We start from the raw sequence: 72,089 nt of genomic DNA, 5'->3' as shown, positions 1-72,089 counted from the left end.
ACTTTGAAGATTTTAGTCTAGATACTTTGTTTTCTTAGTCTTTTATGTTTTTTCTTTTATTCTACATTAAAAACAAACAAACAAAAATATATATCGTTTAAAAAAAAAACATACAATGCTTTGAGTTATTGATATCCTGTAGGTTTTCATGCACTTTAGTTTTATTTTCCACGTAGTTAGGTAGTTAGTTGCACGCACGGTCAGGATATTCCTTTCAGTGCTGGAGTTTGGGATATTTAAGTTAGTAAGAAGGACAGTTCTATATGTAAGAATGGTTATCAAGTGGAGAAATATAATGTGGGAGCGTTATGACAGTCTAGTTGATCGAGGTTGTGACATGAGTATTTGATAATTCTTTTGTACAGGGAGAAGTTTTATTATTTATCTAACCCTTTAACATTGTACTGGCTAGTGTAAGTTTCATGTGCAGATTTTACTATGATTTTGCGTTACACACTGTTGTATGTTTCTGATTTATTCTTGGAGTTGCAATATCCACGAACATACAAGGTTGTTTCATACCTAAACTTTTTATTTCATATTCATTTTGAAAGATACATGAATAAAAATTGATGGAATGGAATTAGAGATGTCGAAGAGAAAAAAAGGAAAAAACACTTAAGTAAATTACAGAGGAATTATAAATAAATATTTTAAACAAATATGAATGATATATATACACAATTCTGTCTATATGAAGTCCACTCACAAGGGATGGGACTTAGCATTAGGGAGTGATTAAAAAAGGGGTGACATGTGTGCATAACATAGTGAATTTCATTGTATGGGTGTCCGATTAGGAATCCTATAGAGTTTTGCCTTATCTTTTGGTCGCTCTTCTAGCGATATGTGGGATAGCTGAATAACAAGGTTCTCTCCACGAAATTTTGACTAGGAGTAGCGTGGAAGAAAGATGCTGAGCTGGTGAGTATTCATTGCTTATCATTTGCCTAGGCAGAGTGACTAGTATTATGCGCTAGATTAGATTCCTCGAGCAAAGTTGTTGAGCTGAAATGTTTGACCGTTCAATTAAGTGATGTCTTCTTAGCCTCTTAGTTGATCCTTTAAAAAAAAAAAACAAAAACAACAAAACAATCCTTAAAATCCAAGTATTAAAAGTTCGGAAGAGTCTATATATTTATTCTTTTTAAAGAAAGAAAGAAAGAATAAAAACAAACAAGAAAAAAAAGGAAAAAAAAAAACACCCTGAGACTACAGGGTTTGGAAAAAAAAAAAACAACCAAAAGAAGATAACCATCGCCTCTGAGGTCCTGGTAGGCTGTAGGGATTTCCTTGACGGGTGCCCTGTGTTCGATGCCTTGTATCTCTTTGGGGTGGGACCTTTTGGGAAAGAGAATCAATGTATATACTCTTTTGACATTAAAAAAAAAACCATTAAAACATAAACTTAAAAGAAAAGCCTTGGACAATTAGAAGTTATGAACCATTGGCTGGTTGTTCTAGTAGAACATGGAGGGTTAGCAGCTAAACCTTAGGAGTCCTATTTAGTGTTGTAGTATTAGTTTACCTTGTTTGGGTTCTTTGTTAAGTAACGACCTTATCAGTGATGCTATTTCAGAAGCACTATTTTTAGTAGGATAGTAGTGTGGCAATTTATTGCCTAGAGGGATTATTGTTGTTTAGCGGCTCTAGACAGTTTCCTAGTTGGTATATTCTATGCAATGGATGAAGCTCTGTTATGCATTTCAGTGGGGAGAGTGAGTAAGGGAGAATGTTAGTTTGCACAAGTTTTTACATCTTTTCATTGAAACATTTATATTGTTTGCATTTTAATATGATATAAATAAGTATTTCTTCTACTTTTCCAGTGTCTACTAGTTGTCCGTGTGCGGTTTTGCAGATCTTGTAGCTGTGCTCGCGAGGACGCTTCGCAATTAAGTGGAGGAGAGTATATTTTTCTTTCAAAGTTGCGTAGCAATGCTAGTGGTAGCAGTGTTCGTGATGCTGGATGTTCGTGATGTAGCTGTGCTCGCGAGGACGCTTCGCATTTCAGTGGGGGAGAATGACAACACCTAAAAACATGCCATTTATTGCAACAATTTTTTGGCAAAACTGTATACAATTGACACCTTAGTACTAAATTTTTACATGAATTCAATGCAGATGCGGTGTTCGTTGTTGCTGTCTTTGGAGGCCGTGTCCTTGCAGTCTAGCTAGGAGATGAATCTATGGGAAAGTTCTTATACGGGAGGAAGGTGGAGTTTTAGACAAAATTTGATAGGTTTACTTAGTGAATCTTAGCTATGACTACTTAAAATTGTACCGTAGGGATTATTATCACTTAGAGGAGATAAGACCTTGTTATAAATTAGGGGTCTTCGGGGGAATTTTAGACTTGACAAGGTCTTGCCAAGTTGATAGGATATTTTTAGTATTAATCTCAATATGGAGGATTTTATTAGCTATGCTACCTCCTACCTCCTAAGGATTAAATTACTTATGAAAAAATACATAGCATTATGATTGTGATTATTGTCTGCAGTAATACTGTAGTGATGATCGAGGGGTGATCATTAAATCATTGATGAAAGATTTCTTTGGGGAGGTGTTGAATGTTAGATTCAAGAGGATGACTCTTGGCAAGGATGATGTGATCCAAAGGGACTTACTCGCAAAAGGAAGATCGGATGTACCACCTAGGATGTACTCTTGGTGTAAAGGTTATAAGGATACACTATGTCATAGGTGAATTTATCCTTGTGACATCTTAAAGGGTGCCAAAGGAAATTTTGCAATATCAATCCAAGATATGCAGTGGTTAGGGGTAGGGCAGATTTCTACTTGGAAATGACTTGATGATTATGCTCTATCTACGATTGATTACTAAGTATTGTGGTCCCCATCAACTAATATTCTTATACAACACATGTGGTAGTCTCTTCATATTTCAACGATCCTTATTATTATTTCAAAAAAATATATATATATATACATTACTACCATGGATTACACCTTGTCACAAGTATATCCAAAAGAAATTAAACATCATGATGTACAGGGTGGTAGGGGGGATGAAGAATTCAAGCAACAAACTAGTCACTTACATAGATGGATTTGGTAACTATCACTTAGAGGTACAAGGCCCATTGGGGCGAGAGCTACTTCAAGAACGAACGAAGGTGAAAGCCTTGTCTGAGGAACTAGAAAACCCTTTGAATGTTCATTGTTGGCGTCAGCTTGAAGGAACTGATCCAACAGCTTATGAGATGATTTTGAAGATTCAAGCTCTGCAGAAACGCTTAATTTTAAAAACAGAGCAACTCATAAGAAGAAATGAAGAACTATCACTTCTGTATGAAAAAAAATTAAGATTCAGCAGTCGACACTTAGCAAAGGGCAAGTTCAATATAGGTGTCGGCTCAATGAGTTGCGTCTATTAAAAATAAAATTGACTGAGCTGAAGAGAGAACACTCTATTCTTCAAGGATCTGTGCAAAATATACACGTTTTGAAGAGAGAAGTGCATAATTTGGGGTGAGAGCATGAAAGAAGAAGTGTCTTAAATCTTTACATGCTTGATAGTGGGGACTACTCTAAGGTTAGAGGATATTAGGATTGAGAGGAAGGAAGAAAAGAAAAAAAAAAACAAAATGAATACGATGGAAGAGGGAAACCGTTACAATTCATGTCGTGGTAAAAGGAGGGGGCATGGGATTCTTGAAGGATGCACGCCGATTGATGAAAAGGAGGGGAAGAAGGCTATCAGCGAAGGGAGAGAGAGAGTACTGGTTTTGCAATGGCCGTTATGGCCACCCCAACTATACCGAGTATAGATACATGAAGGAGGTTCCTTGTCACGGATTGAAGAGCATGAACCCCCTCATAGAGTACTCCATACTGCGGCCTGTTGGGGCTGCTATGCCAATCTACAAGAAGCACAAGCATGGGTAATGGCGGAGGAGTACGACACTGGGAGAAGAGACAGAGAGAGAGACGGCGAGGCACCGAATATTGATCGATAGTATAAGAAGGCGGATATCCATGCACAGACAGAGAGAGAGGAGGCGAGGAAGAAAGGGTCGTTAAACGAGGGGAGGGGGAAAGGGTCCATCTCTATCTGCCATGGCACTCCCCAAAGAAAAATTTTGATCTTGCCAATGCAACGGAGGCGAGCCCTGCTCGTGCTGTTCGTTGCCCTCGTTCTTGCAGCTTTTCTTCTCGCCGACAGTCGCAGAGACCTGTACGTGGTTGCCAGCTTTGATGGTCACGACAAGAACAACAAGAAAGGTCATGATTGGAGTCGTGGTGACCGTGGTAATGATAATGGGGTTGGTGACTCTGACGATTGTGGAGACGACGGTGACTCTGATGATATCGCCAAGGTAAAGTCGACGCCTTAATGCCATCAAAGGGGTAATCGGAGCCACAAATTGTAGTTCCAAGCCAAGATGACCTGGTCAGGTGTTGTGAGCACGCGTTACAATAAAACGTAATACGGAGGCTGAATAGAAGACATGTAGTTAGTAGTATGGAACAGCGCCTCTCGTCATAGACATTCGGCTGCGGCTGGTTTTGTTGTGTATAGCTCCATGCAACTTTTCAACGTTGCTAGCAATATAAAACATAATACCAGACGTTACCAAGAATAAATTTATAAAAAAAAAAAATCTAAAAGGCAGGAAGTGGGAACTCAACCAAATATCAGGAGGTTGGAAGAATGTGAGAAGCAAGACCACCGCCAGATTGTCTTCCTCTGTAACTTTGAGAGGGAAATCTTCTGGGTCCGAAATTAGGACCAAACTCTCTAGGCTTGGTCCAATATCCTGTGTTGTCATTTTGGATTCTAACAAGTTGAATCTTGTGTCTTCTTCCTTCCTTCTCCTATCATGCATCTCCTTCAGAGAGCAAATGTCCTCTGTATGGTTCTTCCACAAACAGTAGGAACAGAAGGCTCCAGGGATGGTTGGTTTTCGTGTACATTCAGTGGCTAAATGGCCTGCTTGATGACACTTACCACACTAAGTATTTGACCGCATCACATCTCTTCCTACTCCTGCAACGTTGGATATGCTCGCGGTATTCACTTTCAACGTCTCTAGTTGCTCTGTAATCACATCCATCAACTCCTTTTTGATGTTTGCAACCGAGTTAGATAAGTAGTCCTTCAAGCTTTCTTCTCCTGACGTACTGGCAGGAGGGTTTTGAGGAGTTTCTGTAATCACTGCATAAACGGGTTGGGCTGATACAGAGGGATCTTTGTTCTGGGTCTGATTCAGAGCTCCTGTTTGAACTGTTGGCTGTTGGCTCCAATTGGTAGGGTTCCACTGTTGCTGTTGATTTGGCATTGAGGAAATTGGTTGGGACCATTGTTGTTGTGGTTGAACCACCATTTGAGGCATGGATTGTGGCCACTGTGGATTTGGTGCACTGTACTGTGATACTGGGGACATCTGTTGGTAGGGGTAGGGAACAGTCCCTGGGACTGCATTTGGTGAATACATCATTTCTGGCATCAGAGGAGGTAGGACTCCTCTTCCTGTATTCATCGCTAATCTAGCTTCCACTTCATCGTACAGTCTTGCACCTTCTATTGCAGCTTGCAGTGTGGCTGGTCTTTGCAGCTCCACAAACTTACGGACTTCTGGTTGTAATCCTCTGAGAAACACCCCCTTTTGAATGCCATAATCTAGATTATGATTAGTCCATCTCTTCAGGATGGATTCCATTCGTGAGACATAAGCTTCTACTCTTTCTCCAGAAGACTAACTTAGGTTCATAAATTCCTCTCTCATCCGCTCTTCAAAACCTTCACGCCTGAATTTAGTGAGGAAGGCTAACTTCAGGTCATCCCATGTGCCAAAAGTTCCTGTTGCCTGTCTCTCATACCACTGAAACGCTGCACCCTTGAAAGTGGTGGGGAATATCACTAACCAATGCTTAGGGGTTCTAGCATTGTTAGCCACACACGCTACCATAAACTCTGCTATATGAAGATCGGGGTCTTCATTGTACTCTCCCTTAAAAACTGGCAATGGGACTACATTCGCTGGTCTGTCATCAATATTTCTAGGGCGGATCTGGCTTGGAAGTGGACCTCCAGCAGGAGGAGGAAGGGCTTGATGTGCCATTTGGACTTCTGTAAAGAGTTCCGCAAGGGCGTCAAAGGCGGCTTCTGCTGCTAGCTCGTTCTCAGCCTTGATTTTTGCTTTCTCTCTTCTCACGTACCTCTGGACTCGTTCTAACGCTTGCCTCTTTATTGCGTCATTCATCAGGGGGTTGGCTCCACTAGGTTGTTAGTGCTCCACAGAGGGTTAACAGAAGGCTTCAGTCTCTGGAGGATTCTCTTGCCAACATTTTTTCTACTTCTTTCTTTTCAACGTCCCTGAATTCTTCTTTCATGCCATTGCACAGAGGAAGGTATTCGGTTCTGAAGGTGTCAAAATGCATACGTCTGAGCATTGTGGTGGTGCCATCATCATAGTAATGCCAGCTTCTGATGGTTTCAATAGTGTATGTTGTGAAAAACACTCTGTCTACCAACTTCCAGTGGGTTGCTAATTGAACAAACAGAAGATTATCAGTACACCAAGCATCCCATGTATCTTGCTGTTGAGCGTCCACGAACAAATTCCAACTCTTTTCCTTCTTGTCCCTGTGAACCTCTACAGACCAAGACTCCTGAAGCCTCTTCACAATCTCCCACTTGATGTTGTCTGGAAACTTCTCAATGAATGCCAAATCTTCCATGGATGGTTATTCTCTCTGTTTCTGCTCTTCAGTTTGTTCCCAAACAGTTTGCCACCAAGATGCAAGTTTCTGCTGCTTCAATAGGAAGAGGAAACTGTCCACCACATAGAGCATGCATCATGATGGTGATGTGTTTCCACCATTGTGGGATGAACTTCTTATGGAAAGTGGCTTTGATTATGAGAAATTCCAACTCTTCAGTGGAACAAGGAACTTTACAAACATCCATTGAGTTCTTCTCTTCTTGGCAATGCCATTTCTTTCGTTTTCAGCCTCTTCTGGTGCTTGTTGATGGCAAGTTTCCCCGGCTGCGCACAAAAAACATGGAGCCCCAAGAGGAACACCAAAGAAAAAGGAATTATCTTGCAAGAAAATATATCTTGTAACATCAACAAGCTTGTTTATCATGTTTCATATGATCACAATGAAGAAAAGAACACCAGGCACAACAAATCTTCATGCAGCATCATGTAGATCTCCCACGGTTTTTAATAGAATCAACCATATTCTTCAATATCTTCATAAAATCCATCAATAGAACAAAGAAAGCAAAGGAATACACCATCTTTGAATGGAAATACATCACATAGTATTCATCTTCAATATCTTCATAGTCTTCTCTCTCAATCTTTCATATACAATCACTCTATTTCAGTAGAATTGGCTATCTCTGACTCTCTCTCTCTCTCTCCATCAATAATACATTATGTCCTCACTACAATCTCTCAAACTTCACTCTCAATAATCCTTCTTAGGTCGTGGATACCCCTCCCAAGAGGTATGTTTGATATGAAGAGTCACCAGAGCCACTACAGTGTCCTTTCATAGCTCACTACTGTCACTTCACTCTAGTCTTCACTTGAGTCTTTGGCAGCTACTTCTTCCACTTCTTTCAGCTCTTTTGTACTTGTATTCACCTCTTTCCAAGGTTAGAAAACTTTCCCAAAGTCACACATACATTCCACAGAACACATATAGAAGCATACAGAACAGTACCAGAACAGCTACAGTACAAAACAGAACAGAGACAGAAGCTCTACAGAAGACCTACAAAAGGTTACAGAAGGTCATCAAAACCACATAACTCATTCTCAAACCATTCTAAACTCTCACAAACCATTCAATAAGCTTTCACAAGATCTCAATCTTCATCAATTAATACTCCATCCCTCCTTACAGAAGACAATCAGAACAAAACAGACCAAAACAGACCAAAACAGAAGGTATACAGAACCATTCAGAACCTATCAGAACATCACAGAACCACCAACAAACATCATGATCTTCCAAAACACAATCATTATCATCCAAAACACTCTCAAACCACTTCCAAATCAATCAATCATCTCATAAAATCAACCATTCAGCTCTCAAAAACAACAAAAATCAGCCAAAAAACAAGTCATTTCAACACTCAACAGAGGGGCATCTCAGCCAGTGTTTGGGCAATAAAGAGGACACATGCAGTCATATTTTGGATAGCAAAGAGGTGTTGTAAGGCCGGGGCAGTTTGAGACCAGCTATAGTGGTGGCAACATACCATTCAACACTCCAAAAATCCCCACATACCCCACTTTTAATGCCTCAAGACCACAAGGCAATTTAAGGACAGCAAACAGTCCAAGAATGGATAATAGGCAAGGGGAGAACAGAAATAAAAATGCTTCAGCCTTTGGTAGTCCAAAGTCCATTCCCATGGATTTGTATAAAGAAAGAAAGGAAAAAGGGCTTTGTTTCAAGTGTGGCGAGAAGTATATAGTTGATCATGCCTCAAAATGTGCTTTTAGAAATGCTAAGGCAAGGGTTCACAGCATGTTGGTATTTGAGGACTCAGAGGAGGACCCTGAGGATACACATGCTTTTATGATGACTGCTAAAACAGATGATGCTGATGAAGAGTTTGGTCAAGAAGAGTTCTTTGATCCTGTTGACTCTTTTCCTTTTGACCCCGGTGGCCATTTATCACAAGGTATGACTAGAATGATTGAATCACATGCTGAAATACATGGTGCCATGCTTATACCATATCAATGGATGCTTGGAAAGGATCCAAAAGCCCTAATACATTGTGTATTAAGGGAAAATTTCATGGAAAGGATGTGTTTATACTTGTGGACAGTGGTAGCACTCATAGTTTCATTAACAGAGCAGTCATGGACAGGCTGAAGTGTTTTCCCACTGATTTACAGTGTAACATGTCCACCTGTTCCCGTCAGGACATGTCTTAGCAGTCCATCAGAAAGGAGGTCTAGAAAGCTCCGCCCGGCACTCCCATGGAATGTTACAGGGTTTGCGATCTAGGACTTTCCGTGTCTGCCATGTAGCGGAAGTATTCTAGCCATTCCCACTTAGGACCTGAATCAGGGTTTCCCCTAATGGTCATTTCCTAAACGGCGACTAGTGTCAAACCCCGAGCGAACTACTTTACGTAGAAACTCTAGGGCCGAAGCGGATTCATGCTGCACTTGGTTCAAGGAGAATGGAAAATGAGAGGGATGCAAGGCTCGACCTCTCTGCCATAAGGCATAGTCCCATTCCGTTCCCCTAAGACAGCGTAAACCGAGATTATTATAACCTGGACTCTAGGCTAGCGCCCTTGCTATTAATTTTCTTTAAGAATATCTCCTTGCTGTCCTTTATGATTGAGAAAAGTTCCCAGCCAACGGGGACCACCCATCTATAGGATGGACCCATGGCCACATCCACCGCACTTTCCTCAAGTTGTTTTAGTTGTCTAATTACCTACCACATTTAGTTGGACATGCATCAAGCAGCTTCCTTAATTAGCTAGTTAGACACTGGTTCCTTCACGAAATCTTAGCACTTGGCATAGAAAAACAGTGTCAAACAAGTTCATTTTCAACAGGTTATCATGTTTATCTTTGGAATACATTCATAAAGTCCAGCCCGCAGGCTTATCCATAATCCTCCGAAGGCTATCCATAATCAGCTCGAAGGCTATCTAGCAATCCATAGGGATTACTAATCCAAGATTCCGCCCGTAGACTAGTATGCGGGCCTCGAGATCAAATCTCCAGTCACGTTGGCCTCTTGTGCACGGCCCGGAAGGTGAGGGGTTTACGGCCAAAGCCCCCCTAGCATCCAAGCGTCCTCTTGCTCCAAGTAGTGCTCAACGGAGAGACCTCACACGGTGGGTTCAGTCCACCTTCCCGACGCAGCTAACAACCCCCTTGGTTAGGGTCAGGCAGATAGTCGGGGGTAACTGAGACTGCCTCTCCCTTCAGGCCTTCAACCTGAAGCATTAGATATCTTTTCATCCTTTAGTTCCTTGAGCAAACAAAGCAAACCGTGCTCTCTAAACTGTTACAAGCACAATCATATCTAGTGGTCGTTATTTTTTGCCAACTGCTAAGGAGTGAATCCTTCTCTCCGAATGCATCCAGCATTCGATCCGAGATCAATTGCGACTTGGCAAGATCCCCAAGGGTTTGTTTGTTAACCCTTATGTCCTTGGGTTAGGACCGTACCCTATTAACCCAACTTAACCAATACCTTAGGTTCTATTAACAGTAAATCATGGTGACTATGTTGCTCCAAATTATTGATTGGTCCTTTGCTTCCAAGCAAATATCTAATTCCCTTATATTGGCAACTTTTTCCAAGAAAGGTGATATAACATGATGACTACTCATCCTCTTGCAAGTTAAACTTCCGCAAGAATCTGCCATTCTCATTCCGAGGAATTGGCCATTCTCTTATGATCAATCCACAAGATCATGCGACGTTGCAACTTGTTGCACAAGTGTCGTATCTATTCCATGGGATAATTTCACCCATTGAACGGCGTCTTCTAATCACGAAATCATGATTAGATAAGAAATAGGGTTTAGGGTGACTTCATGTCCAACCCATTCCCAATTGCACTAGGCCGACAACGTTCGATCGTAGGGGTTCCAACCCATTCCCAATTGCACTAGGTTGACAACGTTTGGTCCTAGGGGTTCCAACTCAATTCGAATTTCATCTTTTGAACCAATGATCCTTAGGGTAGAAACCCTAGATCGTTTCTTACAAGTACGTCCAATTGTCCCTACATTCCGTGAATGTGGGAAGGACCCTTGGGTATGAGGGTTTCGACTTGGCAACAAGTGAGAAACTAGGTCAAGTCCTTAACATGCTAAACCCTAGTTAGCATTTGGAGTATATTGTATCAATTTAACCATCCTATGCGAATCCTTTGCGGTTTAGGTGTTTTGGGTAATTCCAGTTTACTTGTCTTACGACAAGGACGAACTATTCCTAAAGATATTGTCTTGATCAAAGAGGGGAAAAACTAGTTGCATTACGTCATAATTCACGTAAGCACACGATTCATTTCCTCTAGATTCGCAATCCCTAACTTTTCTTGTTAAAACCAAGCATCAAATTAGGTAGCCAGTGTAATTCATTCACATCAAACTAGGTAGATTTGACAAGCATAAGTGCCTCCTAATTCCATGAATTAACCATGCATCATTGCAATACTTTGGCATAAATCAAAAATAGGAAGAAAACCTGGACTTGTGGGTTCGGTGAAATGTCCACATGAATATTAGGAGATGATCCTCCTATGGTTGCGCCTTGTGACTTTTTAGGGGCCATCGTGAATTCGACTTCTGGTTAGCCTTCATAGATTTCGAACTTCTTGCCTTGGCTTGCAGTCTTATGATCTTGGCCCGTCGCCCTCGTACGCGCAAATCCCTTTGAGGTACGGCACCTTGATAGAAGTACCGATTGGCGGAATTTGGCTTTGGAAGGCCTTAGGGTTCGGAGCTTGGGCCTTCTTCCTTTCGGAAAAGAGGGATTTTGTGAAGGGATCTTGTGAAGGCCTTGCGGAAAAGGCGGCTTGAGATATATTCTTTTCCTTGAAATTCCAACTAGGAATGGCTTTATGGGGCCTTGCGGAAATGGGGATTTATGAACTTCTCCTTCTTATAAAAATTTCGAGGGTAAAGATCTTGTGGACAGGGGGTTTAAGGAAATCCTCCTCTTCTCTACAAGACCTGGGGGGAAAAAATAGGGATGGCTTATGGGGGAAATCGAGTGGGAAGGGCTTAGAGAAACCCCTTTTCTTCACTACAAGGAACCGAGCCTAGGTGCTTGAGGGATATTTGGTAGGAAGGCCTTATAGGCTTCCTCTTCGAAGCCCGGGGGTGAAAATGGCATTTTTGAGGATTCAATAGGAAGGGGGCTTAGATCTCAGGGTAAAATGGACTTTATGGGGGAAATCCAATGGAAAGGGAGCTTAGAGAAGCCCCCTCAGAAGCTTCTAAGAAGCTTCAGGGAGCTGTGCATGGCTACGTGGGAAAAGGGGGGAATGATGATTGTCGTGGCAAAAAGGGAAAATGGTGGTAATGACATCAAGGGGAAAGATTCCCTTGTCAGAAGATGGCAGCGTTGGCAGCTTTGGCGGAGCTGGTGGCATCCACAGGTGGCGGTTCCCTCCAACACGATGGCAGCTCCTTCCTCCTCCACGCACGAAATCTACTACTTCTCCCTTCCTTTGCTTCCTTCCACATTCCCCTTCATGGTGCAGCACGGCGACTCGTTGCTCCACTCCTCCTTCCTCCACACACGTCTCCAATGGCAGCGTCGAGCCCTCCATAGTCTGGCGCAGTTTGACAGCCTCTTCCTCCACTCACGCCTCTCCTACCCCCCCTAAGGGGGGTTTTTATAGTTTGGGGGAGAGGGAATCTCCCCCCCACGTGGTCCCCTTGCATGGCATCCTTCCCCCACCTCCTCATGTTGCCCTTAATAGCCCATCCCCTTCCCTCAACCACGCATCCGGCTAGGGAAGGTAAATAAAAAAATTTGCAATAATTTTATCTCAACATTGTCCTCTTGACCTCCTCCCAAGAGGGAGTTCACCTGTGGCTATGTGGCTTTTGAACCTCAGTCCCGATTTGCCAATGGGGAGAACATGATTCCTCGTGTACGGTTTATACATTGCACTGCTGGTAACTCCAATGCCGGAATTAACCTTTGCATGAGTTTCACGCGGGCTGTGGAAAGTCGGACTAGCAATATTTTTCAAACGGGAATATTACATACAGTAGCCGTTGAAGGTGCAAGTTGCCAATGGGGATGAATAAATTAACACACAAGTATGCCCTACTGTTCACATTCAGCTTACTGAAAATTTTGGACAGCAATTGGATTTAATTGCATTGGAAATGGGGCCTATAGATGTTGTCTTGGATTGTGATTGGCTGAAAACTTTGGGCACTATAACCATGGAATTTTCCTTACTATATATGTAGTTTGTCAGTGCGGGACAACTCATTCACTTGCAGGGAATTCAAAATGATAGTGAATTTCAGCTCATTACCAGCAAACAACTCAAGAAAGAGTTCAAGAAACAGTCCCAAATCTTTGTATTGCAGTTAAATAAAGAAAATTCAGATTGGTCCACTAAAACAGTAAAGAATTCAACATTGAAAACTCTTTTAGAAGAGTACAAGGACCTCTTCCAAGTACCTACAACACTAGCCCCTAATAGGATGGTTGATTATCCCATAGATCTGGTGCCTCAATCAAAGCCTGCGAACAAGACACCTTACAAATTGTCTAGGTGTGAAAGAGAAGAAGTTGCCAAACAAGTCAAAGAATTATTGGACATGGGATTCGTTGAGCACAGTTCTTCACCATATGCTTCCCCTATGTTATTGGTAAAGAAGAAGGATGGATCTTTCAGGATGTACATAGACTACAAGGATCTTAACAAGATCACCATGAAGAACATGTACCCTATTCCACGCATAGACGACTTGCTGGATGAACTCAAGGGGGCTAAGTACTTTACAAAGATAGATTTGAGATCAGGCTATCACCAGATCTGCATGAGGGCATGGGATGAGGTCAAAACAACATTTCGGACTGATCGTGGGCTTTATCATTTCTTGGTCATGCCTTTCGGCTTAATTAATGCATCGGCCACCTTTCAGAGCTTAATGAAAAAAATACTACAGCCCTTTCTTTTTAGATTTGTGTTGGTCTTCTTTGATGACATCCTCATCTATAGTAGATCACTGGAGTATCACCTTTGGCACATGAGGCAGGTGTTTGATGTATTGAGGCAGCATAGACTCTTTGCCAAGGAGACAAAATGTTCTTTCATGCAGACGAAGGTGGAATACTTGGGACACATTGTTAGTGAAGATGGAATTAGGGCTGATCCTAAGAAAGTGCAGTGTATAAAAGACTGGCCCACACCTGCATATACCACTTCACTTAGAGGATTTCTTGGTCTCTCATCATTCTATCGCAGATTCATTAGGCATTATGCCACTATTGTAGCTCCCTTGACGGATAGGCTTAAGAAAGAGGCCTTTTTCTGGGATGTAGTAGAGCTGATAAGAGCTTTAATCAGCTCAAAGAATTGCTTACCTTGGTGCCCATCTTGGTTTGCCCAGATTTTTTGAAAGAATTTACTATTCAGTGTGATGCTAGTGGCAGAGGCATAGGGGCTGTATTGTTACAGGAGCATGGGTTTATAGCATTTGAGAGTCACAAACTTATTGAAAATGAGATGACCATGAATGTATATGACCAAGAAATGCTAGCCATCCTTCATTCCATTAAGAAATGGCACCACTACTTGTATGGCAGTAGATTTAGGGTCAAGAGCGACCATAGGGTCCTCAAATACTTCCTCTCTTAATCTAATCTTACCCCTAAACAACACAGATGGGTAGCTACATTGCAGAACTATGACTTTGACATTACACATACACTGGGAAAAGACAATGTAGTTGTTGATTCATTGTCTAGAATGTGGGCTTGTAAAGTTTCAGCCATCATGGAACTTCATACTGATTGGATAGAAGAACTTCAGGAGGCCTATTTGTTAGATGCTGATTTTAGCCATATTTTTACAGCAAGGGCATGTAGAAGAAAACTCTCCATATCAGCTTAAGAACGGTCTCTTATGGTTTCAGGGCAAGATTTCCATCCCATACTCTTCTCCATTCAAGCAAAAGATCATGCAAGAGATGCATTCTTCACCTACAGCTGGTCACTTGGGCATATTTAAAACTTATGACAAAATCGCTAAAAGCTTTCATTGGAAGGGCCTATGGAAGGATGTAAAAGATTTTGTCTTGAGCTACCTACCATGTCAACAAAACAAGGACAACACCTTAAAACCAGCAGGTTTATTATAGCCATTGTCTATGCCCAAAGGCAAATGGACACACATTACTATGGACTTCACAACTGGCCTACCGATGACCAAGAAGGGGTGGAATGGCATCTATGTAGTTGTGGATAGACTCACCAAGGCAGCCCATTTCATTCCTACAAAGACTCATTATAATGCTTCTCAAGTAGCTAGCCAATTCATGGAACATGTTTTCAAATTACGTGGCTTACCACAGGTCATTGTGCATGACCGGGTTGCTAAATTCATGAGCAAATTTTGGCTAGCAATCTTCAGCTCTATGGGCATTCAGTTAGCCCCTTCCATTGCTTACCATCCACAGACTGATGGCTAGATAGAGAGGGTTAACAAGTGGCTAGAAACTTATTTGAGGCATTTCTGTTATGATGTGCAGAATGCTTGGGACTCATGGTTACATCTGGCTGAGTTTGCCTATAACTGTTGAACAGTGCGCGAGGGAGACGAGGAACGGAGGAAGAGAGAGGAGAAGAGAGACACGAGAAACTGGAAGTGGAACCCCAGAAGTGTGTCAACTGAGCACACATGATAGGAATATATAGAGGGGACGTGGGGCATGCTATATATAGACAAACTATATATAGCTAGCATCCCCGCTCAAATAAAGGTCCCTTACTATGGATAAAAAAACCCTTGGGGGCTCAAGGGAAAAACCCATAGCTCTATATAGGCCTATCGTTATATTAATATTCAAAATATAAAATTACAAAGTTGAACTTATAAGAGCCTATTCATAGGCATCAAATGAGCTACATCACTCTTGAATTACAATAGATGAAGGAATCGAAGGAGATAAAGGGCTATGAAATTACTTTATCTTGAGTGTGGATATAATCAGCTATGCAACATAATCTGTGACATCAAAAAATTAATAGGAAATGTTATATCAACATTAAAACACAATCACAATGTCATAAATCAACTCAACAGCTAGAATATACAACAAAAATTTCATCAGCTCATCAGCTAGAATATATGAAGTAGCAGCTGGCATACCACCAGAAAATGGAAAGAAGAATGGATGAGATGAGCATTATCAGACGAGATGAGCATTATCAAGATGGAAACATTAGCTGCAACATCAGCTCCTTAGCTAGAATAGATAAAATATCAAGTAGAATAAACATAAGCTTGAACAGACGAATCAGCTGAAAATAGACAAACATCAGCAGGAAAGAACAAAACACAACTGGGACCAGCAAAACATAGTTGGAATAGATGAACAACAACTGGAAACAATGAAACATCAGCTCGTATATCATAAGCTAGAATAGATAAACATTATAATAGAAAACGAAAAGAATGAAGCATTAGCTGGAACAACTCAAGAGCTAAAATAAAGAAGAATAAAGAATGAAACATAGTTTGGAATAACTCAACAACCAGCTACAATTAAGAACGAAACATCAGCTTGAACAACTCAACAACTGGAATAATAAGGAACGAAACATGAGCTGGAATAACTCAACAGCTAGAATAAGGAATGAAACATCAGCTGGAACAACTCAACAGCTGGAATAATAATGAAACATCAGCTTGAACATTTCAACAGCTGGAATAAGAATGAAATGAAATATCATCCCATCAGCTCAAAACATTTCTTATTGAGGAGGGAATCTTGTTGGCTTTCCCCGACAAGATCTCCTTCCAATTGCTCCTTTGCCACATCGAGAACAAATTCTTGTCCCTAGTACCATGCCATTTCTACTTAGCATAAAATTCACATAAAAGTATATATTTCTTGGCCTTCCAACATTGGTTGGATTAGTATATAGCTCTCACTAGAAGCTTTATTGATCACATGCACAATATCTATCATTCTAGTTCATTAATCACATCTAATATTGCAATATCTATCACAGTTAGGTTTAGCCTGTAAGACAATTGACTAGTATGCCTCTCTGTTGGCTTCTCTCTTGGTAGATCAGCATCTTCCCAATTTCTACTCTATCCAATTCATCAACCAAAGATCATCAGTTGGAAACATAATATCAAGACAAAACATTTGCTAGAAAACAGATCATCAACTAGAATATCATTAGCCCATTAGTTGAAACATAAAATAAGACAAAACATAAACAAAATATGATCAGTTGGAATATAAATGAAATGAGATATCAAAATGAAACATCTGCTGGAACATCATTAGCTAGAATAATATATGAATATGAAACAATTGTTGGAGCATCATTAGCGAGAATATAAACTAAACAAATTAGAATATCATCAAATAAAATATCAAGACAAAAATGTTAGCTAGATCATTATTTCCTTAGCTGAAATAAATGAAATATTAATATGATAAAATAAGCTTACTAGGACAAAATAGGCTTACTAGAAGATCCTAAAAGAGTGAAATGAACTCATTAGCTATAGTACAAAACAAAATAAAACATAGCTAGAAGAGATAAGCTACTAGTAGCCTAAACTGTGCAAGTGAAAATGCAACTAGAAAAAAAAATATCACCTAGAAGCTTATTAGTTAGAATAGATGAACATTGGCTGGAACCAAACAGTAGCTTGATTATCATTAGTTGAATATAGAACGAAACATAAGCTAGATTACTAGTAGCTGGTTAGCTGGAATATAGAGGGAAATTATTCAAGCCACTTATAGCCTAAATGGTGAAATCATATTAAAAATATAGAAATGATAGAAAATTAATGATAGGCTTGCCTTACAAGACGAAATAATGATGATAAAATTACTAGCTTACCTTGCAATATGAAATTATAGAAACAATAATATATGGAGACAAACAATGAGACAAGGTTATATATCCAACACATAGAGACAAGAATATATCAAGACAAACAATGAGAAGCTCAAAAATTTGTGAAACATAGATATATGTTTGATCAAAACTTGCACAAAATTTCATAATCATAGCTAAGGTAAACTGTCGTGCACATTTACAAATTTCAAACACCAAATCTCATCAAGAAAGCATAATATTTGAAATTGTGAAAACAAAATCATAAACCATTACCACATACATATTCAAGAACCACATATTTAAACGGACAAGACTTTCTAAAGCTTTGAAGCTTTGATAAACATAAATCAAGAGTTAAAGCATCCACAAAATGCAATTCTTCTACGATCATGATAAGACTCAAAATAATAATAGATTGTAGCCTTTTGAAAATCCAATTTTAATAAAGCTTTTTTGTTGAAAATTGTCAAGATAGTCACACAATCAACGCTACTTGGGGCAACCAACGTAAAGTATGACATGATACAAAGTATTTCAAGGACAAAAGAAAGGAAAACTAATCCTATGTTTTTCGTGTGACAACCTTTGCTATTAAAACAAAGGGGTGCTATTTCAGTCGCGTGAAGACAAGCGTAAAGCATACCTAGATGCGAATCCACTAGTGCTAACAGAATATGGTGACTATGATGAAAGCAAAGGATGCGGTTGCAGTAAGGAGTTTTTAATAGATACCGTATTTTTCATTGTGTTTCCTGTGTCGTATGATAGACAGTCCAAAATTATCAAGCCCTATCTAAAATAATGGACGGAAAACATTAGCAACGATGAGATAGAGAAAAGAACGTTTATTATTTTCTATCTTTAGTGCTTTTCAAGCGTGAAAGAGCAACAATACTATTCCTGATATTGGAAAGTTTAGTCGTTGTTACCTGGTTCCTCGCAGGCCTCCCCTGGTACACCCTCAACCTCTTTGAGAAGGACGTCCTCACGGCTGTCAAAGTTCGCCTCCCGCCACGAGTGCATCTGGATGTGCGAGGTCTGCGAGCTACTGCACCTGCTGGTAAAATTCCTATAACAATTTGGACAGGGAAGACACCTTCAGTCTCTCACTTTCGCACATTTGGCTGCATTGCTTATATTCATGTGCCCAAGGACACTCGACATAAGTTGGATCCTCTAGGTTTGAAGGTTATTTTTCTTGGTTATTCAGATCATTCCAAAGGTTACAAATTTTATGATCCTTCTTCTCAAAAGGTTATCATTAGTCGTGATGCTATATTTGATGAGAAGACTATGGGTGGCACATGGTCGTCAGATGTTTCAGATGATACACAATCTTTGCTTAGTGCATTTCCTTACTTGCTTTGTGATTCTACTAATTTTGATGATCATAAACCTCCTTCACCTCCAAAGAAGATTGATGAAAATTTGGAGATCTATGTTGATCTTCCTATTGAGATAGAGCATGGATTCTATTCTATTGAATATGACGTCTTTGATGATGCTATGTCTGTCCAAGAGGATCCAATATCGTATATGGAAGCTATCAATTCGTCTCAAAGGGATAAATGGCAAGAAGCTATGCAAGCTGAGTACGATTCTTTAATCTCCAAAGGTACATGGATTCTTACTGAACTCCCTCCAAATCGTGTTCCTATCAAATGTAAATGGGTTTATAAAACCAAGACCAAAGCTTATGGCTCGTTTGATAAGTTCAAAGCACGACTTGTTGCAAAAGGTTACTCACAGATTGCAGGAGTAGATTATCAAGAAACATTTTCTCCCGTTGTGCACTCCACAACTGTTCGTATGATTTTGGCTTTTGCAACACTATTTGATCTAGAAATTCACCAAATGGATGTTAAAACGGCTTTTCTCAATGGAGATCTTGAAGAAGAAATCTATATGGAGCAACCTGAAGGTTTTATGATTGCAGGAAAGGAGCATCTTGTATGTCAGCTTCATCGTGCATTATATGGATTGAAGCAAGCCTCTCATGCTTGGTATATTAAGATTGATCAATTCCTCACATCTAAAGGTTTTGTTGCATGTTTTGCTGACCCAAATCTTTACATCAAAAGGGAGGACAAATATTTTATTATTCTTGCTCTATATGTTGATGATACTATTCTTGTGTCAAATAATATTGCTTTCTTGGATGCTATGATGAAGCTTTTATCGACTGCATTTGAAATGGTGGATCTTGGTGAGATACATTCTTGTTTGGGTATTCAAGTTCAACGACACCGACAACAAGGCATTCTTCTTCTTCGCCAGACAAAGTTTATTAATGATATTGTTAAGAAGTTTGGGTTAACAAATGCGCACTCTGCTAACACTCCCATTCTTTCAAGCTCTACCAAGGGTACATCTACAACACGCAATGAAGAATCAGCCATTCATCAACCTTTTGCTAATCTTGTTGGTTGTCTTCAATTTATTGGTTTAAACACAAGACCATAAATTTTATTTGCAGCTAACTTTTTGGGACAGTATCTTTCTTCCCCTTCCACTATTCATTGGAGTGCTGCAAAACGTATTCTTAAGTACCTCAAGGGTACTAAGGAATTTGGTCTTATTTATCGTCGTCGAGAGGATTCTTCTTTATCTTCTTCAACTTCTCTTGACCTTATTGGATATACAGACGCTGATTGGGCAAATTCACACTTATCCATGCAATCTACAAGTGGGAATTGTTTCTTTGTAAATGGATGTTTGGTTTCTTGGTCCAGCAAGAAACAACGATGTGTTGCGGTTTCTACAACTGAAGCTGAATATGTTGCTGCATCATTAGTAGCTCGCGAGCTAGTTTGGCTTCGACAACTACTTGCAAATTTGGGACATCCTTCATCATCTAGTACACCTCTTCGATGCGATAACCAAAGTGCTATTAGTCTTACCAAAGACTATATACAACATAGTAAATCAAAGCATATTGCTATTCATTATCATTATGTTCGACATGAAGTCAAGAAAGGTTCCATTATGGTGGAGCATTGTCCCAGTGATCAAATGGTTGCAGACATCTTCACAAAAGCTCTTAGTGAAGCTCGCTTTAGCTCATTAAGACATGAACTTGGTATTGCTCCAAGTTCTTGTCTCACTGATTGAGGCATGTATCATTGTATTCAAGAAAACTTTATAGTAAATCATTTTTGTATCGTAGGTATGTGTAGGGGCTCGGGTTTTTCCCTTGTTCTCCCCAAGGGTTTTTTTCACTCGCAGCCATAGACCTTTGTTTGAGTGGGGATGCTACAACTATATATATCATCTCTCACTTGACTTGGGTCTCACCTATATATACTAACTCTATATCAATATGAATCATTCTTTGGGAGTACGAGAGAGATACACAAGACATGCTCCCAAAGAATGAGTGGAGACCGGATTGCTCCAAGATCAAGAGGAGGCTGAGTGGAGACGTTTAGCATTGAAGATTTGCTGCTAATCGGTCCACTGGCAACCCAAATAAATTAATTACAAAACACGCAACACACAAATAAGTGGTATGCCTCATTTTTACAAATGAAATTTGCTTCTTGTTGATGTTTGATGGTTGAAATGGAATTCATATGGAAAAAAAATTTGTTGGATATTTTTTTCATTATGATTAAAGGTTGTGTATAAAAAAATTGTAGATCCATAATAATAAATAGTCGCAACAATTAAATTATGGCCCAAAAAGTGTCTTTTTAGTGTAAAAATGAAGGTTTTATTGGTTTCGGGTGGGGAAAAGAGATGCGCATGGGATAAAATTCTAAGACAAAACATCTTTCAGGTACTATCATAATCATTCACTAATCATAAATCACAAAACAATCTATTTTTATGCACAAATAAATAGAGAAAAATAGCTAAAATTGGAAAAAAAATAGAATTTTTGCGTTATAAAAATCTAAAAAATTATGATTCATGGTTGTGGTTGTATAAAAAAGCTGAGGCATAAATTTTGGCTTCAGTTCAGCTTTGTTTACGTATCATAGTTTATGTTTTTTTTAAATGTGAAAAATACATATAAAATAATACCCTATACCTATGCAATGCAGCATAACCTACATGTTAGAGGGAAAGGGTGAGGTTAAGAGATTAAGAGGGCTGAGAGGGTTTGAAATTTTGAAACATTTGATTGTGCATTCCATTTAGAATTGCGATAATTTAGTTTAAGGGGCTAGTAGCACAAGAAATCGGTACTAGTCTCCATACATCTAAGCATATGTTTAGTGAAAATGATGAAAGGGTTGTTTTTCCACATCACAAAATGTTGATTGGATAAGTATTGTTTGTGCACAAGGATCTTATGCACTATGTATGACGGGTGACATGGTATCAGTCCTGGATTGCATGGCAATTGTCTTCCCAGGACATGACTTACATGCTGAGTGAAAAGGAGCCTTTGCTGTAGGTGAGTTGTACGCTTTCCTTGGGACTGTTTGGTGAGGATTTATATATTCTTGGATCATGCAAAACAATAAAAGAGTGGATTTTGTGTGTTATGTCTTTTATGTTGAAGCGACACATCTTGGGGCCAATCCCCGAGGTGTAGGAGAGTCGTAGTGGAGCCGCGGCAATCAGCCAAGGGGAGCTTCCTGATGTTTGTGTGACGAGGCACTATGCCTACATATTATGGGATCTCTCCTCTGAGGAGAAGGGAAGGTAAATGTTGGACTACATATCAGCTACAAACACATAATTAAGTCTATTTAGTGTACATCGGTGTATTACAGACTCTCCTCGCCCACGAGGCCGTGTGGTGGGATTGTCTATTTTGTGCATAAGGCCTGACTAGTGCCATAGCTAGTGTTGGACCATTTAGGTCCCATTAGTGGTGCATCTATTGGGAGTTGCCAACAAGTTGTGGTTCCAAATCTAGGGTTTCTAGGGACCAAATAGTTGGTTTATGTCCTCTGATAAGAACTGTCAAGCCGAAATACAAAAAGCAGAACGTGCTGAGAGGGCTAGAGGACGGTTGGAGATTGTAATGCGTTATTCCCCTAAAAGAAGTAGCCCACTACACATAAGCGGTAGTGGCTCTAATAACCTAAATGTCATAAGCAGCCCTTTGAGTGCAAGTGGAAGTCTTAGCACTTCTCCACTTCCAGTGAATCAACCCACTTCAAGTGGGGTTGTAGTTTTGCCTACACAAACTCCTGTTGTCAATCCGGTTGTAGCCATGGCACAATCCATCGCATTTCCAGTAGGGAAACCAGATTTACCAGAATTAGGAGCACCTTTTCCCATTTTCCATGGGTTACAAAAGAAGATGGAGAACTCCATATTAAGGAGTTTCAAATGCTCATGTTCAACTATCGAATCCAAGATGAAGGACACCTAATGATGTTCTTCAATATGACGTTAAAAGGAAGGATAAGAGTATGGCATCATGGTCTAGATGCTGGAACCATAACTAGCACTGACTAATTCCTCACAACCTTCTCTAGAGAGTTTGCTCGTGAGAGGGGTGGACAATATTGGTTGCATGTCTTGAATGTAACATGCCAAGAGCCAAATGAGAATGTCCAGGCCTATGCCAAGAATCTGAAGCAAGTTCTTCGCAAACTTAATACATCTGCATGAAGATTTGCTTTTCAGCTGGCAAGAGGAAAGAGTCTTCACCAATTTTCAGCTTTTGTAGACTTTGTGCTGTAAATTGGTGATCAATATCTTTAGGATCTCAAAGGCTTGGCTATTTGGATACCCTTTCTGCCAGTCCTTCGCTTTCAGGTGGTTGAGGAGTAGCCACCAGGCTTGACCTTTTTATCAACTGTTTTATACTTTGTTTCTACTCTTACTTCATCCTTGTCTCGCTGTCCAAAAGCTTCATAATCTACAAATTCTTGAATTATGTCATACATATCCAATGTACATACTTGTATGGACTGATTTTCAGCTTGATTTTCTACATGAACGGCTGTATAAATTTCACCCATTGTATCATTATAATTCAGCCTCTAAAATAGCCCTAAAATTTCTTCATCTTTAAGTAGAACATCAATTTGCTTCAGCTCTTGTTCCATATGACACAAATACTTTCTTTCAGCCCTATTCATGGCTGAAAACTTTTTATAACATCCCACACTATTGGTTGTAAAATCCTGCAAGTCAGCTTTTGGCCTTGCCTCATTTTTATGTGGAGGTAATTTTTTATGACATGATGCACTGCCATAGCCTCCACTTATAGCAGCGCTACCCGAAAACCCTTAAATTCTCAGGCATTAGGAGGAACAGGATGATCTCTCAATCGATCCCTATTCCGATGGTGATTTACACAAACAATTAGGAATTGGACAGCTTTGTCATTATCCTTACTTCTTATTCGAGCATATGATGAACCATCATCAGGGGCCTTTGTCTCTAAATGAGACTCGGAAATAAATGGTTGTCCAAGAATGATAGGATAGCTGCAGGAATCTTGAACAAAGAAATGAAATTCATCTTTTACATTACCAATAGTAACTTGTACATAAGGACATGCTGCATAAAGATCACCAGAAGAGTTATTGGCTGCCTTCATGCGCCATCCTGGGTCCACATCAATGGGCCATCTGCCATTCTCGTAGAGACTTCTTGACATGACATTAATCTTCGAGCCATGGTCTATAAGGCAATGCATGGAGTCTCTTTTTCTCTGATCTTAACAACGGTTTCAGTAGTCGCCCTTGCCCAATGGGTATGGGACTAGTGACTACTAGGAATAAAGTGAGCATCACTTTCTTCTTGCATGTTGTGAAGATGAGCTTCTTTCTTAAGCATAGGCTGCACTTTAGATTGAGAAGTCCCCACCATAATGGCTTCTTTAGTTTCTGCTTCATAAATGTCTTCATCTTTGGCTTCTATGGATGCAATCAATTCTTTGATTGCAATCGAATCCCTTGAGTTTTCAGCTTCTCTTCATCCTGCAAATACACATGAAGTGCTTGCAAAAAAGCATGCACAGATTCTTCAGTTTCCTCACCAACATATTGTCTTTTTCATTTAATTACATCAATTATTACATCATGAAATCCTCGCAATTCTGAGAATTTCACCTAATGTAAATTCAATTCTACTTCCAAGAATCCTTTCTTCTAGGATCCATTTAAGATCCGTTGCGGTCTCTATGTCTGACTGCAACTTGTAACTGGGATGTTTGTTTTTTCTTTTTCCTTCTGTCTTCTTTGGTTGAGGGGCATCTCCCATATCAAGCTTTGGCGGTGAAGGATTTTCAATAGCCTTCTGCTAGTCTGGTTTGCTTCTTGTCACACGTTTAGTTAGCCCTGAAGAAGAAGGACTGGCAACATCTTCATCTCTTCTTCTCTTTTCTTCTATCATGGCTTCATGATTATTAATTTCAGCTAACAAGGCAAAGGCTAAAAATGAATCAACAGGCTCGGTCCAACCGGTTCTTCCTCGGATGCATTGACTGGCAATGGTTAAATCATCTTTGGTTGCCTTACCTTGCTGCATGTGATCCAAGGCCTGCATCCACACTTTAGATTTTGCATTAGTTTTACATGCTTTAACAATTTCATTAGTTGACTCAATTTGCAGCCCATAGGTTGCTGCATCAACAGCTACGTAGGTTGTTCTTGTTGCCAAGTCCTCCAATCTTTTCTTCATGCCACCATTGCTGAAGTTTGGCTCAAGAGGAAGCCCGATTTCGGTTGCATGAATTTTACCATCCTTCCAAAAGACTAATTTTTGTGCTTCAGCTTCACGAACCGCACTCCCTCTTGTCATGCTGTAGGCTATCACACCAGATACAACGTCTTTTGAAGCCTTCTCGTACAGGCCTTTGGGCAGTTGACCCGTCCCCTTTCTTCCACTTTTACATCAAGCATTTCCACTTTAGAATTAATCTCCATTAGATTAAGATGGAGATCCCGCATGCTTTTAATTAGCTCGTCCATGACATCCTTCTTTGGAGATGGAACATCAAAATTTCTTGGTTGCTCGGCCATAGAGGCAGGAGGTCGAGAAACTAGAATAGGCTCCTTCATGGATTCAGTTGATGCAGGGGTTGTTCCCCATCTCAGGCGCAACCGCTCTCTTCGAGCAATCATATTAACTACTTCAGTGACATCACTCCAAGCAGTCTTCAATCCCATCTCAGAGTTAAGATCTTCAAGTCGATCAGTTAGCTTCTCTTGAAGAGAAGAATCTGCAGCTTTTAGAAATAATTCAATCTTCTGGCTTTCCATACCTTGTTGATCGTCAGGATCTAGTTGAGCAAATTTTCTTTCAAATTCTCGATGAAGAGCAGTGGGCGGTTAGACCCTTATTGGGCCTTTCGACCCATTCAGTGAAAACTTTCTTTGTCATAAGGCCAGAATCTTCAAGAAAAAATTCTTCTCGAAGAGCCTTCTTGAACACGGACCATCCCGCGTCTTTTTGGAAAAGACCATGAATTCGGTCTTGGAGACCATGCATAGCCAAACGGGCAAAGTAACGGCTCGAGGCATGTTGAGGAACTCCAAATAAGACCATCTTGCCAGTATAGAGGCGGATAAAAGAGGACACATTTTGCCCATTAAATTGCTTGATCTCTTGCCCAACTGCTTCCAAAGCTTTAATGGTAGCAGCATCAATCTGCTCTTCTTCTTGTCTCCATTGTTGTTGCAATTGCAACTACTACTGAAATTGCAATTGTTGTTGTTGGATTTCTTGCATCAGACGAACCAACTGTTGTAAGGCATCTCCTCCCAAACTTGATGACTCTCCCATTGGTCTTCTTCTTCCATGGACTTTCACGTCGGGTTCACCACTGTCGTCGTGTTAAGGTTTGAAGGTCTACCACTGGGGCTTAGTGCGGAAGAGGAGTATGGGATTCACACTTCGGGAAAGGGAAAAAGATTGGAGTTTGACAAGATCCAGGGCTTAGAAATGATTTAGATGTGGAAGAAGAAGTCAAGCTTTTCTATGTATTTAGCATACATGAATGGAATAAATAACTCTATCTTGATTGCATCAAATGCTTTTGGATACATAATCCATAACATAAAGGATATACTCAAATTCTTAATCCAAATATGAATATCAAATTCAAGCACTAATGGCTTTTATCTCAAGTTCATAGATGGATTTCAACTCTAGGAAAAAATTATTATGTTGGTAAACTTCAAATACATTCAAGATTTGGGCCAATGGAACATGAAATGCATTGAAGGAGCATAATTTTAACTTCAGCCCTGTTTTAAAACAAAAAATTGTAGCCCATAATCAAGCTCAAAAAGAGTGCATAAACTCATGAATAAGCTCCTCTAATCATTAATGAGTAAAGTCCTGAAGAAAAGAGGTCATTTTCTTCTATTACAACCACATAAATCTCTTGTTTGCTCATAAGAATGGACAAGAACAGTGGGTTGCCTTGTTTATGACTGGTTATTTTAGCCCATAATAGCCCATACACCTTCAAAATCCTCACCCTTTGCTTGCCCCAAAGTCACTCAAGTACTTGGGTACAAGTTGGGCTTCATTGGACTATGAATAAGGTAGACAAAATGAGAGAAGACGTACATAAGAGCAGGCTGAATACTTTTCTCTCAGATTTTCCCCTTTTATAGACTGTCATACCATGGATTTTCGTCAGACCAAATGGATAGATAAGTGGAGCTCTCACCTTGTTTGCATCTTCATCTTCAGCCCCTGTTAATCTCCAGTTTGCATGCTCCAAAGCATGCACCATGGCTTTAGCTCTCTCCAGTTGTAGTCAGGCTGTGCAGCCTGCATTTTGTGCCAAAAAATGCGGGCTGCTTCCTGCTCAGGCCCAGGTCACTTTTTGACCTACTCAGGTCACTTGGTGGTCACATTAGTCTATTACTTCAGCTCCCCCGTGAACCTAGTGGGCTTTTGGCATTTTTCTTGAGTTCTAACCATATTTTTGCACTTGAATCAATGTGATTGATCCTGCAGACTGTCAATTACTTCCAATTGTCCAAGTTGTAGGTTCCCATAGACTTATTTTTCATCAATATACATGGTACAATTGAAAATTATATGCTAAATACATGAGAACTTATGTAACTAAGTTGGTTATTGGGTAACAATGACTGAATTTTGTGTGCAAATTCCTCATATAACTCCTAGTGAAGTTCTTCTGTGTTCATAAGAATCCCATGATTTATATTATAAACAATAAACTCTTTGACAACGTGTAGCCATTGATGCAATTTTGTTAAGGGAATGTGTGGAAAGGACCACAACAACAAACCATAAAACTTGGAGCTAAACTGTGTGACAAAGTTTGCATCCAAGTGCGTAGGCAAAACATTAGTTACTAAAGCTCAAGTCCTATGTAAAATCAATGTTTAACTGTATGTCTAGACAATTAGGTCTAACACCCACACCTCCTCTATTCAAATGAATTAGATTTGACCCTAGAGAATATTGAAACTTGATCTTGGAAAAACGTTCACTTTCAAAAGCCAATTAATATATATAGTCCTTCACAGTCATCAAAAAAAGCTCTTGCCATAAACAATGAGCCTATGGAGTTTTTCTAATCCTATCAGGATACATGATCCAAAGAGCTCACTATTTTTTGCAAGATGGTTGTAGATCTATTCTCTATGCCTCAACATGCATTTGTCCAAATGGATATGTGCAAAAATCATCTCCTTTTAAGGTATCAACATGGCAAGAATAACACTTAGCCCCATTCTTATTTTCTTTTGTCACAAATCCATCTTTGAAACATAAATAAATTTACTTTTCTAGTTAATCAAACGGTTCTCCCTTCCTAATTGATCCCTTTCAATTCAACATGTTTGCTACAAAAATGCTAGCATTAATAAGTAAAGAAGTCTACAAAGATATGAGGATAGTATAGACTATCTAGTTCGATTACCGAACTACTACTTCAAGCTTTATAGCTCAATTGTTGGCATAGCCAAGACTCGAGTCCTCAAGTTGCATTTTGGGGAAGACTAATATCATCCTTGTGAATGAAAAACAAAAGCAAATCTCTACAAGTTAGCTAAATAGTATGCTCATTTGAAATAGGTAGTATTGAGTGGAAGGTTTCAAGTGATTCTTGGAAAAATCAAGGCCTAAATAGAAAAATAGAAAGGATGCATCTCTACATCAATGGGGAAGTGGGTAATTATCTAGCAATAAGTAATTTTGTGCTACTTTTGGTAGCAACTATAAATGTCAAGAGTAGTAACAGTACTCAAATTACCTCGACCACCCAATTGTAGGCTATTGATACTAAAAATTAAGTCAGTCCTTGTTAGACAACTAGCATCGTTATGACAATACAGAATCCCTAGTTATTAGATCTCCAATTCTTTATTTTGTACTCCTCTAATATTACATATTATGCTTATGCAATGTACTATAGTTAGATTTGCACGAATATGTGAATCAAGGCCAGGAGGTAGCAAGCTGCTGCTTTAACTTGAACTATGATTTTGCTAATACCAATATTGAAACACTAGGCACCAAGTGCATGATGAATTTTGTTTTGACAAGTAAGATTTTAACATACCCTGGACAAGAACCATGGACTTTGTTGAGGATCAGTATGTTCGATAAAGAATAAAAAAACAAACACCACAAATTCTACCCCCTTTCAAACATTCAACTTGACTGATGTTGATGCCAGGAGGCATATTCCACGGTGGATTCCGTGAGGTTTTACGGTGGATTCCGTAAACTTAGATGACCGGGGCTCATACGCAAAGAGGATTCTTTGTGCGAGAAGTTGATGGGGACGCCTGTCCTTTTCGGGCGTTTCATTAATTTAGTGTGTACATGGGTGATTCCATAGCGGGTGATTCCGCAAAATGCATATTAAATTAAGAAACGTTTATGAGTTTAGAGTGCGCACTCGTAATAAATTAAGGTTAGGATTTATTTCTAACCAGTTGATTTATTTATGTAGCTGAAGACTGCTAGGTATTCACTTTTGTCAGTTTAATTGTGTTATTTTACTAACGATTGTGAATGCTTCAGTTGATGTGTAGAGATAGCAGCAGTGGCGGAGGAAAGCATTGGAGTCTAGCGGGTTTTCAACTCTTGGACTATATTTTGATAGGCGCCACGCCTATATTTTGTTATGTCTATAGAAACATCGATTATTTATTATTATTTTGTATGCGCTTATGCGCCTGGATATGTTATTTCTATTTGGACATTGAGATTGGGCGTGCCAGACACCGGGGGTATGATGCCAGGAGGCATATTCCACGGTGGATTCCGTGCCACGGTGGATTCCGTGAGGTTTTACGGTGGATTCCGTAAACTTAGATGACCGGGGCTCATACGCAAAGAGGATTCTTTGTGCGAGAAGTTGATGGGGACGCCTGTCCTTTTCGGGCGTTTCATTAATTTAGTGTGTACATGGGTGATTCCATAGCGGGTGATTCCGCAAAATGCATATTAAATTAATAAACGTTTATGAGTTTAGAGTGCACACTCGTAATAAATTAAGGTTAGGATTTATTTCTAACCAATTGATTTATTTATGTAGCTGAAGACTGCTAGGTATTCACTTTTGTCGGTTTAATTGTGTTATTTTACTAACGATTGTGAATGCTTCAGTTGATGTGTAGAGATAGCAGCAGTGGCGGAGGAAAGCATTGGAGTCTAGCGGGTTTTCGACTCTTGGACTATATTTTGATAGGCGCCACGCCTATATTTTGTTATGTCTATAGAAACATCGATTATTTATTATTATTTTGTATGCGCTTATGCGCCTGGATATGTTATTTCTATTTGGACATTGAGATTGGGCGTGCCAGACACCATGGGCACCGTCCATTAGCTTTATTTTCCTATTTTTGGTAGAAAGCAAACTCAAAAGCTAAAAGCTTGTCATATTTTTGTATTTGGGCTATTTTTGAGCATAAAGATTGGAAATATACATTAAATACATGCTTTGTGAAGCGCTCACACAAGGCATGGGGGAGATTGAACCCAATTTGTCTCTTGTCTCATGTCGTGCTTGCTTTTACATTGGTTTTTGTGCTAAAAAGTAGAGTACTTTGTTCTTGGGGACCTTTGGGAATTCACCACGTGAGCTACCTGCGTCCGATCTGCGCACCAGATGTAGTAACAAACCTCATTTTGGAGGAAAATTATCGACAAAGAAGAGCATTTGTTGATGAAATCTACGCCGATCAGTCTAGTTGTTCAAAACCAAAGGGCACTATTTCTTCATCAATGTTCAAGATATCTTCAACTTCCTCCTCCTCAACTTCAAGTTCCTCCTCCTCATCACTAGCATCACCATCACGTAGCTCCATCCGCAGAGGGTTTTCTTCCTTGTGAAGATACTTCCATTCAGCGGCCCAAGCCTTCCATTCATCTTATATCTTCCTTCCATGCTCCAGGTCTGTTGCACTTATCGCAAGTGAGGGACTGTCATCATCAATTTCATACTTTTTGTTGTAATTTTTCAGATTCTTATATATCTCTTCCTCTTTCTCAGCACTAAGTAGTGATGGAGGGCGAGGATGCCATAAGCACTGCATGCAAGAATAGGCCACACTTAAAAATCAATAGTAATTCATGTCAACTCCAATTTTTACTGCGTATAACTATTACTTCCAAACAACAACTTCCAAACACTTAAAACTCCATAACAATTCCTCTCAACTCCAATTTGCATTGCATATATCTTTTAATTCTAAACACCAGATTCTGTTAGATGAAAACACGTAATCCACTACTCCGTTCATAAGTCAAGAAGTACAAATTCAACCCATACTGCTCTGGCAACACTTAAAACTTCATATCAATTTAGGTCAACTCCAATTTGCACTGCACATATTTGTTAAATCCAAACACTAGCTTCCAATAAATGGTAACACATAATGTACTACTCGAAGAGGTACAAGTCAGCTAGATAAATTCAACCCATTCTCCTTACCTAGAAAAACCTATCCATAGGAAGTTGATAAAGCAATTTTCCACTAAAAGACCAGATATTGTAACCATTCTCAATTTGATGTGTAGATGTGACTAACATTGACACAAACCTGATTACAAGTAAATGCAAAGATTATAGATCACACTACTTAGAAGTAAATGGTAATTGTTCTATAATCTACTATATTTTCCTATATCCTGTGAACTAGAACCATGAGAGTTCTAAAAATCATTACCTTCATGTTGGATCCCAATCTACATCTGTGGCCATGAAGTGGTTAGTTGTGGCCATTGTTTCCAATTCATCAATATTGTAGAACTCTAACCGCCCATTGTACACCTTCAGTCTAGCCAAAATGATAAATCGCCCAATTGGAGACCAATAAAGGGCATTTGCTTGCTTATCCTTCAAAGTTGTCAACTTTGTTACTCGCCCCACACTTTTTGGACTTTTCATAGAGAAGAATGTAACATCTAGCATAGGTCCATCTCCGTGAATGATGGCAAATCTCTGACCTTTAGGCTCCCATGAAAATGCAATAATTTTGTCATTTTTGTTTTCCAGTTCCAAAACTAGAGAATTGGAATGTCTTTCTCCTAGATTTTGAACAGTTCAAATCTAGTGTACATACTCTTTTTTGTTTTTGTGTACCTATCTTCTTTCACAACCAAATACTTCCCATTGCTTTGCTAGTACATTTTGCAATCACTAACGTTGAACAAGTTCTTTTGTCTAAGCTCCTCCCTACTGGGCATTTGCACTAGACTTACCTGTCAAGTTATGCAAGAGCCAGTTAAAGTAGCAACTCCATTCGAGACACTCCAAAACTACACCATTTTCAATGCTAAAGATAAAGGGGACACCCAGCTTAATAGAGTAGCAATGAGCTTGAAGAAAAAAATGGTGCATAGCACAAAAAACTACCATTCATAATAGGAAGGCACAATAAACAATTATGACTTCTAGAAACAATCCATCTTATGAAAGTTTAGCATAAGGCCAAATGCACTCACTTTAGCAGGATGATTTCCTCCATTTCCTTCAGGAACAAATAAAGCCAGGATAGAGTCTGTGGCGGACCAACTAAAGTCCACGACATTATCTACTCTCAAATATTTCTTATCAAGAAGACCCATGATCTCAGTCTCATACACACTCATTGCATTCTTGCCTATCCGAGCAAAATACTTATCATATCTGCTTCCCACCCATCTGCAGCAAAAAGAAAGACTCCATTAATCTCAGTTAACTTAAAATGATAACAAATAAAAAAGGAATAAGTAGATAATAACTATACCTAAACACTGGCCAAGAGACACTTGTTGCACCCCCTATTCCACTAGTTGCAAAATCATCTGTACTTCCCTTAAATTCTCTAAGCACTTTCCTCGTTCTCACATCATAAATATTAAGTGTTACCCTCTAGATAAACATATCTAGACATCAGTAAACACTTGTGCATGCCATTTTCCAAAGAACAAATAAAACTCATCAATAACATGTGTGTCTCTGGGGTTGCTTGGTTCATGACTACTATATGTCACAATATATTTCTCTCTTGGAGAGAAGTCAATCGGCCTAACCTGAAAGAGCAAATCACAAATTTGATACAAGATCCAACATTCATATTCAAAAACATTTCCAACTTACAAACCATAAACTAGAGAAGATGATTCATACTTGAGGACTAATGTATCACACTATTCGGTTAAAGGTCTAGGCACCACCCCATATAGGCACTGTCTATGAATTGTGGCAAGGTAAGACCCAAGGGGAGACCATTGCACAAATCTCTGTGTCCAAAACTATTGCAAAAGCCAATTGTCAATATACAACATGTTCTTCTACTACAACTATCTAAACTGCATAAAATCATTTTACAGAATGGTGGTAAACAGGGTTGGGTTTCCCGAAATTGGCATCATTCCAATAAACTTCAGTCCATGATCCAAACCAAATGGCAAACTGGTCTTGACCTTGTTCATCTGTTAGCCAAGTTAAAATAGTTTATTGCATACACGTAAATAAGGATGAGATCATACCTAAGCAGTCTAGAATGGTACAAATGCACCTGCAAGAGTAGCTACATGCAGACCCTAGGAGTGCCCATTCATCTGGCACTTTTATATACTTGTCAAATTCATCAAACATGTTCACTACAAAAACATAGGACTTATCCAATTTGTAGCCATTAGTTTGTTCTCTAGCTAATTGAGCCTCCTGAAAGCATGAAAATTGTATGAATTATAAGTTTAAAGACCAAATGTATGATCCAAACCTCGACTTCTATGTATACCACACAAACAAAAGTCAAACAACAATCCACAAATTGGCATTCACATCTGAGAGTCCAGCTAGACCTGAGGCGTTGTATACTCTATAAAAGCACAGCCTTTAGTCTTTTTAGTTTCTTCATCCTTGGGCATCCAAAGGCCATCATCTCCACACCCTCAAGTTTCTCATGCTTTTCTGGAGCAACTACTGGAAAAGTATCAACAACAATCTCATTCCCAAATCCAGATTCAAATTCATTAATCTCCCCTTCTTCTTCTTCTTCATCATCACCACTGCACCAAGGAACGAAATTACTTGAGTGTAAGGGGGTGTATAAATATTCAATAGAACCAAAGACGTCAAATACTAAGAACTTAGCAAGATGAAGAAATCTCTCTGAGAAAACATGTGGCCAACTTGTACACTAAGTTGTTGGCATAGCATGAACTTTCACTCAATATTTCTCAACAAAGTTATCCAGTGAGTGTAAAACACACATAGACCACAAACCCTCCCAACAGCACAGAAATAGTATTTGTTAAAGCCTTCCTTCCACAAAAAAGATGTGTAAGGGAGCACTAAAATATAAAGAAACCATTCCTTCCACAAACAAGATGTGGAAGGGAATACTAGAATCTAAAGAAAATGAGTTTCCATACAATTAGGATGATGAAAATCACAAACAAGAGACTAAATCAAACACATCAACCACCATACTCATTAAAAGTTGTTAAAAACCAGAGTTTTGCAAATTGAACCAAGGTTTTGGACAAACATCAGAGTGTCTCAGTCATTTCAGGGCACAAGGATGTTTTCTTTGGTGCCACTTTAGCATATGGGAGCCCAACCACCACAACACATATACTCACAATTTTGAGAGTTACCTTGACTTTTGAGCATTTCTTATATAAAATTTCCTACTTATACAATCTTCATTTCAGTCAATGCATGTTCCTATGTTGTTAAGTTGCCACCTGTGCACACATTCGAGAATGGCTTTCATTTTGCATGTTCTATGACTTTGCTTCCATTATTCATTGCCTTCAGAACCCTCAATCACAAAGAAAGCTTTGTTTGAACTATTATGCTTTAGGCTTCAGTTGCAGCAATCTTACTAGGACATAGCTCAGTGGCAGCAGCCGATGCTGTTGTGGAAATTGGATCTATTGTCAATAAACTTGTTGCAAACAAGGTTTAACTTCCACTGTTGCACTTCATTCTATGCCATTTCCAATCCTATTGCTCATAGATCCAAGTACCAATGGGGAACTTGCACCTTTGATGGCAAGCCACACTATAACCTATAGCAGCAGTTCTTACTACATAGCAAGGATAAGAATTTGGCACATGTTTAATAGAAGTGCACATGCCTAGCTAGGACCTCTTTCATTAGTATTCCTTTCCTAAGTATTCATCTTGCATATCTTGCCCTTTCTCTTGCCTATTGTTGACTGCCATGCTACTTAGGGCCATCAAGAACCTTTAGCAAGCTGCTATTTGTGGCCATTTGAAACTGGCCTTCGAAAGCCCAAATGGCAGTAGACTGTATTTTAGCAATTCAGCTTAAAAGTAAATCCAACAAGAAAAGCCCATACATAACTAGAGCTAGAGTGCTCATGCACATGGTTGCAAATGCTAAAAACATCCAAGTGTTGCAAGAAAATATTTGGCATCAAGAAAAAAATAGCAACGCGCACCTCTTGATCCCTAAATATTCATCAGAGGGTAAGATAATGTCGTTGAGGTTGACTTGGGAGAAATTGATGTTAAGCTAGATGTGATCCTCCTGCAGGTCAGGGGGCGAGGTGATGGGGAGCCTGCAGTGACTCGGTGAGCTACACCATAGCCTTGAGCTCAGAGGAACAACATAGAGAGGGGGACGATAGGCCCTCCAGGCTCCAACCCAAGACAAAAAATCTAAGGAAGAAGAGTTTGAAGCTTGGCTCTTTGAGCAGATTTTAGGTTTACACATTCTTTGTGTTCTTTTATTTTCCTCCAGATTTTCATAATAGTGAAATTATATGTGAGGCACTTTTAGTCATGACACATGGGCAGACCAAATTTCTTAACACCCATTCAGACCTTTGCAATGGTACCACTTGAGATATCTGACCACTTCTCCATTTATTAGTAGTCTCTAGGTGTTCTCTGAGAGCCTTGTTAATCTTCTTTTATTATTATTATTATTATTATAATAAGAAAGAAGCTTTCAGAGGGGGACACGTGTCATTCCAAGCCTTCCTTGTGAATGTATTTAGAAAGAGCTAAGGACAAGTAGGATGTGAAGGAGAAGCCCAAATGCCCACACTGTCGGAAGGCCACTCATCCTAAGGAGAAGTGTTGACAAAAATACCCTCATCTGAAGCCTAAGGAGAAGGACTCAAAGGCAGCCCCCACCACGACGGAGTCTGCCTTTGTGCATGTCTTTGTTGAGGAGGATACATCCCTATCTTCTTCCACTTAGGAGAAGCCTTGGATCGTGGATAGCGGAGCATCTTCTCACATGACCTTCAGGAAGGATTGGCTGTTGAGATGACAAGCTCAACACATGCATACATTAATGATGGACCGCCTGGTTAGATGGGTCCACACATCTACACTTAGCACATCGGTGGTCATTATGACTCTCACAAGACTAGTGACTCATTACTTATTATATTCAAGTTGTTACACCTATTTACAGCTGGCATAGTTATAGCGCCAGTCGACTAGTGTAGTCGGTCATGCATTGTTTGACTTAATAGGCCACTTTCCTTTATGTCGTATCTTATCTATACTTTGTGTACATTGTAACATGTGTGGAAGAAGAAGAAGAAACCAACAAGAAAACTTTTTGGCCTCCATCTCTCTTCTTGTCTCTTGAGTGAGCTTCTCCTTGTGCATTATGTGTGTGTTCAGCATAGCATCTTGAGAAGTCCCCCCACCACGCGATTCATGACATGGTATCAGAGTTGCACCACTGAATGAGGCTGGTTTTGAAGGCTAAAGCGAAGGAGAGGATCCAAGGATTCAAGCAAGCAAGCAATGGGTAAGAAGCTATTCCATTCTCTACTTCTTCTCTTGGATAGTGCTTGTGGAGGCACTGAAAGCAGGGCAGAGCAAAAATATCAGATTTCAATGAGATTTGGTGTACGCGAAGAGTGCTATGTATTCCGCAGATAAGCCCTATAGGGTTTGCCCGGTGCTATTTTGGCCATCCGTGGTCATTTCAGGCCCCGTTTTAGACTCGCAAGGTTATGGACAATAGTTCGAGGTATCCTGCAATTTCAGCTATGTCTGTCGTATACAGGTGCATAGGTTGCAGATTTCAAATCTGTAAGTTCAAAGGTGTTTACCAGCGAATAAACACAAGTTTTATCTACAAACTAGCTGCAAATTGCATGTATTGTTGAGAAAATAGTGAAAAAGGCTGTCTGGTATATTGATGTGCACTACAGGTCGAGGGTTGCAGAAGATTTGCTTGTTGTTTAGTATTAGTTTTGTGATAATGGCAGAGAATAGTGGAAACCCCATCATTGAGAAACTCGACAAGAACAAATACCCTTCATGGAAGTTCCGTGTCACGAACTTCCTTATTGGAAAAGGCCTCTACGAGTTTGTTTCAGGTGAAGAAAAAGAGTTGGAGGTGAGTGATCCTCCAACTGCAGAAGAGGCAAAGGCAGGGAAGGAATGGAATGCAAAAGACAAAAAGGTCATGTATTGGCTGTCTATAGTAATTGACAATAATATGCTGGGACATATTAGAAATGCAGAGAATTCATATGCAGCTTGGACCATACTTGAAAGTATGTTTTTCGTAAATACAAAGGCACGAAAGATTCAACTTAAGCAAGAGTTGAATGCATTGAAGAAAGGGAAGATGTCTATCAATGAGTATGCACTGAAGGTAAGGAGCATTGTAGATGCCTTGGCAGCGATTGATGCAATGCTCGATGATGACGATTTGGTGTCATCTACCTTGGGTGGACTTAACAATGAAAAGGCTTGGAAGTCTTTTGTAACTTTCATATATGTCAGAAAGCCATTTCCAGATTTCGATGAGTTGGTCTCCCTTATGATCACTAAAGAGATCAATATGCAGAGTGAGACATCTGAAAAAAGTGGTGAACAGGTCCAATCTTTCTACTCCAGAAGGGGACGTGGCAGGTCCTCTTCAAGAGGCCGTGGTACAGGACGCGGTAGTGACAACCAGCAAAACAGATTGAATCAACAATTTGGTGATATGTAGGTTTCAGGAGGTCGTGGTAACTTTAGAGGTAGGGGGAGCTTTAGAGGAAGAGGTGGATGGCAGAATAGAGGTTCTAACAACTTTGGTATTGTGTGTCACTACTGTGGCAAAACAGGTCATATTGCAACCCAATTTTATGCTAAGAAAGATGATATTCACAATGGTAAGTTGGAGCAAGGAAACTATGCATTGTCTTCACGAGACAGAATGAAGACAAAAATGAACGTTTGTTTGTTATGCAGCATATGTTGAATGCTGTTACAGGAAAGGGAACACATGATGATGTTTGGTATATTGATTCAAGTGCATCCAATCATATGACCAACCATGCAGAATGGTTTGGAGAGTTGTAGGATTTGCAAAATATAGGTTATGTGCAGACAGGTGATGATTCATGCCACCCAATTTCACACATTGGAAAAGTTCCCTTGTACTTTTCATGATGGTAACACAAAGAGTCTTTCAAATGTATTATATGTGCCATCTATTACAAAGAACTTGGTGTCAGTTCAGTAGACCAAGGGCTGCAAGTCAGATTTAATGCAAAGGGCTACTTTGTAGAAGATTTCAATGACAAGTGCTCGTTGGTTGGAAGTAGAGTTAGACATATGTTTATTCTGGATGCTGAAATTCCTACTATGAATGTTGTTATGTATGCTAAAGGAAAAGGTGTTGTTGTAGATATTGAAATTTGGCACAAACGCATTGGACATGTAAATGTACAAAGGCTGAAATTAATGCAGTCCAAAGGGTTGTTACAGGTTTGCCTACATTTAGAATTGCAAAATTTCATAAGGTATCCGAAGCATGTCAGTTTGGTAAGCAGGCAAGACAACCCTTTTCACATGACAGAGATATAAGCAAAAATATCCTTAATGTTGTGCATACAAATATTTGGGGGCCTACACAAAATGTATCTCTTGGAGGCAATTCATACTTTATCACATTCATTGATGATTGTTCTAGAAAGCTGTGGGTATATTTTATGAAGGAAAATAGTGAAGCGTTTGAGCACTTTAGAACTATCAAGACTGAGGTCTCATGGGATAAAGAGACAGTTTACATGCAGGTATACCCCACAGCAAAATGGGGTTGCAGAAAGGAAAAACAGGCATATTGTAGAAGTTGCACGCGCCTTGAATATACCTAAGCATTTTTTGTATGAGGCTATTCATACTATTGTTTATATTATGAATAGAACTCCCACAGCTGCAGTTCATGGTATGACCCCTGAAGAATGTTTTACAGGTAAAAAGCCTGATGTCTCACACTTGAAAGTGTTTGGCTGTATTTCATATGTTTATGTGCCAGATGAGTTGCAGAAGAAATTGGATCCAAAGGCTGAAAAGTGTGTCTTTGTTGGATACTCTTTAGAGCAAAAAGGGTATCGTTGTTATAACCCTGTCACATGTAAGTTCAGAGTAAGCAAGGATATCATCTTTGATGAAATGAGCAGTTGGTATGCATCTAGTGGTGATGCATTGGATGATGATGATGATGATCATGACACTCATGTGCAGGCTGAAAAGCAAGAATCACAGACTCTTAGTGGACCAGAGACATCATCTGATAGTCCTTGGTCTGGGAGACTAAGGAGTAGCTCTACATCTTCACGTGCATCTAGTAGCACTACAAGTAAAGACAAAGGAAAGAATAAAGTGTCAGATGGCATTGATGCAGTTCTTGATGGAGACTCTAGTGGCTCAGAGAGCTTGGATGATGAGCTTGGTATTCCTTCAGTGAGGACTCCACGTGTGCAGAGAGCACGCGTCAATGCAAAGACTCCATTGAGTGATCCAGTGGTACGCAGGTCTAGCAGGGTGAGATACCCTATTAACAGATTTGGTTTTGAAGGTTATGCAGCTCACCATTATGCTTATATGGTGAAAGTGATTGAGGATGTTGAGCCCACATGTTTTGAGGAGGTTATTGGTCATGCTCATTGGGATGCAGCAATGGATGATGAGATGGCTGCATTAGAGGTCGATAAGACTTGGGATCTAGTATCATTACCGAAGGGCAAGAAAGCTATTGGATGCAAGTGGGTTTATAAGATTAAGCACAATGCAGATGGTTCTATTAGTAGGTACAAAGCTAGGTTGGTTGCAAAAAACTATGCCCAAACATATGGCATAGATTATGAAGAAACCTTCAGTCCAATTGCTAGGATGGCAACTGCCAGATGTGTGATTGCTTTGGTAGCAGCCAAAGGTTGGAGGTTGCAGCAAATGGATGTGAAGAATACCTTCTTGCATAGTGATTTGGAGGAAGAAGTGTATATGGATTAGCTAGCAGGTTATGAAGATTTAGAGCATCCCACATATGTGTACAGGTTGAAGAAGGCACTCTATGGGCTCAAGAAAGCACCTAGAGCATGGTCTGACAAGATCAAAGAGTATCTTGTCAATATTTGCTTTTATGTTTCTGATGCTCATCACTCACTTTATGTGAGAAAGGGAGATGCAGGTTTGGACATCATAGTCATCTATATGGATAACTTGATTATTATAGGTGATAGTGATAGTGGGATTGTTGAAGTCAAGGACTTTTTGAAGAAGAAGTTTGAGATGAAGGATTTAGGTGAGCTAAGGTACTTCCTTGGTATTGAGGTGATCAGATGTGATGATGGTATATGGTTGTCCCAAAGACAGTATGGCTTGGATATGTTGTCCAAGTATGGTATGATAGCATGCAAACCACTTTTAGTCCCGTTGGAGCAGAATGTAAAGTTGAGTGCTGATGTTGGGGATGAGATAGAAGACCCTACTATGTTCAGGAGGATAGTGGGGAGTTTGATCTACATGACCATTACAAGGCCAGACTTGAGCTACGCTGTTGGTCTTGTGAGTCAGTTTATGCAAGTACCTAGAAAGCCACATTTGGATGCAGTCAGACGCATATTGAGATATGTGAAGTCCACATTACATTACGAACTTTTCTATGAGATAGGTATAGATGTATAGGTGTTTGGATACATAGATGCAGATTGGGCTGGTAGTATATCTGATAGAAGATCTACCAGTAGATATATGTTCTCTCTTGGTAGTGCAGCAGTTACTTGGAGCAGCAAAAAGCAATCTACAGTTGCTTTGTCGAGTACAGAGACTGAGTATAGAGGTGCTGCTATTGCAGCATGTGAGGTAGCATGGCTGCAAAAGTTATTGGCTGATTTAAATGTGCAGGTGGAAGGTCCAGTTTCCATTTATTGTGACAACATGAGTGTAATATTTCCTACTAAAAAATATTACGTACACACGTGAGTCTCACGCAATGACCATGACGGCATTGAATATACGGACAATGTAATTGTACAATCTCCATTCGCATAAACAAGACCAAAGAAAAATAAACCGAATATCCTCATATGAACCTCCTCTTGGGAGGAGATCAAGAGGATAAGGATATATTTTATGGAAAATTTTTCTTTAATTATCCCTTCTTTATCCAGTCGAAGGCTGTGCTGGAGGAGAGGGAGTAGGCGCGGATGACTAAGCTGGTTTGCTGGAGCTCGTGGAAGGGGATAGGTCATGCATCAGGCCGCATGGGGGAGGGGAGGTACCTATCCCTCTTGCTATAAAAACCATCACTATGGGGTGGAGAGGGGGAACTGAAAGGCGGAAGGAGAGAGTCGTAAGTTTGCTGAAGACTGTTGAGGAGAAGCAGAGAGGGTCGTGAGGCTGCCGAAGTTCGTCGTGGAGTGGAGAAGGACAAAACGCTGCCGTCGGATGACAAAAATGTTGCTGCTTCCATCATTTCGGCCCTGACTGCCAACATGCTGCCATTAAAAATCATCTCCTTTCCTCCACATGGCTTCTCCACGCCTACAGAAGCTTCAAAAAGCTTCTAAGGGGACTTTCATAAGCCCCCTTCACAAGCGATCTTTAAACCCCCCTTCCGTGGATTTTCCCCCTTTTTCATTCCACCAAGTCCATTTAAAACCCCCCCTTCCCATGTGGTTCCATACAAATCCCTTTTTTTGGCAACTTTTAACCCCCGTGTTTCTTAAAACCCCTTTCCTATTGCCTCTCAAGTGGGTTTTTATAACCCCCCCCTCTGAGATTTAAGCACTCCCTTCCCATGGGGTTTCCACCCAAGTCAATCTAAACTCCCCTTCCATGGATTTTCCTCCCCTTACATCCCCCATAAGCTCACATTAGGCTAGGTTTTAAACCCCCTTCCCGTGGACCCTTTTCCATTGCCCCTACAAAGTGGGTTTTTTACAAATCGGGGACTTAAGCACCCTTTTCCCTTGCATCCTCGGAAATTGAGTACTTCTCCTCAGCATTTCCACAAAGCCATTTCCATGGATTTCCCCCACAATTTCTTTAAAGACTCCCATGACATTCCCACTCAAGCCGTATTAGCAAGTTGTAAACCCTCTTTTCATTGATTCTCCTCAAGTTCACTTTAACCGCCGGATCAAAAACCATCTTTCCTATTGCAACTCCCACAAGCCTATAAGGCCTTCTAAAGCCAGATTCCGAAGGACAGAGCAATCAGTCAAGGAAGTCGAATCACAAAGGGAGCTTCGTGTGTGAAGGAGACTGGCCAAGATCATAAGTCTGTGACCAAGGCGAGAAGATCGAATATGCGATGGCCCCTAAAAAGGCACAAGGCGCAACTGCAGGAGGATAATCTCCTAAAATCCATGTGGACATTTCACCGAATCCACAAGTCCAGGTTTTCTTCCTATTTTTGATTTACATCATAATATCGTAATTATGCATGGTTAATTCACGAAAGTAAGATGCACCTTTACGATTAAAAACATTGGATATCTTAGAGAAAATAACTCACAATCAAGGAATCAGTCATTTGTATTTTTCAAAAGAAACGAATGAAAGGACATAAGACGTCTATGCACTCTTAGTAATTTGTTTATATGCATTGCAAAGTAACAAATTTAGATCAACTAATGATCATCTTTACAAATCGAAATTATGGTAGTACACTTCGATTAGGCATGGAAAGAATAAATCGCATGTCGCATTATTAGACAAATTTTCTTCGAAATGATTCATTAAAGAAGGTTGCTAATAACCGTAGGAATTTGCTAGGCATGGAAATGACTCTAGGGCTGCATGAAGTAGATTAATCTCTAGGAAATTGACATAAATCTCAATCAATTACGTAAGTAGTTATGAATGGTTATGTAAATTCCACATGCAAATAATTCATTCAGAAATGAAACTAGAAAAAGGATGCATGGTTCGTTTTAAACATAAAACCCTAAAGCTTAGTAGCATGAATCTTGATTGCATGTTATAGAAGGATCAATAGGAATTATGCCATAACTTAACATATGCTTTGATCTTAACCAAAAAAGTTAGGGTTTGTAAATCTACTCATACGTAGGCAATGAATCATGTGATTACGAAAATGGTATTGTAAATATCTTCAAGAATAGACAAGTAAATTGGTTTAACCTAAACATCTAAAATGCGAGGGACTCACTTAGGAATGGCTAAATCGATGCAACATATCCAAGAGCTAACTAGGATTTAGCACGTTGAGGACATGACTAGTCACTCTTATTGCTGAGCTAAAACTCTCATACCCTAAAAGATCTGCCCACATTCATGGAATGTAGGGACAGTAGGACATACTTGCGAGAAACGATCGAGGGTTTCTACCCTAAGGATTGCTTGCTAAAGAGATGAAACTTGGGTTGAATTCGGAGCCCTAGGACCGACAATGTCAGCCTAGTGCAATTAGGAACGGATTGTTATGAAGACACCCTAACCCTATTTCCTATCTAATCATGATTTTGTGATTAGAAGACGTCATTTGATGGGTAAAATAGTCCCATGAACTAGATGCGACACTTGTGCAACAAGTTGCAGAGTCGCATGATCTTGTGATTTGATCACAAGGGAATGGCCAATTCCTTGGAATGAGATTGGCAGATTCTTGCGCAAGTTTATCTTGCAAGAGGATGAGTAGTCATCCTGACATAGCACCTTTCTTGGAAAAAGTGACCAAGATGAGGGGATTAGATAATTGCTTGGAAGCAAAAGGCCAATCACTAATTTGGAATAACATAGTTACTGCTAATAAAACTTAAGGTATTGGTTAAGTTGGGTTAATAGGGTATGACCCTAACCCAAGGATATAAGGGTTAACAAACAAACCCATGGGGATCTTGCCAAGTCGCAATTGAACCTGGATCGAGTGCTAGATGCATTCGGAAAGAAGGATTCACTCCTTAGCAGTTGGCCAAAATAACGACCACTGGAAATGATTGTGCTTGTAATAGTTTAGAGAGCATTGTTTTCTTTGTTTGCTCAAAGAATTAATGGATGAAAAGATATCTAATGCTTCAGGTTGAAGGCCTGAAGGGAGAGGCAGCTTTAGTTACCCCCGACTGTCTGCCTGACCCTAACCAAGGGGGTTGTTAACCGTGCTGGGAAGGTGGATCGAACACGCCGCGAGAGGTCTCTCCGTTGAGCGCTACTTAGAGCAAGAGGATGCTTGGGTGCCAAGGGGGGCTCTGGCCATAAATCCCTAGCCTTCCGGGTCCTACACAAGAGGCCAACGTGACTCGCAATTGGATCTCGGGGCCCGCATACTAGTCTACGGGCAGAATCTTGGATTAGTAATCCCTGTGGATTGCTATATAGCCTTCGGACGGATTATGGATAAGCCTATAGGTTGGACTTTATAAATGTATTTCAAAGATAAATATGATAACTTGTTGAAAAAGAACTTGTTTGACACTGCTTTTCTATGTCAAGTGCTATGATTACGTGAAGGAACCGGTGCCTAACAGGCTAATTGAGGAAGCTAATTGATTCATGTCCAACTAAATGTGGTAGGTAATTAGATAACTAAAAGAACTTGAGGAAAGTGCAGTGGATGTGGCCATGGGTCCGTCCTACAAATGGGTGGTCCCGGTTGGCCAGGAAATTTTCTCAATCATGATGGACAGCAAGAAGATCGTTTCAAAGGACACGAACAGCAAGGGCGCTAACCTAGAGTCTAAGTTATAATAATCCCGATCTATGATGTCTTAGGGGAACGGAATGGGACTATGCCTTATGGCAGAGAGGTCGAGCCTTGCATCCCTCTCATTTCCCATTCTCCTTAAACCAAGTGCAACGTGAATCTGCTTCGGCCCTAGCATTTCTGCGTAAAGTAGTTCGACGTTGGTTGCTGTTTAGGAAATGCCCGTTAGGGAAAACCCTGATTCAGGTTGGTCCTAAAGTGGGAACGGCCAAAATACTTCCGCTACGTGGCAGATGTGGAAAGTCCTAGATCGCAAACCCCGTGACATTCCATGAGAGTGCTAAGCAGAGCTTTCTAGATCCCCTTTGCGATGGATTGCTAAGATGTGTCCTGAAGGGAATAGGTGGACACGTTACAGTTGGTATCAGAGCAAACCAACAAAGGATTTATTTTTAAGAAATCTTAATAAGATGAAGTAAAGCAAATATTGCTGTTTCGAACATTTCCTTACTTTCGATGTTGTCTTGCAGAATTATGGAGCATGGAACAGGTTCTTAGTGTTCCGAGTCATGTTTATGACTGCGATGCATTCCCTGGATTATCGACAAAGGGTTGAAATGATGAATATCCTAGATCATATCTACAATCCATCACCTGTGTACGTGGAACGGAGATGGATGGATGTTTCAGGGATCTATTACATAGCTGCCCATTGACTTGCGTACCTTCGAATTAACTTGAGGAGAATCAAGTGGATGGAACTCACATGGTATATTACATGTTCTATAAGGTGACCCCCCCCTCCCTCAATATGGCGATGCAAGGCTCTCCTACTACCTCCCTTTTATAGATATTCTCTTCTACTTTGATGTTGGGTTTTTTTCTTTTGGCCTCTAAAAAAAATGAATCCTTTTTTAATATGTTTGTCTTTTAAAACATTAAGGCTAAGCATTTAAATCTTAAGCTTTAATGGATAACTTTTAAAAGCTAAAACGCTTGATATGATGCCCTTTTCACCTACATCATCAAAGTCGCCATCTTGCTCATCATCTTTGTCGTCATCCTATCTATCAACTCACTACCTTCAGTGTTCTCTTCCTAGGCACCAAGAGACCACATAAAAGCTGCTACCTCTTCCTCTGAGTCTACAGGTAAAGGAACACATGTACTAATCTCCTATCGGCATTCACCATCCAAAGACCCCTTCAATGAACCAATTGTTTCATTCATCATAGACCCATTCACTGGATTGCCATTTAAATAAATGTTATTGTGGATCACGATTGAGATCTAGCTAGAGAGAGCAGCCTGTGTTCTTACATTTTCTTTCACATCAGAGCCATGGCATAGGTTAGCAGTAGCCTCATTATGTATTACAGTTTCAGTTCCGCAGCTTATGCTCACTGCATCTGCCTTTGTTTGAATTGATGAGTTGGCTTTATTGGCACTCAAGGAAGCATTCCTATTAGTGGTTGCTTTTTATTTTCTAAGGGCATTGAAAAAATCACTTTTGTTTGGGGCTTTTATAGAAATCCATTTATCTTATGTAACATCTTTTAATCTTACTCCAGATGTAGCATCCCACTTGCTCTTCATTGTCTTTGATCTTGTAAGTTTCTCCATTGACCCTGGCTTCATATTCCCATAGCATTTGTTACCTATGTGTTAGCATTTGCAACTCCATGTGAACTTACTTGCGAACCATTACTCTGGTCAGTTTTTGGGGTTGCTGAAACTGTTACACCATCTTTATTAGACTTCCATAATAGTAGCTTCCCTCGGGGAGTTTTGGGAGTATATGGTCTACCAAGGATAAAAGGTCGGTGAGAAGAATTCATCTCAATAGAGCTTGACCTGATGAGAATTTTTATCCCTGAATCAACTAGCCACAAAGACTTGTATTTTTTCTTATCCACCAAACTCATTGCCTTAGGTAGAGTTGGAGTCACCGGAATCGAATTTTGGGATTTCTTCAAGGCAAGCTCCTCCAATATTTGGGTTTCCACAGCTGATTGAGGAGGTGTCCAAACTTGAGGAGGGTTCTGAGTCAAAGCCTCAGCCATGTTCAAGGCTATCATAAGAGCTACATGAACATGCACAGTAGAATAGCTGGCATCAAGCCTGAGTTGCTTGCACGATGAATACTTGTTCTAGAGCTACTTCCAAGAACACTTCCATTGGAGGAAGGAGCCTCTCCAACAAGTGTTGAGCTCAAAATATCAATACTTCCAAGTCCCCCACCAAGAATTGGTGCAGTTGGAGAGAGGTCCACTTAAACCCCTAGGCAGTCCAGGTGATGAAGCACTCGTCAACCCTAGAAGGCCCCTGTCTTGAAATCCAATCCCATAGATTGCAAATATGCATTTAATTAAGGAAATCCCAACTCCTAAGCTATGAAATCAATAACAAGGCATTCATCGCAATAGTGGCCTGAGGGTTTGTGGGGAAGAAGGTGAAGTTGTTGGGAGGGGCTAGGGTCCAAATGCCACAATACGGCCACCAATGTCAGAGTTGGAGCCCCCAAAATTGAACAAGGCACAAAACTTGCCATGGCACTATGCCAAATTTCTTGCATATAAATTATGAGTCTACAAGGCCCTAACACCAACTTTTTCCCGTACGTTGTCGAAGGGTTTGTGAAGGCAATGTCGCAACAATGTCGTAACCACTGGGGACCTTGATTAATTTCAGGATAGAAGATCAATCATACAAATAAGCAAGATGAGTGGATTTGTGAGCAATAATAGATTTGCCAAGCTTCCAATGAGACTGCCACAATGGCTGCCACTCAAGACGATATCAAAAAGTGCCAGTTGCAGCTCAAGTAAATATAACTATTCTCTACCAAGAAGTCACAATACCTTAATTTTAAAGATGCAACACAGACGGAAATAGCTACACTTGAGTCAGATCATGTGCCAACCAAGATGCCTGCACGCAATCATCTGAAGGTCCATGTGCATTGAGCTCAAGAAGAAGATAAAACTTTTTATCTCACAGGAGTCCGAGATCCACTTTGATAGACTCACAGTGGTGGTTCGACCAATTTGTTTATTAACATGTGATCATGTCATCACCTTCACCTTTTGCATGAAGACGGATCATGCAACTTGTGTTTCCGACGAGTTGCAGCCTGTAGTCACTAGCAATACGAACGAAGAAGTTTGTGGAACTGAACTGTTTTTACTATCCACTTCCATAGATTTGAGTTTTTGTTACTTCACTTCCTTATGAACCACCACCGGTCCTTGTGAATGTTCTATGTAGCAAAGTGGCCCTTCCTTTAATGCAGAATGCCTCAGACACTGTGACGGTGCTCTTCATCATCATCATCCTTTGCTACAATTACAAAAGAGAAGCTATCCAGAGAGTTGGATTTCTACATAATCAATGGTCACATAGAGAACCAATTCGACTCCGTGGAATCGTCTTAATTTAAGCATCAATGTTCATGTAGGCGGGGCAGCTTCTGAGAGGCAAGGGTGGGAGAGCAGGTCAGCACTTTTTACATCACAGGAGACTCAACATACATCCCTTCTTCATACCTCAGCTTTCCGTCCTTCTTCGTCACCAACTTTAATCGACTCTCTATCGCAGTAGTGTCCACGTTGTGCTTCCTTTCGTCCTCTTTTAGTCAAGACTGATGAATCATCACCCGAGCACAAACTTCTTCTACTCCTCCTGCTTCGGCATCAGCTTTGACATTGTCACCTTCTGCCATGCTGTGGTTTCGAAGTGCATCCTCCTACGTTGTCTGCAGGCTTCGTTAACTTCGGCTTCGGCTTCAGTTTCAGCTTCCTCTTCAATCCTTTCTTCTCGTAGTCTTCTCCCATCGATTGATCAGTAAAAACAAAAGTATTGTCTGAACATGTCGAACTGCGCGGGCGTGTGAGAGGAGCAATGTGAGAGGAGTGATCTAAGCCGAGTCGCTCCCTCCAGAAGCCTGTATATTGAATTTTTCTTTCGTTTTTCACTATGGCCTGATCTCTTAAGGAACCGAATCGCTCCTCCTTTCGCCTTCTGATTTTCCCCAAATTTTTGAAAACACAATCATTCCTTTCTTTTCTTCAACCTGCAGAGTACCGTCCCTCTTCTCCCCCAGATCGATTCATTAGCCACCATTGCCCAATTTTTTTCTGCACCACCGAATCCTCTGTTTTTCCTATGCCCTGTTCGTCATTTTCCTATTTTTTGATTAAGCCCCCTTTCCAAGCTAAGGTCCTCCGAAAAAGCAAAAAACAGCCCATAAAGCTCTCTTCAGCCCGAAATATCCCCGACTCAGTGCAAGCCCCCTACAAAAGCCGACTTCCACAAAGAAGAATATAAGTAATAACTCCAATGCTCCCAAACATCAGCCTCTGTGCTGTATGAGGTGCAACATAGTAGGCACTTCCCATGATGTCATTAAGTCTCTCCTCTGGCTTGGCAAAAACCGATTGACCAAAATCAATAGCCTTCATTGATGCAGCTTCATCCTTCGTTGTGAAAAGAAAATTCTCTGGCTTCAGACCCCGATGAACAACGCCTTGCAAGTGGCAGAAGGATACTATGTTCAAAATTTGCACCACAATAACCTTTGCATCCTCCTCAGAGTATCTTCCGCCCCGTGAGAGAATGCGATCCAACAACTCTCCTCCCTCGCAAAGTTCCATAATCGGCATATCTTGAAATAAGTGTAGCCCATGAGATTGCATCTCAAGTTACCAGTCTACCAAATTCCTTATTCTTCTCCATCTTCGGCATAGAATGAAAGAGCAAACATAACAACTAAGTATGCACAAAGTAACAAATCTCATGCACAACTTTTGGGTGGTTTTCACACCTCAAATACGCAGCAATACGACATCCACCCCCTCTAATCCTGCGCATCCTCCGGATGGGCCAACTACCCATGATCATTATCATCAAGATCCACAAACAAATCAATCTCTTCGTTATGCATTTCCGGTAGATCAACAAGATTTTCAGCCATATCATCTGTCCCTTCTATTGGAGTTTCTTGTCGTTGCTCTTCTCTTGAAAATTCTTCCAATGCATAATCCTCATCATCTCTTTTCTTGAAAATCTTGATTCTTTTTCCAGCAATAGGCACTCTAAGCACTGTCCCATCCAATTCAGTCAACTCATATGTTGCATTATCAAAAACATGTCTAACTATGTATGGCCCAAACCATCTTTTCACCATCTTCCGAAGTGCAGTATGCTGATTTTCAAGGCTGCTATCAAAGACCAATACCCAATCTCCCTCTTCTATTGCTCTAGGCTGCAAGCGATGCCTGCTATCAAACCTGTCCTTGTTCCTTAGTCTAGCAACTTTCAACCTGTCAATAGCTAGCTGAATATCCTCAGGTCTCCTCTCCAACTATCGAATCCGAAGAGCTAAGAGCTCCTCTCTTGTCAAATCCTCCTGCCAAGGTAAAACTGACCAAGTCAAAGCACAAGTCTCAATCGGCATAATAGGTTTCTGACCATACATCAACTCTGCAGGCATATATCCTGTGGTAACACTATGAGTCGTACGATCAGCCCACAAAGCAAATGGTAGAAGTCTTGGCCATTCTCCAATCCGTCCTCTGCATGCTTTGGCTAATGCTTTCACTATTGGCGGATGCCCTCTTTCACTCTTCCCATTTCCCTCTGGATTGTATGCTGTGGTTAGAGCCAATTTGATTCCTAGTTGAGAGAAAAACTCTCTAGCCTCATCTGCATCCAATTCACCACGATCCGCAGTGATCTTACCCACACAACCATACCTGCAGAAAATTTCCTCCAATAAGAACTTGCACACTACACTAGTGGCCTTCGTTCTCAAAGATCTGCCCTCAACATGATTGGTAAGATCCTCTCTAGCCAAAACAATGTATCTCATCTGCCATAGACCCATAGGCATGGTAACCAAATCAACTACCCACTTATAATGAATGCATAGCGGATAAGTCGGATGAAGCTCATCTCTATGACGCACTACTAAATACATCTGGCAGTCTCTGCAAGTCTCAACAAAGTGAGAAACATCTCTGTACATGCCTTTCCACCAATATTTCTCCCTGATTTTCTCATAAGTAGCCCATACTCCTCTATGACCAGCCCAAGGACTCTCATGAAACTCCCTCATCACCTGTAACTGTGTCTCTCGATCGCAGACAACCCGCAAAGGTAATCCGCCTCTTTTCTTCGGATGCTTCCAAAGAAATCCATCCTTGAGAAAATAACCATAGGCTTTCCTTCTGATCTTCTTAAACTCTTCATCTGTCCATTCATCTCTTTTGCTTAGTGTACTAAGGTACCTGCCAATCTGCAACCAATCTCCAACATAAAGTTCTTCTGTAAAAGCCATAATATCAAAGACATGACAAACATGATCAACCATAGTGGCTAAAATTTCTGCATCATCCTCTTCTGCAAGTAGAGTCTCCTCATCATCATACCTGGCTCTAGACAACATATCTGCCACTGGATTATCCTTCCCTGCTATGTGTTTAAATTCCGGATTTAATGACTTGATGTATGCAATCCATCTCAACATGGCTATATCCGGAGTAGAGCAACTCGTAATCATACCAATCAATGGCAAGCAATCTGTCTCTACCACAACTGAAGCCCCAATAAAGTACTCCTTGTCACATTTGAGAGCCGTGACAATCCCCAATAACTCCCTCTTGATTTGCGGATATCTCCTCTGTCTCTCGTTTAGAACTTTCGCCCCAAACCGAATAGCATACCTATTTCCATCTGCATCATCTTGACCCACAGCCCAACCTATGCCAATTGGACTAGTGTCAACTGTCAATACAATAGGCCTATCACAATTATAATCCGCTTTTCTAAGAGTAGGAGCATTCTGCAATAACTTCTTCAATTTCCTCATGGCTCTAGTGTGGCTCTCATCCCAATAAAATTTCTGCCCCTTTCGAAGCAGCTGATACAAACAATCTGCAATGTGTGCAAAATGAGGTATCCAAATCATATAAAACACACAAGCACCAATGAATCTCCGTACCTCAGAAGTGGTAGAACAATACTCTGCAATCTTGCCTATAGCATTCACCTTATCAGGTGAGGGTTTCCTGCCATAATATCCACACATATGCCCAACAATGACAACCTCATTCACTCCAAAAACAGATTTTTGCCCTGAAAGTGTCAAGTTCACTTCTTCTAACCTGGCCAAAATCTTCTCACATGCTGAAATATGATCAGCCACAAAGTACCTGCATCCCTGCTCATTTAGGCTCTCATTCTTCTCTTCTTCTGCACACCCCTTAATGGGCACATCATCCAAGAAAGGCATAGTAAGCTGAGGTATGTAATCACGAAGGACCTTATGCATGGCATTCATCATATGCGCAACAGAATTAGTGGCACCTTGAGGCAAGGTACACATCCTGACAAGCCCAATAGGGGTTCTCATGGTGGTTATGTCCCTGCTTTCCAAAGCCAGCTGAAACCGATCATAACCTGAATACAAATCACCCAAAGAATAGATGGCACGTCCAGCAAATGCCTCTGCAAACTCATCCACAACTGGACCAATACCAACATTCCTGATAGTAACTCTGTTCACTGGCTGCATGTCCTGAATAAATCGAAGAGTACCATTCTTCTTTGGAACTATAAACCATCTATTTGAGTATGGTGCAGATGAAGGCTCAAGGATTCCCATCCTGATTTTCTCATTCAATAAATCAATCAGCTTTGGCAAGTGTGCTTTAGGTACTGGAATAGGTCGGAGATTCCATGGAATATGAGGAATAGTAAAGATGACCATAGGAGCAACAATATCAGGATTCACACATCCAATCTCATGTGGGACAAAAGCAAATCCCCTTCCATGACGCTCAAGCATCTCCTGAAAGCATTGCTTCTCCATGGGTAACAAGAAATCACCATTTCCAATTTTCAATTCAGCAAGTGTCTCTGCTGAAAATTTATGACCAATATGCTCCAGATTCCTCAAAATTTGCTGTTTAGCAGCCCTCTCTATTTGCTGATCACTGTCAGGTGGAAGCGGTACAGCAACCGGCTTCACCTTCTTATCCACAGTTTTGTATTTCGTGTCAACCCTGGCTTCATTATGCTCTTCTGCATTACATAAACCTTGCTGTAAATCAGCAATTCTGCATTCCAATGGCTGAATATTCTCAGCCCTCTGCTCTATGGACTGCATAGAAACAGCCCCAAACTCTGAATGCTGAAATATTTCAGCAGTAAACTCTGTTGGCTAAAAATTTTCAGCCCTCTGTCTCTCTGAAAGCTGATCATAACCAGCTGGAAACTCTTTTTGCTGATTTTCTTCAGCACTCAACACTCTTTGCTGAGTTACCTCAGCCTCTGACTCAATCTGTGACATAAAATCTGCAATTTCATGAAACATGTCTAGGGACTGCACTAATACATTACCATGACAATTCAGCATATCAATTTTCAGCATATCTCCCATCTCTGTCATCGTATCTGTACAAATCACACTGTCATACATACCATCTATGTGCTCATCATCCTCCAAAATTCCTACATTTTTCAAAATTTTCTCCTTCCTGCATATATACTGCCTGGCAGCTCTAGACAATCTAAAAGTCTTCTGATAGCTCATCGAACTGTTTGCTGAAATCCCAACATAACCGAGGAGAAAACACTGCTGCCAGGAGGCGAGAACTCCAATCTCCTCTCCTCTGTACCACCGTCGTCTCGCGAAACGGCGGTACCTAATGAAAACCCGAATCCCTCATAGTGGGTAAGGGTGCATCTCTGAGAGTATCTCTGTTTCTAACATGGTTCACACATACAGTCATAAACTGAACTGCTCTCATACCATCTTTACTGCGAATCCGTGCATAAGCAGATCCATCATCCATGACCTTTGTCTCCATGGGCATCTCTGTAATGAATGGCTGACCAAGAATTATGGGATAAGAGCATGAATCCTGCACAAAGAAATGAAAATCCTCCTCTACATCACCAATAGAAACCCTGACACTAGGGCAAGCAGCATATAAATCACCTGCAGTGTTATTGGCGGCTCTCATACGCCACCCATGCTCTACATCCATAGGCCATCTGTTACTCTCATAAACTCCACAAATAATGAGATTAATCTCTGAACCATGATCAACCAATGCAACATAAGGCACCTGTTTCTCTCCAATCTTTACCATCGTCTCTGTAGTTGCCCTAGCCCAATGGCTCCGTGAAAAGTGACTACGTGGTATCAAAACAGGCTCATCAATTTCAGCATAATGCATAGGCTGAACCCTCTTCTCTACCTGCGGCAAAACAGAAGCATTATCAACCATAACCTCATCATCATCCTCATCTAACTCTCCAATCAAAACTCCCTGTGTGTCAGTGGTAGCCAATGCATGTCTTTTCCTCTTCAGGACCTCCTGAAACTGATCCTGAAACTCTCTTTTTGAGATGCCCAAAATCTCAGAAATAGTGAAAGTCACCTCACTGCCAAGTATCTTATCATTAAAGATTTTCTTCATGTCTGTTGATGTCTCAATGTCGGACATCAATCTGAATCCTGGCTGCTTTCTCTCTCTAGGCTCTTGCCTCTTTTCTCTCTTTTGAGCATCCTCCATCTGTCGATCTGGCCCTGGTCTTGAAGACGGTCCTGCAGTAGGTGGAGTAACAAACTCACCCCCTCTAGTCTTCTTAGCTGCACTTGGATTTTCTTCATCCCTCTTACGCTTCTCCTCAACAAATACATCTGCACCATGAGATTTAGCCAAATAAGCATAAATAGAATACCTGTCAACAGGCGAGTCCCAACCTGTCTCTGATCTGATGCTAGAGCCTGCGCTAGTCAAAACAGTTTGCTGAATTTTTCCCTTGTTTGCAGTCTCCATAGCATAAGTCCATAGTACGGACTGAGTCTCCGATCCCTTCTCAATCTGTACTCCATATGCAGAAGCATCACCTCTAGCCGTCACATAAGAAGTACGCGCAGCCATGTCCTCCACTAACTTCTTCATTCCACCTTTACCAAAGTTGGTAGCAAGTGGAGCTCCTGTCTCAGTCAACCAAATCTTACCATCTTGCCCCCAATATACCAAATTCTGCCTCCTTGCATCCTGGAAAGAGTCACAATCCCTGCAATGCTGATGCTCCGTACTATCACACCAAATACATCTCCGATCTCTCCTAGGTGCACTAGGAGCACTCCTAGGTGCAATAGGAGCACTAGAAGAAGTAGCAGGTGCAGTTGAAGCAAACTGCTCCTTCAACTTACCCACCAACTCCGCTTTGACTGACTCAAGTGTCAAATCTGTGATACCTTTGATTATGTCATCAAGAGAAGTAGGCACCGATGGAGCGGATGGTTTTGGAGCAGAAGGTGTAGGCATCGGTCGTGGAACAGGAGGAATAGGTGGAGTAGAAACAGTAGGCACTGGCATAGGCCAAGAAACTGGCTGAGGAGGAGAAGAAATAATAGGGATAGAAGTAGGCATAGGAGCAGATGATGATGTAGGTGTCATGGAACCATTCTGTAGGCGAGTCTTCCATATTCTCCTCTTGGTCAATGTCGAGACTGCATCCTGAGCATCCTGCCAATCAGTTTTAAGACCCATAGGCTTCGTGCGATCTTCAAGAAGCTCACCCAATTCTTCTTGAAGAGCAGGATCTGCAGCTTGCAAGAAAAGCTCAACTTTTTCAACATCCAATGCTCTTTGTTCAATGGCATCAAGCTGACTATACCTTTCCTCAAATTCTCGAATCAACTCCGAAGCAGCAAGACCTTTGTTTGGCATGTAGACCCACTCTCAGAATGACTGCCGAGTAGCCATACCAAAGTCCTCAAGGAAGTATTCTTCTTTTAAAGCCTTCTTAAAATCTTGCCAATGTGTATTTTGAATAAATAAATCAGTCACCTTTGTCCTCAAAGCAGGTGTGACAAGACGAAGGAAGTACTTACTCATAAGTCCAGCAGGAACTCCAAAAAACCCCATCTTGATCTCATATGTCTTCAAATATGCTGAAACATTACGCCCATCAAATAGCTTCTTCTCACTCTCAACTGCTTCAATAGCCTTAGTCGCGCTGTTTGCATTCTCCTGCTCCGAATAGAGTTGCCTTTGCTGAGACAACTGTTGTTGATGCAATTGTTGTTGCTGCTGCATATACATTTGTGTTTGCTGATTTTGGAGCTGCATATACATGGACATATTCTGCAAAATCTGTTTTAGATCCTCCGTTGAAGTACTTGACGTAGCAGTCATTGAGGGAGCTGAAGTAGAGGCAGCTGGAGTTGTAGAGGAAGCTGAAATAGAGGCTGAAGTGTCTCCCATCCTGAAATTTCTGCAACGCTTTCACGTCGGGTTCACCAAATATGTCGAAGGGTTTGTGAAGGCAATGTCGCAACAATGTCGTAACCACAGGGGACCTTGATTAATTTCAGGAGAAGATCAATCATACAAATAAGCAAGATGAGTGGATTTGTGAGCAATAATAGATTTGCCAAGCTTCCAATGAGACTGCCACAATGGCTGCCACTCAAGACGATATCAAAAAGTGCCAGTTGCAGCTCAAGTAAATATAACTATTCTCTACCAAGAAGTCACAATACCTTAATTTTAAAGATGCAACACAGACGGAAATAGCTACACTTGAGTCAGATCATGTGCCAACCAAGATGCCTGCACGCAATCATCTGAAGGTCCATGTGCATTGAGCTCAAGAAGAAGATAAAACTTTTTATCTCACAGGAGTCCGAGATCCACTTTGATAGACTCACAGTGGTGGTTCGACCAATTTGTTTATTAACATGTGATCATGTCATCACCTTTACCTTTTGCATGAAGACGGATCAGGCTGCAACTCGTCGGAAACACAAGTTGCATGATCCGTCTTCATGCAAAAGGTGAAGGTGATGACATGATCACATGTTAATAAACAAATTGGTTGAACCACCACTGTGAGTCTATCAAAGTGGATCTCGGACTCCTGTGAGATAAAAAGTTTTATCTTCTTCTTGAGCTCAATGCACATGGACCTTCAGATGATTGCGTGCAGGCATCTTGGTTGGCACATGATCTGACTCAAGTGTAGCTATTTCCGTCTGTGTTGCATCTTTAAAATTAAGGTATTGTGACTTCTTGGTAGAGAATAGTTATATTTACTTGAGCTGCAACTGGCACTTTTTGATATCGTCTTGAGTGGCAGCCATTGTGGCAGTCTCATTGGAAGCTTGGCAAATCTATTATTGCTCACAAATCCACTCATCTTGCTTATTTGTATGATTGATCTTCTATCCTGAAATTAATCAAGGTCCCCTGTGGTTACGACATTGTTGCGACATTGCCTTCACAAACCCTTCGACAACGAACTCATCACATAAAAATTAATACATCACAAACACAAAACAACCATCTAAATGGCACCTCTAAAAGAGAGATATAGCATTAAGAAGCATAAAAGATATATCCAGGGTATCAGTGAAGATGATCCCTTTTGAAAGCTTGATGATTACGAAAACGATCCATGGATAAGGATTCATCTACAAAAGATTTTGGAGGATTCTGAAAGAATTGAAGGCAGCACATCCGCAAGACAAGGTATCTGCTAGGTAGACAAAGGGCATGAAATATAGGACATCTAGTTGTTGGGAATCAATGTTCACATTGACATTCATACAAAGCTTGGGAATGGCCTTTTTATTGTTATGGGAATGCCTATGCATATATACTAAGGACCAAGCAAAATGGGCTGTCAATTTCATTGAAGGATCTAGAGATTGTGAATATTGTTGGAAAAAATGGAGATAATTTTGGTATGCTTGACTAGCAATTGTCCAGTCCCCTAAAATTAATGGCCAATTAATTTGTGGTCCCGTAAGAGAATTAGTTGAGCTCCATCCTCTTCTTCTTGGAATCTGCTAATCAAATCCTTCATAACCACTAACCAACTGAGGGGGTTGAGAAATAGAAGTGGTAGGAGATGGAAGAGGAATGAGTAAAAGTGCATGAAGAGATGGGTAGGCAAAATCATAAAATGAGGAATAAGCTAAAGAAGGATTAGTTGAAAATTTAGGCAAATCAATTAAGAAAGGTGTTAATTAATAATTAGAAAAAGTAGAAGGTATATGAATAGATGGGGAAGGACAAGGTGGAGAAGGGGAAAAAACTCGATCTTCAATGAAAGAATAATAGGTAAAGATTGGAATTTGAGGAGCACCCTAAGGTTGGAAAAGGAGAGGTAAGATGGTTGCTAAGCTAGATTGATAAAGGGAAAAAGCAATGGACCATTTGTTGATAATAAAATAAGCTAGGAACAAAGGGACCTAAAATAGATCGTCGATGGTAGGCATCAAAGAAGGATGAATCAAATGGATGGTTCTTAGAAAGATAAGCTAAAAGATCCACCCTCAGTTGGTTAGTGTTCTACATATGAGTAGAGGCTCTATTCTGTCATTGGTTCAGGACTACATAATCAATCATTGAATGCCATAAAGTGTCAGGGAAAACAACCACTTTAGAAGAATAGCACTGGAACATTTCATCTATCCTCAACTCCAAATGGTTGATATAAAAGGCAACTTGTAAGACCACATCCCCTACATAACAAGATAGATATACATCATTTATAATTAATAGATTACCTCCTAGATACATATAAGACATCAGCATTGTATCCAACGTCACAAAATATTCAAAGACCATATAGACAACTTCTGTCAACAAATCAGAAGACTAGGCTCCACTTCAACCATCCTCTGGAAGAGGTAGATCCATTGTTGAGAGCTTAATATAGAATGCTAACTTCTGCAATGATAGTGGACAAAAAAGAAATGGTTGGGAGGAACATACTCTTGAAATTGCTCAAATGTAGACCATAATAAATCCATTTTGGACTGCAATCTTTCCACTTTAGCTTGAAACAATGAACATAATGTGGCCTGCCTCTAGAGAACTACCAAGTCCACAGGGATTAAAGAATGAAGTGGCCGCACAATAGGGCTTTGTGAAGAAGAACGTGACTGGACCAGTTGCTCATTAAGGTGTTGAATTTGGTTTCTGCTCTAGTCTAAGTTGGTATTTGCTATTTCAAGCACCTCTATTTGGGTGGTGTCGTACCACTACAAGCATACCGTGTTAAAAAAATCTAGAGTGTGGCTTCCTTTTAGATTTAGAGAGCCAATGCCACTTTAGGCATTGATATTAGTGTCCATGACTCAAAATATTAGATTTTTTTGGACAAGTTTTTAGTCAATTTTTGATATTCTAGATATTATCTCTTGTAAAAATCCATAAAACTATAGATAACTTCTAGATTAGGAGGACATGTAAAAGAAAGCATGTAGCTTTCAGCCAATTTGAGAGGATTTTATGTAAAAAAAAGAGATTAGCAAAATCACGTGACGTGCGATCGTTATTTTCAGGCAATGAACAGCACTCCGAAAGTGGGAGATGAAGAAGGAGTGATCTGGCAGGATTCTAGCCAGGTGTCTTGGTATTTTGCCCCCCTTTCAGAGCCATTGAAAGCATCAGATTGTCTATCTAAGCAACATAGAGGAATGTATTATTTTGTACACGTTTTTGTCTATTAGAGTTATATTTTCTCATAATGCTGAAAGAAACTGACAGGCTTCATCTATGTTAGTATTCTTCTATATTTTCTAATTCTTTTTGGGAGTATTCTTCTACATCTTCAATCTCTTCCAACCCCTTCTCTTCCATATACTCCTCTCCTTGAATCTACCTACACCCTGCCTATTGTCTCTTATCTTCAAGAGCTTGGCTTGAAACCTTCAACCCTTCTCTTATCTCTACCATCTCTGGAGTCTAAGCTCTTGAACCCCCATACATTCTTCTCTTGCCAAACCCCTATGGTGACCTTCAACCCTACGCGCTACGACATTAGTGAACCTAACATGAAGGTCGGTGTAAGAGAACTCCAAGATGGGGGACTCTTCAAGAGATACTCTACAACAATTGGTGCACATACTGCAACACACTCAACAACAATAAATCCAAATGTTACAACAACAACAACAAAAGCAAGAAGAAGAGAAGATTGATTCCACAGCTATTAAGGCCCTAGAAGAAGTTGGGCATGAATTAAAACAATTTAATGGTCAAAATGTCTCTGTTTTCATTCGTTTGTATATTGAGAAAATGCTCTTCTTTGGTGTACCGCAACATGCATGGAGCCATTATTTTGCCAGACTAGCCAAGCATGGTCTTCAAGAAAGAATCCATGGTCTTTTCCAACAAGATGTGGATTGGAATGCATTCAAAAAAGCCCTAAGCGAAGAATTATTCTTAGAAGACTCTGGCCTTATGACGAAGAAAAGTTTCATTGAATGGGTTGAAAAACCCAACAAAGGTTTAGTTGCAACAGCTCTATACCATGAGTTTGAAAGTAAATTTGGACAACTTGATGCTGAAGACCAACAAAGTATGGAAGGTCAGAAGATTGAGTTATTCCTTAAGGCTATAGATCCCATTCTACAAGAGGAGCTTGATGATTGCCTAGAAGATGCTACCTCCGAATCATGAGTCAAGACTGTATGGACGGATGTTACTGATGCAATTAACATGATTACTTGAAGAGAGCGGATGCGAGTAAGATTAGGCTCTACTTCAACTTCAACAACTCCATTGATGGAGCTTGTTCCACCTTCAAAATCCCCCATTCCTTTGACTAATCAACCAACTCTTTCTTCTTACGTTCCTTCTAAAAATGATGTAATGGATGAGCTCATTAAAAGCATGCGTGACCTTCATCTGAATCTTACAAAAATTAGTTCCAAAGTAGAGAAGCTGGATGTCAAAGTCGAAGAGTGAGGACGAGCATCAACTCAAAGACCCATGAGAGAAGGCTTTAAGAGGCGTTGTATTTGGTGTGACAGCCAACAATATGACAAGAGGGAGTGTTTTGCCTTCCATGAGGCTGAAGCACAAAAGCTAAACTTTTGGAAAGACGGAAAAATTCATGCGGTCAAAATTGATCTTCCACTGGAGCCAAAATTTGGCAATGGTGGAATGAAGAAAAGATTAGAAGATTTAGCTGTAAAGAATGGCTATGTGGCAATTGATGCAACTACCTATGGGCTGCAAATTGAGCCAATTAAATCAAGTTTGAAAGCATGTAAAGCTAATGTGCAATCTAAAATATGGATATTCATTGATTAAAAATTAAGTGTGTATAGAACTTTTTGTATAGTGAGTGCACTTGTGATGGCAGGCTCATTTTTAATAAACTTAGATGTGTCTGTAGCGCACGAAGCGCGTGCTAATTGAATGGTTGGTTTATTTTTAATTGTTTAGAAAAATGTGTGTTTGGCGCGAGTACGCAAGGAAAAGTGGGTGATTTAAGTTTATTTTAACAATTAACCGTGGTTAAGGGGTGAAAAAAAAAGTAAGAAATATAAATACCTGGCATGGGTGTGTATGCAAGAGACTGAGGGTGCACGGATGGATCCCAAGATGTAATGAGTCCAACAAAAAAGCAAAAGTCACTACTTTAAAAAAATGAAACACCTTATTCTTTAAAAAAAAGAAATATGAAGGCGAGGTTAGTAGGGTCATATTTGGTTTAGTTAATTCAGATTAGTATTTAGGTGTTATTATCATTATTATTATTATTTATGTGTTTTTTAAATGTTTAATTTATTATGGTTTTTTTAAAACAAATTTAATAACTAGCTTTTTGCAATAAACATTGAGTGAGAATTAAACCATTAAACTTCAACAATGGATCTATATTTTTTAGTAAAATTTTGGCATTTTTTTGGAATTTAAAATGAAATTTCTATGAATTTAGGTAAAAGTTTTAGCATTTTGACCTTAAAATAATAGGGTAATTATGTGTCAAGGTGTTTTTAGCTTCTAAAATATTCCAAAAGTAGTAAAATGCATTAATGGAAATTTCAATGATTTTTTTGCATTTAAATTGGATTTTTATGGATTTTTCCTCAATTTTCAATGAATTGTGAAGGATTTAAATATTCTGCAATTAATTCTTTGTATTATAACCAGTAAGATAAACCATAAAATTTCCAATTTAGTGAGGAAATTTGAAGCTATTTTTTATTTTAAATTAAATTTTAATTAATTTTTAATAAAATTTTAAGGGTTTTAGGTATTTTTTAAAAGTATTAATGGGTTTTTTTTATAAAAAATAAAAAATAAAAGAAGAGTGACGGGAAGCAACGGGGGACCGGACGGTGACGGGAAGCATAGGGGGACCGGACGGTGACAGGGAAGGCGCGGATGCCATAGGGGTGTCACAAGGCATGTAAAAGCAAAAACATACGCGTTCACACGCGAGGCGAGGTGCGCAGGGACACGACAAAACACAGAAAATTTAATAACATGCAAATCATGAGTTGGAACACAATGTGGTAAGAAGGAAAAAGGTGCCGAGAGTGGAGGGGAAAACAACGGAAAAGGGCAATGGGGTGTCTGAGAACACGACAGGATATTCACAGGACGACAATTAATATCAAAAAAGTTGTTCGCCAAAATGAAACATGAGAAAAAGAAAAAGTGTGAGAAAAGTCATGCCAAAAAGGCCTATCATGTCAGAACATAGTTCCGACGAAGATAAGACCCGTTCGCGTGGAGAAAACCAAAAAATCAACCCTGAAACGAAATTTAAAAATTAATATTGAATGATTCGTGCATCGGAATGAAGGGTAGTAAAAAGGAAAAATATTAGAACATATATAATCTTCAGGGCGGTCACATTAAATCTCAGTTTGGATGGGATTAAGAGGTGTTCACATGGAAAAAACCAAAAAATGGAGCTCAAAAACACCAATAAAAATTAACAACAAAAAATCCAGAGGGTGAAACATGGCAGAGGGAAAAGGAGAATTGGGCAGGAAGGGGGCCGGACAAGGCTATTTAGTCAAAATTGAATTCTGAGGAGAATAGGGTAGGTTCACATGGAAAAAAGTTAAAAACGTACGTGAAAAAGGCACGAAACCACACAAAAAATAATTACGGACAAACCATATGGCAGAATGACAAGTGACTAAAATAAAGAATATCCAAGTGAAATCATAGGACAAGGCTGGTATGTTAGATCACTGTTCTGAAGCAATAAGGACATGTTCGCATGGAAATACATCCAATTGTGAGGGAAAAGCTTCAAAAATGAATAACACAAAAACGGTAATCCGGAACATGGGGATGTAAAAAGAAAAAGTGTATCATTCAAAGGGACAAAAAAGACTACAAGATTGGATTAGAATTTTGGTGAATGTAGGGTATGCTCACATAGAAAAGGGAAAATTTACGCAATAAAAGCAACCACAAGGGAAACGGCCTCGATGACAGGGGGTACGAGGGTGGGTGGGTGAGGAAGGGACCCCTTTAGGGCAGAACTAGTACATGGTAGACATGCATTATTGGGTAACAACATATGCAGGGGGTATGCACAGCAGACGGGCATGGACGCGTCTGCACACTTAAGACCTTACTGATTAGGGTTGATTGATCGACACAGCTACGAACTTGTCAACCAACTAGACACTAGCGTCCCCACACTTAAGACATAACATGCACTTGCAAACAGAAAGGTAGAGTTAGGAACACTTGGCCTATTTCGTATATGGTTCCTAGCCAACTGTATATTGCTCATGTTGTCACAATAAATGACAATTGGACCTTCCACCTGCACATTTAAATCAGCCAATAACTTTTGCAGCCATACTACCTCACATGCTGCAACAGCATCACCTCTATACTCAGCCTTTGTACTCGACAAAGCACCTGTAGATTGCTTTTTGCTACTCCAAGTAACTGCTGCACTACCAAGAGAGAACATGTATCCACTGGTAGATCTTCTATCAGACATACTACCAGCCCAATCTACATCTGTGTATCCAAACACCTGTACATCTGTACTTGCCTCATAGAAAAGTCCGTAATGTAATGTGGACTTCACATATCTCAAAATGCGTATGACTGCATCCAAATGTGGCTTTCTAAGAACTTGCATAAACTGACTCACAAGACCAACAACACAGCTCAAGTCTGGCCTTGTAATTGTCATGTAGATCAAACTCCCCACTATCGTCCTAAACATAGTAGGGTCTTCTATCTCATCCCCAACATCAGCACTCAACTTTACATTCCGCTCCAATGGGACTGAAAGTGGTTTGCATGCTATCATACCATACTTGGACAACATATCCAAGCCATACTGTCTTTGAGACACCCATATACCATCATCACATCTGATCACCTCAATGCCAAGGAAGTACCTTAGCTCACCTAAGTCCTTCATCTCAAACTTCTTCTTCAAAAAGTCCTTGACTTCAGCAATCCCACTATCACTATCACCTGTAATAATCAAGTCATCCACATAGATGACTATGATGACCAAACCTGCATCTCCCTTTCTCACATAAAGTGAGTGATCAGCATCAGAAACATAAAAGCCAATATTGACAAGATACTCTTTGATCTTGTCAGACCATGCTCTAGGTGCTTGCTTGAGCCCATAGAGCACCTTTTTCAACCTGCACACATATGTGGGATGCTCTAAATCTTCATAACCTACTAGCTGATCCATATACACTTCTTCCTGCAAATCACCATGCAAGAAGGCATTCTTCACATCCATTTGCTATAACCTTCAACCTTTGGCTCCTGCCAAAGCAATCACATATCTGACAATTGCCATCCTGGCAATTGGACTGAAGGTTTCTTCATAATCTATGCCATATGTCTGGGCATAGCCTTTTGCAACCAGCCTAGCTTTATACCTACTAATAGAACCATCTGCATTGTGCTTAATCTTATAAACCCACTTACATCCAATAGCTTTCTTGCCCTTCGGCAATGATACTAGATCCCAAGTATTATTGGCCTTTAATGCAGCCATCTCCTCATCCATTGCTACATCCCAATGAGCATGACCAACAGCCTTCTCAAAACATGTGGGCTCAACATCCTCAACTAGTTTCACCATATAAGCATAATGGTGAGCTACATAACCTTCAAAACCAAATTTTTTAATAGGGTATCTGACCCTGCTAGATCTGCGTACCACCGGATCACTCAATGGAGCCTTTACATTACTATGAGCTCTTTGTACACTTGGTTTCTTGACAGAAGAAATACCAAGCTTATCATCCAAGCTCTCTGAGCCACTGGAGTCTCCATCAAGAACTGCATCAATGCCATCTGACACTTTATTATTTCCTTTGTCTTTATCTATAGTGCTACTAGGTCCACTAAGAGTTCGTGATTCTTACTTTTCATCCTGCACATGAGTGTAATGATCATCATTATCATCCAATGCATCACCACTAGATGCATACCAACTACTCATTTCATCAAAGATGACATCCCTGCTCACTCTGAACTTACATGTGATAGGGTTATAATAGCGATACCCTTTCTACTCTAAAGAGTATCCAATAAAGACACACTTTTCAGCCTTTGGATCTAGTTTCTTCCTCAACTCATTTGGCACATGAACATATGCAATACAACAAAACACTTTCAAGTGTGAGACATTAGGCTTCTTACTTGTAAAACATTCTTCCGGGGTCATACCATGAACTACAACTGTGGGAGTTCTGTTCATAATATAAATAGTAGTATGAAGAGCCTCAGACCAAAAATGCTTAGGCATATTCTTTTCAGCTATCAAGGCGCGTGCAACTTCTGCAATATGCCTGCTTTTCCTTTCTGCAACCCCATTTTGCTGTGGGGTATACCTGCATGTGAACTGTCTCTTTATCCCATGAGACCTTTGAAAATCACTGAACTCATTCGAGAGGTACTCTCCCCCTCTATCGGACCTCGAGCACTTTACTTTCAAGCATGTTTCTCTTTCAACTGCAGCCTTGAAAGGTCTAAAGTGCTCAAACGCTTCACTCTTTTCCTTCATAAAATATGCCCACAGCCTTCTAGAACAATCATCAATGAATGTGACAAAGTATGAACTGCCTCCAAGAGATACATTTTGTGTAGGCCCCCAAATATCTGTATGCACAACATCAAGGATATTTCTGCCTACATCTCTGTCATGTGAAAAGGGTTGTCTTGCCTGCTTACCAAATCGACATGCTTCGCATACCTTATGAAATTTTACAATTCTAAATGTAGGCAAACAACCCTTTGGACTGCATTAATTTCAGCCTTTGTACATTTGCATGTCCAATGCATTTGTGCCAAGTGTCAATATCTGCAACAATGCCTTTTCCTTTAGCATACATAGCAGCATTCATGGTAGGAATTCCAACATCCAGAGTAAACATATGTCCAACTCTACTTCCCTTTGCAACCAACCTGCAGTTGTCATTGAAGTCTTCTACAAAGCAGCCCTTTACATTAAATCTGACTTGCATCCCTTGCTCTACCATCCGACCTACTGACACCAAGTTCTTTGTAATAGATGGCACATGTAATACATCTGCAAGACTCTTTATCTTACCATCATGCAAGGACAAGGGAAATTTTCCAATGTGTGAAATTGGGTGGCATGAATCATCACCCGTCTGCACATAACCTGTATTTTGCAAATCCTACAACTCTCCAAACCATTCTGCATGGCTGGTCATATGATTGGATGCACCTAAATCAACCTAGCAAACATCATAATGTGTTTCCTTTCCTATAACAGCATTCAGCATATGCTGCATAACAAATAGACGTTCATTTTTGTCTTCATTCTATCGTGAAGACAATGCATAGTTTCTTTGCTGCAACTTACCACTGCGAATATCATCTTTCTTGGCATAACATTGGGCTGCAATATGACCTATTTCTGCCACAGTAGTGACATACAATACCACAGTTGTTAGAACCTCTGTTATGCCATCCACCTCTTCCTCTAAAGCTCCCCCTGCCTCCAGAAACTTGCATTTCACCAAACTGTTGATTGAACCTGTTTTGTTGGTTATCGCCAGCACGTCCTATACCATGACCTCTCGAAGAGGATCTATTACATCCCCTTCCTGAACTTGAGTAAAATTCTTGGACCTGTTCACCATTTCTCTTAGATGAATCACCCTGCATATTGATCTCTTCAGTAATCATGAGAGAGATCAGCTCATCAAAATTTGGATATGGCTTTCGTACATATACTGAAGTAACAAATGATTTCCATGCCTTCTCATTCTTAAGGGCACTTAGAGTGGATGAAACCAAATCATCATCATCCAGTATTGCATCAATCGCTGCTAAAGTATCTGCAGTTCTCCTCACCTTCAACACATACTCATTGACAGACATTTTCCCTTTCTTCAAGGCATTCAACTCTTGCTTGAGTTGAATCTTTCGTGCCTTTGTATTTACTGAAAACATGCTCTCAAAAATTGTCCAAGTTGCATGTGAAGTTTCTGCATTCCTGATATGTCCCAGCATAGTATTATCAATTACTCTAGATAGCCAGTACATCACCTTTTTGTCTTTTGCATTCCACTCTTTCTATGCTTTTAACTCATTTGCAGTCAGAGGGATACCCAGCTTTGGCTCCTTTTCTTCACCTGAGACAAACTCATAAAGGCCCTTTCTAATGAGGAAGTTCGTCACACGAAACTTCCATGAAGGATAGTTGTTCTTGTCGAGCTTCTCAATAATGGGATTTCCATTGTTCTTTGCCATTATCACAAAAAAGGATACAACATAACAAGCTAGTCTTTTGCAATCTTCCACAACACGTACACAGTAATACACCAAGCAACCTTTTTTACTGATTGCTCAACAGTACGTGTAATCTGCAACCTGTTTATAGATAAACCTTATGTTTGTTTCCTACAAACACCTCAAAAATTACATATTCACAATATGTAACATGTGCACCCACTTTCGGTCAATACAGCCAAGATCACGGTGTATCCTGCAACTGTTGTCCGCAACCTTGTGGCTCTAAAACGGGGCCTAAAACGGCCTCAGATGCCCAAAATAACTGCAGGGAAATCCTAAAGGGCTCATTTTCAGAATATAGAATGCTTTACTCGCACACCAAATCTCATAGCAATCTGAGATTTTTGCTCGACCCTGCTTCCGGTGCCTCCACAGGCACTATCCAAGAGGGAGAGTGGAAGGATGGGAGAGCTTCTTACTCGTGGCTTGCTTGCTCGAACCTTGCTTCTTCTTCTTCACTTCAGCCTTCGAAATCAGCCTCTCTTAGTGGCGTGGCTCTGATACCATGTCAAGAATTGCGTGATGGGGGGACTTGCTTGAGCTGTTGCGCCAAACACACACAGAATGCACAAGGAGAAGCTCACTCAAGAGACAAGAAGAGAGATGGAGGCCAAAACTTTTTCTTGTTGGTTTCTTCTTCTTTTTCCACACACTTTACAATGTACACAAAGTATAAATAAGATACAACATAAAGAAAAGTGGCCTACTAAGTGAAACAATGCATAACCGACTACACTAGTCGACTGGCACTATAACTATGCCAGCTGTAAATAGGTGTAACAACATGAATATAATAAGTAATGAGTGAGTGGCCATGTGAGAGTCATAATGACCACCGACGTACTAAGTATAGACGTGTGGAACCATCTAACCAGGCAGTCCATCATTAATGTCCGTATGCGTTGAGCTTGTCATCTCAACATGACACACATTGCTCAATAAATAATCATGAAATCCCATAACTCATGGTCGGCATAGAACTCAACAATGAGAAATTGATTGGGAGGGAATATGCCAGTGTGCACATTTGATGGTGCATTCGTGCATTCTACCCATCTAGCATAGGTTCAAGCAGGAAGGCTAAGGAGCCTTATAGTGCGGTGTGCAGAAAATAGGGTGACATGTCTTGTGACGATGGCAAAGACCCGTCCCATGTATGCATAGGGAAATAGAAACGTACCTGACTCCAATTGTTGTAACGTCTCTCAACCTCACCACTTGGAATTGATTTAGGAGAAACACCAATCACACTCAGCTCACCCTCTGTCTTACACTCTGTTGAAATATACAAAGGGCATCCCATTCTTTACACCCATTGATGTAATCCTCACATTCACTTGTGTAGAATTGTTGTATACCTTGTATGCAATTGATGGTGCAATTGTGCATCCCACCTTGTGCCGGCATACGGTGCGAGAAGGAAAGCTAGGGAGCCTTGTAGTACAATGCACAAAAACAGATTGTGTTTTGTGCATTAAGAGGCACCTTGCACCATTCACACCTTTCACCTCTCAATTGAATTGAAGGGAAAGGACTGGTCACTCACCCCACCCTGTGTCTCACGCTCACTGATAGATATAGAGGGTAGACCATACTCACATCCCCATCTGGTTAGGATGAAAACTCACATCACTCAAGGGGGATTGTCGATGAAGATCACTTCATCTGTTGATGAAGAGGCATACCCAGGGAGGTAGCCAATAGATTGGAACTGTGTATCAGATATAGAACATATCGTCTGCTAGAAGACCCCGTCAAACGCTTAGCAGAGAGGCGCAAGACACATCATATCAAGGGAGGCGGCTTCGGAACTAGGTCCTGGAGATGTCAACTGATAGATCAACTTTCTAGACTACTGGGTGTTACCACCTTTTCCATAGCCAGCTTCCCATCCAAGGGTGTTTGCCACCTTTTCTTGGAATGAGGCGTGCTATGATAGGAAATTGCTTCCTTTTCTCCCATAACAGTTTATTTGTTTTTTTTTCTTTTTAATCGATAAAAAAAATAAAGAGTATGGTAGAAATACCATGTGGCAGGATCATCCACATTACCACTGCTAGATCAACTGGATTAGATGAGAGGAGAACATAGTAAGGATGGGAGGTACTTGGGAGGGGCTAGCACAATGAGACCTCCTCCTGAGGAAGATCATAAGGGCTATCAGAAGTATAAGGAGGAGGATAGTGTAACACCCACAAGGGAAAGGGTGTGTCAACTATGATTGTTAGGATCCCTAGGGAGGAGGGAAGTACTTCTTCAGGCGATAGCCATTGATAAGAAAGGGATCATTAGAGGCATCAATGGATTGCACTTGGACAGAGCTATTGGGATAGACAGCAAGCACCTTATAGGGGCCCATCCAACATTATTGAAGCTTTCTAGGAAACTTCCCAAATTGTGAATCATAGGCCAGGACAAGATCATCTTCTTTGAACTCCTTGTGCTTGATGAAGTTGTCATGATAGGCCTTGCATCGCGCTTGAGTGGTTTCTATGCATTGTAGGGCCATTTGCCGAATCTCATTCAAACATTCCAAATGCAATAGGTGGCGTTGGAGGGACTCATCATCTCTGAGGTGTTCTTTAACTGCCACTCGGAACGAGGGCAACTCCAGCTCAACAGGAAAGACAACTTATGTGCCATACACCAATTGAAAAGGAGTTTGTCATGTAGCTGCATTATAAGAGGTTCTGTATGCATAGAGGGCCTCTGTAAGTTGATCATCCCAATCGCGACGATGTGTAGCAATCATCCTTGTCAGGATCGAGCAAAGGATGTGATTGGTGACTTCAACTTGGCCATTGGCTCTGGGGTAATAGGGTGTGGACTTGCGATGGCAGATCTTATACAGTTCCGTCAACTCTTCCATGATCTTGTTAAGAAAATGAGTACCTTTGTCTAACTGGCCATCTCGAGGAGACTGCCAAAATGGGTGATAATATTCTCCTACATGAACAGGGCTATGCTATTACCATCATCTCGCTTTAGAGGTTTAGCTTCACACCAGTTTGTGACATAATCCGTACATATCAGGATGTATTTGTTTTGCTTCCATTTGGTAGGAGGATCAATGGGACCCACAAAATCAGTCCCCTACTTCTCGAATGGCTTTAGGGGAAGAATAGGTTGCAGTGGCATGGCAATGGTCTTGGTGGGTTTTCCCATTCACTAACAAGTATCGCATCTCTTGCAGTATTCATATGCATCCTTGTGGAGGGTTGGCCACCAGTATCCCGCTAACAAAGCCTTTATGGCTGTTGCTTCTCCTGCAAAGCGTCCACCACATGGTTCGTCATGACAAGCCTTAAGAGTAATCCCGATCTCGTCTCCTACAACACATCTTCACAACACTTCATATTTTCCTTTCTTGTACAGTGCACCGCTTAGCAAGGTGTAGGGGGCTGATTTCAACAGAAGCTTCTTCTTCTCACCACTTGAAATGCCAGGGGGATATTGTTGAGTTGCCAAGAGGTTGGCTATGTCTACGTACCATGGCGTAACAGTGTCAACTAGAAACAAGGAAGCATCAGGAAGGTTTGGATCATCTTGTTCCTCTTTTGCAGTTTGAGGGATTTGTGATAGATGATCGGCTAGGACACGAGAACGGCCAGGCTTAGTAACCACTTCAAAATCAAACTCTTGGAATAGGAGCAACCATCTCATCAGTCGTCCTTTGACATGTACATTGTTCATAATGAAAGATAGGGCTCCATGATCCATGTAGAACCTGAAATGCGTTGACAATAGATAGTGTCGAAACTTCTCCAGTGCAAACACCATTGCTAAGTACTCAAGCTTTGTCACTGTGTAGTTTCACTCTCGGTCAGTTATTTTCTGACTTGCATAATAGATTGGTTGATCTAATTTAGAACGGCCCTTTTGACATAAGACATCACCTGGCCCTTCAACTGATGCATCTATGTGCACATGGAACTCATTTGTCCAATCAAGAGGTTGCAGGATGGGTACTCTGATAAGAAACTGTTTAGGGTATTAAAGGCTTCTTCGCAATCATCAATCCAAGGAAATCTACATCTTTCCTTAGGAGCTTGTGCAGAGGGGCTGCCTTGGTTGCAAAATGTGCAATAAATCTTCTGTAAGTAGGCCACATGGCCAAGAAATCCTCTCAATTGCTTAAGGTTTGTTGGTGCTATCAAGGCAACAATCTTCTCAATCTTCGGCAGGTCTGTTGCAATCCCTTGTGTAGAGACAATATGGCCTAGAAGAACTCCTGGTGAGATGCCAAAGATACATTTGTCAAGATTGAGAGAGATTCCATAATCTCGGCATTGTTCAAAACATTGCTCTAGGTGTCCCCAATGCTCACGGATTAGGCTATAGACACAAAAGTCATCGAGATACACCTCAATGAGATCATGCAGATGGTTTTGGAAGGCAGCCATCATTACTCGTTGGAAGGTGATAGGAGCATTATAGATCCCAAACGGCATCACTTTGTAAGCATAGGTTCCTCATTCTGTTGTGAAGGTTGTTTTGGATTGGTCCTCCGCTATGATTTGGACTTGGTTATATCCGCTGAATCCATCCAAGAGGGAATACAACTCATGGCCAGCCATTGTGT

At 40.4% G+C, this 72,089-nt stretch overlaps 1 pseudogene; it reads right to left on the bottom strand.

Moving 5' to 3' along the window:
* Positions 1–30,698: 30,698 nt before the first annotated feature.
* LOC148016448 (eukaryotic translation initiation factor 3 subunit B-like) lies at positions 30,699–48,730 on the bottom strand (annotated as a pseudogene).
* Positions 48,731–72,089: the final 23,359 nt, after the last annotated feature.

Source organism: Lygodium microphyllum, chromosome 23, assembly GCF_053477565.2.
Source record: "Lygodium microphyllum isolate KBCC chromosome 23, Lygodium_microphyllum_v1.1.10, whole genome shotgun sequence".
NCBI classification, from domain to species: Eukaryota; Viridiplantae; Streptophyta; class Polypodiopsida; order Schizaeales; family Lygodiaceae; genus Lygodium; species Lygodium microphyllum.
The sequence above is the reverse complement of the archived record's forward strand: the minus strand, read 5'-3'. Positions and strand labels throughout refer to the sequence as shown.